Below are 69376 nucleotides of genomic sequence, written 5' to 3' on the forward strand. Positions count from 1 at the left end.
TATATTCATTTGGCCAATTACTCATGAGCCCCTTGAAGGAGGAGATTGTGTACAAAAATTGCTTTAGTTCCCCACATTTTTATGCGATGTTTTTGTTCTACCCACTGAATTAAAGCTGAAAGTTTTTCAAATTTATTGTGGTAATGTACAGAACTTAAAAATTGAAAAACTTTGTCTCTGTCCAAATATTTATGGTCCTGACTGTAAAAGCATTATGAAGGTGCAGTTAATGTAAAAAGTTACCGAAAATTGGTAGAATATTCGGAAATCGTTACATTAACTGCACCTTCATAATGTCTTTTTAATGAATTCATAGAACATTCAGTACACCTTCATAATGCAGTAGTAATGCATTCATAGAACGTTCATAAGCAGTATGTAAACATACCATGGCATCCTAATATAACTTGACAGCATTATTAAACATTAATAAAAACATTATAATTCTATAATCATATAATGTTTGATATTAATATATAGTAAAGCTGTTATGTCAGGATATTAAGGTATACTGCATTTACCTGCTTCTTATGAATGTTCTATGAATGCATTACAAAGGTGGACTGAATGTTCTATGAATGCATAATGAATGCATTATGAAGGTGCAATAAATGTTAAGCATTACTGAATCTTCTTTTATCCTACAATACAGTGATCCTGTAGAAGTGAAGATGGCACTTATTACAATGTATTAATTAAAAATATTTGTTCAGACAAATCTGCTTACCATCTAGTTATTTAGTTTCCAAGCTTTCGTGTTTGTAGCAAACTGAATCCCAGACAGATGGATCAACATAGCACAGGTTTCCCTATTAGAATTTGACAAATTCTTTAGTCCAGTGTTTCCCAATCCCATCCTCAGGGAGCCAAGGCCCAAAAATATGCACTGTCTGGCAAGGAGGTCAAAGAGAGAAAAAACGTGGACCGACTGTGGGTCCCTGAGGACTGAATTGGGAAACACTGCTTTAGTCCATCCAGATTCCAGTGTCATCTTGCCATCATTTAAGCATTTTATCCTATTTCCATGTAATACTTCGAGGTAAAACACAGGTTTTTCTAAGTAATCTAAGTGAAAGATCTCTTGCGATTCACCCCGTTCTAGTGTACAGGAGTCTCTTGCCATGTAGAGCCTAATACACTTTGCTCCCTACAAGTTACAATTCTAGGTAAACGTCCTCTAACAGTCAGCTTTTCTGTTGAGCCTGAACTCCCACAATGCAATCTGCATGCAAAAAAAGCTCCCACTAGATTTCCTCAGTAATTTAACCAGACTGCTGTCAAGTAGCAGACACAAATGTAAGTGTGTTGCAAATATAACAGTAGTCTTGGCGCAATTAGTGATCATATGACAGAATATTTTAGATTCTTGGATAATTGTTTTTAAGCAAATCCATTCAGTGGGCATTGAGTAGTTACTGCACCTTGTTTGGGCAAACACGTTGTTTCTCTACACCTCTCTGGAGCTGCATATAGACATGGGGTAGTGTGCTGTGGGACCGTAATGAATAGTGTGTCACCAATGTCAGCAATGATGCAGCAACTGCATTTATCACTGCAGAGGCGATAAACATTCTCTCTTGAGTAACTGCTATTGTGCTGCAGGTCCTTTGGCCAGCTGTTTCCGAAGCAGAGCCTTTGTAAGGTTCTCTTTTGTTCAGCTGGAATTTTGAAGCTGTCAATAGCTTGAACTGGAAATGTCAACTAGTGGTGTTAAAAAAGGAGTTTTTAGTTCATAGGGCACTAGCCATGGTAACTAAAAGGGGAATCCTGCCTTTGAAATAGTTCATTCACTCACTTTCCCCTATATGGTAAAATCTACATAGTTCACCTTATCAAAAATGATTCAGTGAAAACGGCAATGGTTCTGGGTACTACACTAAGATTCTCTATGTTTGTATCCTAGCAACTTAACATTTGAAAATGAAAATTATATTGACAACATAAACAGAATAAATGAGATAATGTGAATATGGATAAGCCTGAATTTTAGTGTTATTATTATTTAAAAATGTAATGTCAGTCTTTGCAGATTTTGCTAGTATCAGGAATTACTTTTTAAAATAAAAAAATGTGCTTATAAACTTTTTTGTATTATGCATGGTCAGCTGACAGCAGATGTCACCTTCACACTGCACGCTAGTGTATATCCTCTGTGCAATTCGCAGTGCATTGTAGGCATTTTATAGCGATATATTGAGTCAGATTTGGTGGATTTGGTGGACTCACTACATAGCTTACTATTTAGGTAATAGGGAGCGATTCACAAACAGAGCTTCAGTTACATTCTGCTGGGGCAGAGGTAGAGCAGAACAAAGTCATGTGCCGACCCCTTCCATGCACCTGTAGCTAATCTCTAATAATAAAATAGAGCCTCCCATGTCGCAAATGTGGTGTCTAGACCTTGATGTCTGGACCCGCACCCGCCTGTGGTTCTGACACCTGTCTTGGTTCTTTGCCTGCTTCCCTCTGCTTGAACCAAAATGGCTGTCTTGTTTTCATCCCCAGCCCCCACCTCCTGCTTTGTCATACTGCAAAATAGGGGCATGTTCTGTTCTCCCATTCCCTTCTCATTTGGATGCATTTGTTGGCCAACTGGACAGAGTGCACACAGTCAGGGATAACACAGGTTGTTCTCCTCAGAAGTCACAGGCCCCTTTGGCTAAGGATTTTGGCCATTAACATGGATGTTAACATGTTGTGGTTTGGGGCAATTTTTAACCACACAATGTACAGTTAAAATGTACTTCTGTTACATGAGGTTACCCTTTGTTTATGTCAGGAAAAGGCTAATAAACCCCATGATCTCAGTTTTGGATAATGCACAGATCTCATTTTTAGTAAAACATGTTTAGTTATTCATCACTTTTATAATGTCTTTTGAAGATGTGGGTCAGATTAAAAAAAAAAAAAGAATATATATATATATATATATATATATATGAACAAACAAAGGAAATCATCCAAAACATCAGAGCAGCCACCGTAAACATGTAATCCGTGACGACTCGAGTGTGCATAAGGACGGGCGTATCCGGATTCTGCAGCCTCTCTCTATTAGCATCACAGTATTCCCCTCAGCAGTTGCTGATTTTCAAAAAAGATATGATGAAAAAGTGCGATTATCTCCAGCGGGAAACAGTGGGAGTTTGCTATGCATCCTAGCTTTTGGGAATTCATTAGCTGTGACACAGTCAGACTGACAAACTACAACACCGTGCCAAGAAATCTTATTAAAAGCAGCTCCTTGTATTCCTATGAAACTTGTATGTCAGCCTCTATGTCACTCCATTTGTAATGTCTTTTTTCCTTCTTTTGTATGAGTTTCCCTAAGTAAGAGTGAAAATTCACAGTCCTATATCCAGAGTGACGGATCATGCTGGACAGGAGACATCACAGGAGACATAAATATACCCTGTACTCATTTCAGGATTGTAATTGTGCTTATTCTATAGCTGTTCTCTATCCATGGCTTCCAGTGTATTTTTACTTTTGTTCCAGAAATGCAGTTATATCCTTGTCAGTTTCCCCCATTACAGCATTTTGTAAGATACTTACTCTAGCCCAAGCAGTTACTAAGCTGCCAGTAAATGGAGACTTAAAGCGTCAGAAATGTCTGCAGGGCTAAGGTATTTGTCCTGTAGTTCTTACTTCTTGATTGTTTTTTTTATCTCCTTTGACACTTGAATAGTGTGCCGTGGAACAGGTTTGATAAAGAGGACATACTGTGTTCTAGCTCTGCTAATACTAGGTGGTAATCAGCAGTGTTGAGCTTTTACAGAACCACACAGTACCAGGAAAGCTCTGCAGAAGAATCGTGGCATTATGATGTGCCTGAGAAATTCATCACTTGCAAAAAGGTGGGGCAGGGGACTTGGATTTATGCAGGGGGAAATGGCTTCCATGTGGAAATATTGTCTGTTGAGCAGCCTTTCGTGAAAAGCAGTAAAACCTCAGTCAGTACTGGTGTCCGTCTCCTTCCTCCCCCATGATCGTCTAGGTCAAATGGTGTACTTACAGTATGGCACTTTTCCACTGAAACAGGAACCAGGCTGTAGCTGACCCATACCGCAAAGAGACGCTAATTATGGCATGAGTCCAGCTCGCTTCGGTCTTCTACTGCAGAAGGGTCGGCTTGGTGAAGGCGCAGTCCAGTTTGGACAGCGACAGTCACATAAAACCATAGAGACGCTTATTTACTCTTCATACGGTGTACATCATGATTTACTGTGTGCTAATTTCCACTAGCAGGTCTGTAAGAATCGCCGTCTTATGTTAGCATCAAACGCTAGTGGAATTAGCATTAGCCTATGTATATTTGCATTATGAATCCATTCTCTAGTACTTTTTTAAGTAGGAGGATGGAAATTTTTAGGTTGTGAATTACCTGGAATGCATCAATACATCGTGCTGTGTGATTCCCCTAATAATGAATAATATATAGAATATGCACCTTTTTCCTTCAGATAATACAGTATAAACCATCGACACAGATCACTGGTATCAAATGATCAGATGATGGTTATGCAACCAGCTCAGTTTAGTCACTCTTTCAGCCCTGCTAGTAAGCAAGGCCATGTCAGCTCAGGTACGGGTCGAGTAGGGCTTGGATAATTTACAATGGAAAACCGTCTCTTCGCAGTACGGTTCAGGTACGGTTTGGTTCTTGGTGGCAGTGGAAAAGCGCCATTAGTCTAATAAAGGCCCAGGGATCTGCGGAGGACTGTCCATGCTTCATTGAAAATAATGAGTATGGGAGACGTCAGCCTATCATGGCCCTCCGAGAGCAGATTGTTGCTGTGCGGCAGAAGTCCGTGTGACCTCATGTCGCCGTATCGTGCTGGGTCCAGTCAGCGCACAGATGGCCACACGCCGGACCTCCTTCCAGCCACATGCCCCACACGAGCCGCCTAATGAAATGTGGCCCTCACCACCGCTCTCACAGCTTCCGTGCCCCCAATTTCGCCGCCGGCTGCAAGGCGCTTAAATGTCGCAGCCCCCGTTAGCTGTAGCAATGACTTTTTTTTACTGCCTTTGTCTTGGGGGGAATAAAAACTTTGGTCTTCCATCTCTTCTCAGGCTCAGCCAACCTGCAGTGTTGAGATTGTGGCTTCTTTGAGGAATGCCATTCAGCTGAGTAGGGTTAGCCCGTCTTGATTATATCCTGCTTGTCCGGAAGGTTGTAAAGCCAGCATAAGACAGTGCTGCCATCCTGTTACCTGGATTCTTAGGCCTTTCTGATATAAGGTTTGTTTCCTATTATGCACTCACGGAATATCCTTGACTGCTCAACTAATATTTTTTTATCCACTGAATATTCTTCCCTTGATATTAGAATATTAGTATATGGTTACTTTTTTAAACCATAGTCATACATCCTGTTAGTTGGCTATCCATAGCTTTTGGTGACACCTTGAATCTATGAAAAAAACAGCTCTTATCCGTAAGCTTATGCCAAAAACATGGGAAAAAGTGAATTTTATTAGTTTGGAAAAGAAATGAGGACTGTTTAGTTTACATTCCTAATACCATATGTTCAGCAAAAAACATAATACATGGGATGATTTTTACAGATCTAGCTGGTAAAATGTGGGAGATAAAACGTGTTTCTAGTAAAAATCAGCTTTTATTTACCCAAAGCCTTCAAACAGAAAAACTGAATATTAATGTAGATGTCAAAGTAGTTTTCCATCTAACATGATAAAAAAGAGTACCCAACGATGACTAAAATGTGTAATCCATACTAATTGCTAGATGTAATTAACAAATTTGTCATAAAAGAGCACAAAAGGTGCCCCTCTCACAAGTGCTCTTTAAAATTAACTTAATTTACTATTTCTGTTTTAGTTTCTAATTAAAATTAAAAAGCAGATATGTCCTGCTCTCTTGGTCTGGCATTCTTGGGATTTTTAATCTGTTTTCAATCTCTTGGTTCTTTGGTTTTGTTTGATTCTGGTTCTGATCAATTTTGGTTCATTTCTCTTTGTTTTGCTCTGTGTCTTGGGTCCAGTTTGTTTATCACCTGACCTTGTCAAGTTCCATAACCCTGTCCGCTGTGATTCACTCTCAGCCACCTCAGCTGTGCACTTAACAGTCAGTGACCCCAGTCCCGTCAGCTCAGAGTCTTAGGAGTCGCATCTGACCATGCTGGAGTGTGCATTTTGGAGGCTGTCCTTTTGCTTGAGATTGTATTCCACTCTCAGGTTCCATATTAATTATTAAGTAAAAGTTTCTTTAACATAATAATAAGTATATACAGCTGGTATCAAAGACATGCATGATACCATGTTTTTTAAAGTTTTACTGATATTTTGAGGTCCTCAGATGCTGACAACATACCATGATAGTGAATCAGGTTCTTCGAAAAGCAATATCTTCAACAGCAACCAATATCTACTGCAGTGGGTAAGAAAGGTCACAGAAAATGTATGGTGTCTGTATGATGCCATTTCCAGCAGGAGATGAAATACGGAGACCTACTGTAAATGATGAAAAGCAAGAGGAAAAAGCATATACTTGAAAGGCGACCTCTGAAAGCATGCGGGACACATGACGCACTAGTTTTATGTTGCTCAGCCCGTTAATGGGTATGGATCAATCCTAATTGAAACTGACAGCTGGAGTCTATTAGTAAGATTAAAATATATCACTCTCAATGGGTCTGTGTGTCATCTTTGGGGAGCTGCTGGGGAAACAGCATGTCGCTTCAAATATTTGGATCAGAAGAATTTGGGCGAGATTTGGTTGTGTATTTTTATGAGACAAATAAAAATACAAGTTTAGATTTCTTCACTGACCGATGAAAACTATGAATGTTAATTTTCTTGATGATTGTGACTTTTAACTATAGATGGAATACGCCCATGGAATATACTGATATTGTTTGATATCTTATTGACCAATGACAAGATGTTTTATGAAGTCATCAATTTAACTGATATTTATGTTTGTATTAGTTAACATTTGTATCCATAATGGTTATTTGTATGCATTACTTTATACTGTAACTTTAACAATTTAACATTGATAGCTAGGTAACAAACATAATTGTTAAGTAAGAATACACTACATGTACACTCACCTAAAGGATTATTAGGAACACCATACTAATACGGTGTTTGACCCCTTTTCGCCTACAGAACTGCCTTAATTCTACGTGGCATTGATTCAACAAGGTGCTGAAAGCATTCTTTAGAAATGTTGGCCCATATTGATAGGATAGCATCTTGCAGTTGATGGAGATTTGTGGGATGCACATCCAGGGCACGAAGCTCCCGTTTCACCACATCCCAAAGATGCTCTATTGGGTTGAGATCTGGTGACTGTGGGGGCCATTTTAGTACAGTGAACTCATTGTCATGTTCAAGAAACCAATTTGAAATGATTCGAGCTTTGTGACATGGTGCATTATCCTGCTGGAAGTAGCCATCAGAGGATGGGTACATGGTGGTCATAAAGGGATGGACATGGTCAGAAACAATGCTCAGGTAGGCCGTGGCATTTAAACGATGCCCAATTGGCACTAAGGGGCCTAAAGTGTGCCAAGAAAACATCCCCCACACCATTACACCACCACCACCAGCCTGCACAGTGGTAACAAGGCATGATGGATCCATGTTCTCATTCTGTTTACGCCAAATTCTGACTCTACCATTCGAATGTCTCAACAGAAATCGAGACTCATCAGACCAGGCAACATTTTTCCAGTCTTCAACTGTCCAATTTTGGTGAGCTCGTGCAAATTGTAGCCTCTTTTTCCTATTTGTAGTGGAGATGAGTGGTACCCGGTGGGGTCTTCTGCTGTTGTAGCCCATCCGCCTCAAGGTTGTGCGTGTTGTGGCTTCACAAATGCTTTGCTGCATACCTCGGTTGTAACGAGTGGTTATTTCAGTCAAAGTTGCTCTTCTATCAGCTTGAATCAGTCGGCCCATTCTCCTCTGACCTCTAGCATTAACAAGGCATTTTCGCCCACAGGACTGCTGCATACTGGATGTATTTCCCTTTGCACACCATTCTTTGTAAACCCTAGAAATGGTTGTGCGTGATAATCCCAGTAACTGAGCAGATTGTGAAATACTCAGACCGGCCCGTCTGGCACCAACAACCATGCCACGCTCAAAATTGCTTAAATTACCTTTCTTTCCCATTCTGACATTCAGTTTGGAGTTCAGGAGATTGTCTTGACCAGGACCACACCCCTAAATGCATTGAAGCAACTGCCATGTGATTGGTTGATTAGATAATTGCATTAATGAGAAATTGAACAGGTGTTCCTAATAATCCTTTAGGTGAGTGTATATTGCCAAAAGTATTAGGACACCTGCCTTTACACATATATGAGCTTTAATGACATCCCATTCTTAATACATAGGCTTGAATATGGAGTTGGCCCACCCTTTACAGCTATAACAGCTTCAACTGTTCTGGGAAGGCTGTCCACAAGGTTTAGGAGTGTGTTTATGTGAATTTTTGACCATTCTTCCAGGACAGCATTTGTGAGGTCAGGCACTGATGTTGGACAAGAAGTCCTGGCTCACAGTATCTGCTCTAATTCATCCCAAAGGTGTTCTGTCGGGTTGAGGTCAGGGCTCGGTGCAGGCCAGTCAAGATCCTCCATACCAGACTCGCTCATCCATGCCCTTATGGACCTTGCTTTGTGCACTGGTGCATAGTCATGTTGGAACAGGAAGGGGCCATCCCCAAACTGTTCCTACAAAGTTGGGAGCATGAAATTCTCCAGAATTCACTGCAACTAAGGGCCCAAGCCCAACCCCTGAAAAACAACCCCACACCATAATTCCCCCTCTACCAAACTTTACACTTGGCACAATGTAGTCAGGCAAGTAATGTTCTCCTGGCAACTGCCAAACCCAGACTCATCCATCGGATTGCCAGATAGAGAAGCGTGATTTATCACTCCAGAGATCACTTCTACACTGCCCTAGAGACCAGTGGCGGTGTGCTTTACACCACTGTATCCGGCGCTTTTCGTTGCGCTTGGTGATGTAAGGCTTGGATGCAACTGCTTGGCCATGGAATCCCATTCCATGGAGTTCTCTATGCACCGTTCTTGAGCTAATCTGAAGGCCACACGAAGTTTGGAGGTGTGTAGCTATTGACTCTGCAGACAGTTGGTGACTCATGCAAAGCACCTCAGCATGCGTTGTCCCCATTCTGTGATTTTACGTGACCTACCAGTTCATGGCTGAGTTGCTGTTGTTTCCAATTGCTTCCACATTGTTATAATACCACTAACAGTTGACGGTGGAATATTTAGTAGTGAGGAAATTTCATTAATGGACTTATTGCACAGGTAGCATTCTACCACGGTACCATGCTTGAATTCACTGAGCTCATTTTGCAAATGCTTGTAGTAGCAGTCTGCATGCCTAGGTGCTTGATTTTATACACCAGTGGCTATGGAAGTGATTGAAACACCTGAATTTGGGTGTCCCAATACTATTGGCAATATAGCGTATAGTGGTCTATACGCTATATTGCCAATAGTATTGGGACACCCAAATTTTAGTTTGTATCTTGTTGATACTGACATATTTGTTTCACTGACAACAAAGTCCATTTTAAAATTTAAACCATTCACTGATAACTGTAAAAAGATGGGTTTCAATTTGTTTTGCTAAGGGTGACTTATGAGAAAATGCATTTTTTTCCACACTTGTGAAATAATGAGTTTTTGGAAATGCATTTTTTCATTGGAAAGCAGGGATTTGATTTTCTTTATTCGTTGCTAACAAGTGTATTGTGCTAGCTAACTGCCGCATAAAATGAGGGGTAGATTAACCAAGATGGCCAAAAACTTCACACAATATGAAGTGCATAAAAGTAACAGAGAACAGCCATAATTCCGCATTTGCATGTCTCGTCTTGTTTTGCGTGGATCAGTCTGTCAAACGGCAATTTCGCTGTGCGGATGGCTCCATCTTGCCTAATGTGGTGAGGGCCATGTTCCTGCACGTACCCAGCAGCCCCCACATCACACCGAGCTCCCATGCGACTGGCTCCCAGCTCCCCGCCGCATGCCCTCCACCGCAATTTACCTCGACTCAGAGGGCAATCAAGCCTGGAACGCAATTTTTTACCAGCGCGCAATTCTGGGAAAAGGTGCGGGGTAAATGAGAGGCAAGTAGCGATTGGAGGATTTCTTTGCTCATTTAAGCCTGGTAAAGTGGTAGTGGACTTGGAATCGGGGGGTGATGGTCACTACAGCTCCGTATTCCATCATGTGGGTAAGAGGGATTTTCTGCCAGGCGCGCACTCTCCTGACCGACAGGTCAGCTGTGCGGATGGATCATGGAGAGTAATGAAGGCAAAAATAACTGACTGACGAGGTAGATTACCCCACTGAGACAAAACAGAGTGAATAATGCTTCAAAGGAACTAGCCTGGTATTCAGTGAGGTGGCTCTGCACACAGAGAATAAGACTCAGATATAGCTGAACGTCATGGAGCACTTTCTGGATATAATTACCAACATTTTTAGTTTGTTTCTGTGCCCCACGCTTCACACTCGACTGCCTCAGAGCACTCTTTCAAGAAGCCTTATATCAGAAGTGCGTTGATTTATTACAACAACCCTAAAGACAGAAGTGGAAGTAGCACGTTCCATCACTCAGGGTCTGAACACAGGTGCTCTTAGTATTTATGAATCTAATGGTCCCATGTGCAGTTTTCCTTCTCTTTATACTGGTTTTGGTATGGATGATGCAAACGTTCCACCAGAATTAGCTTTTTTCTCCTGCCAGTAAATGGCATACTAGTTAAGGATGTTAAAGGATGAAGGCTTATACCTCAACCTGGGTGAGTTGCTCACAGTCTGCTAAGCATCAGGAGGACTGGACTGGTGGCAGCCCACCAGCTCTGTGGGTTTGGTTTTCAAAATCACATATATGCATGGAAAGGACTGAGGTTATGTAGCAGACAGGAGAAGAAATGGACACAAAGACATGTAGGGTAGAGGGCGGGGCTATGTTTGCATCATCATACGAGCATGGCTCTAGAGAGGTAAAACCTGCAGCGGTCTCCCGAAGAGGAAGGAACCTGGTCTTTTACAACACGCCGCTTCGTTTCACGACACAAAGTAAAACTATATTCACAGACAATTTGTTACTAAAGTAAACGATTCAATAAATAATTGATGGCAACACCGGCTTTTTATTTAATGTTCCTGTGAGTAATTAAGTCCCAGGTGAAAGGAAGAGGATTCAGGCAGGGGAGTGATTTGTGTCCCTGCAAAGATCCTGTGCTTTTCTGTGCTTCAGGAATATGAAAGGAATGAAAAGGGTATTTGCTGTGGCACAACAAAACTGGATCATTTTACACTATTCTATATGAGCATCATCATCCTCATCATCATTTGATTCCTAACGGAAATATTCAAGCTACTCATTTTAAGTGTTTATTATTAATTATTATTATTATTATTATTATTATTATTAGTGTCTTTTTATTGGTCATACATAATATAAACCACAAGACTTAATATGACAATCGCATAATAGAGCAGATAAATACAGATAAATGAGCCTGTCCCCTCTTTTGCTTGCTGAACTAAAAAATAACCTACTGCTTCAAAGTACAGGAATAGTGCATTGAAACCACTTTGCTGCACAGCAAGTGGAAATTCACGCTTTATGTAAATCTAGAAAATACAGTGATAACTGGCGGGGGGAAATGATTAGCATGAAAAAATAAACTGAAATATCACAAAGTTCATGGACTTAGGAAAAGTTAAAAAGATAAATAGAATGAGGAAAGAATATACATCCATTTCTCTGAACTGCCTACTTAATACCGAGTCATGGCGAGCCTGAAGTCCATCCCAAGAATCCCAGGACACCCTGGACAGGATACCAGTGCCTCTCGAGGTGCACACTCACATGAACCCTCACAGCAATGGGAATCAAAGACGCCACACCGGGCCGACTAAAAGTCAAGAGGCTATAATGTTACATGTCTTGACTGCCTCTAAAATGTGTGCTCCAGCAAGAAACAAGCATGCATGTTTAATGGTAAATCGCATAGCAAAATTGGCCAGATAACCCCCTTGCTTGCATAGCATAGTGTCTGAGGGGGAGCTTATATTGCATCACCATTAAAGAATGGTAATTAACACCAGGGTTAGGCCAGATTGCAATCTACATACCGACAGCCAGGAAATCAGGCACTATTGTAGAATACATGTATGTGACCACATCCATATTCTTATTTCCCCTTAAAAACATGTGGTGTCAGGCTATAATTACCACAAGAGGGTTTATTTGTGGGGCATAACATGCACTGTCTGACATGCCGGCAAAAATTATAAGGGAATCTGGACCTTTTTTTCACCAAATAATGTTTAGTATTATTGTTCCACAGTTTGTGTTGCATTCTATAAAATGTGGCTACTGATGGACATAGAATGAAGGTGGAATGGACAGATAATGAAAGACAATAAACTTTTTGAAAAATGATAAAATAGATTAAACATGGTAAAATATAATGATACAATAATATAATAACAGAATATTAAGGGATTTAGAAATCGGCTCTGACCAAATCCAGAAGCCCAACCATACTGATGCATAAATGTCACAAAAAGGTGCCCCATTCTACCCCAAAGGATTTTATTTTGGAGTGGGGGGAGAGTTAAGGAAGCACATTATCTCACATTTTATGGTGGGTGGAAGTGTTGCCTCACACTCAAAGAGGGTATGAGTCCTGCCCCCACCGAGCCTGTGATGGACGACTGGCTGCAGATCTTCTGGAGGATGGGACCATATAGTTTTCTGCTAACACAAGTTTGCTCTCATTCACATTTATCTCACATAACCCCTTGGAAATGCGCAATGGCTTTCTAGTATATGTGAGAAAATATTTAAGCTGTCATACAGTAACTACCAACTCTGTCTTCAGTCTCAAAGCATTATAGTCACATAAGAACAGCACCCAAAAAACTTCAAGGTAAAATGAAAGGGAATTATTGATCCGACAGTAACTTGACAACATTAACATAGCTTGTGAGAGATGACTCAGACATGCAACTAATGCTGTTTGATTTTACGCACACACACGTTATATATATACACTCACCTAAAGGATTATTAGGAACACCTGTTCAATTTCTCATTAATGCAATTATCTAATCAACAAATCACATGGCAGTTGCTTCAATGCATTTAGGGGTGTGGTCCTGGTCAAGACAGTCTCCTGAACTCCAAACTGAATGTCAGAATGGGAAAGAAAGGTGATTTAAGCAATTTTGAGCGTGGCATGGTTGTTGGTGCCAGACGGGCCGGTCTGAGTATTTCACAATCTGCTCAGTTACTGGGATTTTCACGCACAACCATTTCTAGGGTTTACAAAGAATGGTGTGCAAAGGGAAAAACATCCAGTATGCGGCAGTCCTGTGGGCGAAAATGCCTTGTTGATGCTAGAGGTCAGAGGAGAATGGGCCGACTGATTCAAGCTGATAGAAGAGCAACTTTGACTGAAATAACCACTCGTTACAACCGAGGTATGCAGCAAAGCATTTGTGAAGCCACAACACGCACAACCTTGAGGCGGATGGGCTACAACAGCAGAAGACCCCACCGGGTACCACTCATCTCCACTACAAATAGGAAAAAGAGGCTACAATTTGCACGAGCTCACCAAAATTGGACAGTTAAAGACTGGAACAATGTTGCCTGGTCTGATGAGTCTCGATTTCTGTTGAGACATTCAAATGGTAGAGTCAGAATTTGGCGTAAACAGAATGAGAACATGGATCCATCATGCCTTGTTACCACTGTGCAGGCTGGTGGTGGTGGTGTAATGGTGTGGGGGATGTTTCTTGGCACACTTTAGGCCCCTTAGTGCCAATTGGGCATCGTTTAAATGCCACGGCCTACCTGAGCATTGTTTCTGACCATGTCCATCCCTTTATGACCACCATGTACCCATCCTCTGATGGCTACTTCCAGCAGGATAATGCACCATGTCACAAAGCTTGAATCATTTCAAATTGGTTTCTTGAACATGACAATGAGTTCACTGTACTAAAATGGCCCCCACAGTCACCAGATCTCAACCCAATAGAGCATCTTTGGGATGTGGTGGAACGGGAGCTTCGTGCCCTGGATGTGCATCCCACAAATCTCCATCAACTGCAAGACGCTATCCTATCAATATGGGCCAACATTTCTAAAGAATGCTTTCAGCACCTTGTTGAATCAATGCCACGTAGAATTAAGGCAGTTCTGAAGGCGAAAGGGGGTCAAACACCGTATTAGTATGGTGTTCCTAATAATCCTTTATGTGAGTGTATATATATATATATATATATATATATATATATATATGTGTGTGTGTGTGTGTATGTGTGTGTATTGATATTATAAATAAAATCTCAATTTTACCGCCTTACTTGACTTTATTTAAGCAGCCTTCTTTAAATCCTTACGACCACCAGAATATTCGTATTCATGCACAAATGCCTTTCCTGCTGCATGACGCCAGAGCTAATAGTACCTTTTAAAAGTACTCCAGTCTGTGTGCCATTTTCAGACCCCCGGAATGATGCACACATACAAAATGGGCCAGCACTTTGATGTGATTAGTTTGCTGTAAAATGGCACATTTTACATACAAACAGGCTAAACATAATTAAAGCCAACCTAAGCAAAGAGTTGTCCTCCGGATCACACCCTAATATACATCTACCATTCATTCATACTGTACATGTTTAGGTACCATGAGGGCTTTTAAGAGAGGAAAAAAGAGAGAGACAGAAAGAGAGAGATGATTTTAATAATTCATTTGATGAAGTTTAATCTTAGGAGAATAAAAAAGGATATTGATGTTTGAAAAATGCTAATTAAAAAAGGAACAGGCTTTTGCTTCAGTGCCATCAGTCTGCCCGGGCAGTTTTAAATTACACTGCTGCTTCGCCTAATGATTTCAGAGGCGCTAGCGAAGCCTGTAGGGAACGGGGCTAAAGAACGTTAGCGTAAAGCTAATGAGCGCCGAGGCTCTCTCCAGCACGGCAGAGAGTAACGGGGGCCCTGCTCCGAACGGTGTGCCGTTCTTTTAATTTTACACCACGCAAATGCATAAATATAGAATATAATCAACGCGGAATATGCGCGCCGCATTTATCGGCCGCTGCGTGCCTCTTTTCGGTCAATGAGCGGCAGCCGGAGCAGGAGGAAGGCACGGATGCCTTGCACACATTTATCAATGCCTCCACCCGCCGGCTGCGACCTTCCGCGAGCGTGGGGGTTTCGAGTGGGCCCCTGTGACGTGTGTGATTTTTATTACCCTTTAACCAAACCTCTGAGCCGCAGCCCCTGTGCATGGTAGGGGGTGGGAATAAAAGTTAAACGAAGGCCGTTAGTCATTAACTATTAATTATGTTTTACTGATTCCGCAGCATTCATGCAGATTAAAGCGTCTACGGTAAAACAATATTTTTATGCAATACCCTAGGAATAAACATAAATTATATAGAACGCTCTTTCAATTAAAATAATCGTGCTGATACAACATTTATTAAGTAGGCCTAAATATAAACATGGATGCGTGTGTTTGTGTGTGTGCCTGTTTTGTAATGTAATGTCTGACATGCGATTAATCTCTGGCTTTGCTACACAGTGCTGCTCCGTTTAATTGACATATACCAGGTGCAAATCTCTTAGGCTTTACCTGGTAGCCTACTTCTCAGGTGAACTACCATGACATCTACAGTATTTGTCAATTGTAATCATGTTAATTGCATGATTAGATTCTATTGTCTGCAATATCAACGACCTGTTTTTCCAAGTAGTAACCTTTGTGTATTATGTCCGTAAATTGTATAGCATTTACCATGCTATGTTCTGGGTGGTGTATTGATAAAGTTTATTTATTACCCTTATCAAAACTGCCATCCGAACGTCACCGTTTTACAGGAGACGGGAGTGATCGTCGGTGCCCAAGAAATGGCTGCTGTTACCACTTACTTGATGCTCCAAGCTGCTTTCCGTGGTGACCGCACATCACATTTATACCCAATCGCTTCTGAAGGGAGATAAGCTAATGAATAGATTGTTTGGAAGCCTTTGCAATAACTTCTAACACAGGGGGGAGCAGTGCTGATTCACTTAGCAGGAAATGAAAAGGGGGGAAATTCTAGTTAATGTGCGTGTGTCTAAGTATCGTAATAAATAAAAAGGAACGAAGGACAATCCTTTATATCTGTATCATGTCAGGTTAAACAGCGCACTCTTTAGTGTTGTCTAGTTTTTTTAATTAAAATATTTGACTCACGCCTCGGCTGATTAAGTATTATTTGTAATAAATGTCAGCCCGCCAGATAAATCACACAAATCACAAAAACAGCACTGCCTTGTTCAGTGCAGTGCGCTTTTTTGTGATGCGTGCAAAGGCATCCGTTCCCAGATAATGCGGGGATCACCCCCTCCTTATTAAGATGGAGATGAAATCTTCTCAGCGTCGTGATTTGGATCGGACTCGTCCACAAATGGGAACATGGACTTTATCAAAGGCAGAGACTCCCACACTGAATGGCCGTGTTTGCCGTCACCCTAAAACGCCTGCGTGACTGTGCGTGCCCGGGTCTCCCCCCTCCAGCATTAACCATGATCATACTGCCCTGTGCAATTAATCCAGTTAATATAGGTCACCGCAAACGGAAATCATTCATGTACAAAGGCAAGCAGTTGAGATCATAAATGTGAGTGGTACATACCGGCTTGTATTAATGTGAGAATTAGGATCCTGAACCCTCGTTATGTACAATCACAGATTCTGTGTCACTTGGGTAGGTCTTACGTAGAAGTATGAAAATTTGTGGTGTATGCTGCTGTGAAATGTGTCAATGCCCAATTATATACTTACGTCTTCACGTCTTGTAATTAGGTATGCCCGGTTTGATCTGCTCATGCGCATTCCGACTGTGAGCTGATGGCACGCGGGATGGGACGTCCTGCAGCCTTCAGGATCTGGTTTACCCTCGCGCTCTTTGTGCCTTTCCACGTGCTGCGTAGGCGATTCCCTCTGCTTCCTCACCAAGATACTGAGGCTGCACTCCTTAATTCTAGTGCTGTCCTTGCTGCTGGAATGTAAATAGCCTGTCATCTCCTGCATGCTTAACGACCGTTGCAGTTGTGACTCCTATTGATCTTGAAAACAAAACTATTTTTATCTTTCCTTGCATAAGCCCTTTGATAGAGATCTGTCTGAACTTGCTGTGCAGTGTAATGTTCTGTTTAACACTGATTATTGCAAGGATAACCCATATTTTTCTGAGACTGGTGTATGGAAATTTAAGTCTCCTTTGGTCTAAAAAAACCTAATTTTTAGTTGTAAGACTTGCTCCAGGCAGGATGGTGATCACAACCAAGTGGCAAAGAATGGGGACTTCATTTTGGGTTGGAAGCGTATAGGAGCAGAACCTAAGGTATCTGGGTCTCAGAACAGAAAAAAACACACATAAAAAAAGCAAAATTGTTACTGGGTCTCAGGAAGGAGTGCAGAGTCTACCATTAAGGTCTGTGAAAAGAAAAATAACTCAATATTATATGGTGATTAGGAGTAAGGCACATATAAACTGAATAGGTGGTGTTGCCACCCAAACTTATCTCACCCAGAGATAGGTAGATTTGCTCCCTACCAGCTGCAGCCTCCCCTGTCTAGGAGAACTAGGTGGAAGATGGATGGATGGATGGATGGTTAGAAGCTTACTTCAAATTCTTAAGTCTGAAAATCTATGTGAGGCATAATTGCTCCTAGATTCCAGATTAATTACATTTATTATATTCTTATTTGTAATCTCACTTAGGACAGCCCAAAATGTGTAGAATAATGTTAGTAAATAAAAAAAGAAACTGAGAAACTGGAAAGTGGTGACTAACTGAGGGCTGTGATGAGGTCACCATGCTAACACTGTTCTCATGTCCAGGGTGAACACAGACGTGGCACTTTCCATTTCATCATTTAACTTTATTAAATGTAGCATTTTACACACGTGAGACTGTCATAGATATTAGTCTCACCTGTGTGGGTAATGAGAGTCACACAGATGGGAAGCGCTGGCTTTTGACTGAGGTGAGCTACTCAGTGAAATGGCACTCCATCTATGGAGGTATCGGAATGTTCTGGTATAGCTGCATGATGAGCTTTATGTCTGAAGTGTTCGATGAAATTTAAGGATTCACATGCAGCCATTGTGCAGATATCTGGACGTGTGTGTCATCTATTATGTGTGGGAATTAACTGGAGACAAGGTAAGAGCTGAACAGTATACTCTGTGAACCTTATTCAACAACAGGGAAGGAAGCATTACTCTCCCGAATTCACAGCTACCAAGCTGACTGCCTTGAGTCCATTACCGTAATAACCTGCATATATGTTCACATGCCTGTGTCACTGGTAGTATATGTGCATGGGGAGTGTGGTGCAGTAGGTGTGCATGGGGAGTGTGGTGCAGTAGGTGCATGGATACCCTGGCAGATTCAGGGGTCCCAGCATTTTATAGGCGCCTTGAATTCCTGAAATTATATATAAAACTAGACCCAAGGTGACATTTTGTCAGGGGGCCAAGACTTTCTAGCTGTGCCCCTGTGCATGGACCTGCATATACTACAATGTGTGTGTGTGTGTGTGTGTGTGTGTGTCTGGTCCAGGTATACACTGTGGGGACCATCTTCTCAGTCCTCACAAGCGGAGATTCAACTTCACAGAAATCTGTGAGTGCAATCAAAAAACTAAAAACACTAAAAGACTTCTATTCTCTCTCTCTCTCTCTCTCTCTCTCTCTCTCTCTCTCTCTCTCTCTCTCTCTCTCTCAAATGTCCCCCATAATGTGATAAAAACCTGCTATTTTGATGTTGTGGGGACCATTTTTCAGGTTCCCACAAAGGTCTGTGACTGGAATCAAAAAATTAAAAATGCCATAAGACATATTTTCTTTGGTTATTTATGGTTAAGGTTAGGGCTGGGTAGGGGTTCAGGTTGTCACGTTGGGATTAGCCTTTGCCCCATTGAAATGAATGGAGAGTCCCCACAAAGATATAATTACAAACCTGTGTGTGTATGTGCGTGTGTGTGCATGTGTGTGTGTGTGTGTGCGCGAGTGGGTGTGTGTGTGTAAATAGCAGCATCTCAAGGTAATCATTTAAGGTCCTCGCTTTAGCTGTTTCTTGGTTACGAGAAGATGATGTTTGAAAGTTACACTCCACAGGACATTGTCATACCCCTGCTGTGGACCACATCAGTTTATAGACAATGGATTCCAAAGGTTTGAGCATCTCCTAGCTCCACTACTTTGGTGCAATTTAAGGTGAGGCATATTTACTGCAATGGCAAAGCCCATGAAGAACTCCATGAAAATATCAACCTCCGATGCCCCATCTAAGGTTTCTACACTAAAGTATAATTTGTGAGTATATGGACCCTTGAGCAAGGCCCTTAACCCCAATTGCTTCAGCGAGGACTGGCCGATTCTGCATTGTTAATTGTATATTGCTGAATATATAAATGTAATACATATACAAGGTCAATCAAAGAACTGTCAAATACTTTGAAAGTGTGACACTGTTTCTGTTCATCAAGGACAATTTAAAGACGTGGGAAATGTTCTTTAAATGCCCACAGTGAGAATTATGGCTATTTGATTAAGTATGCTGGGGTTTCCAGGTATGGAACCTATTTCTGGAGACTTTTCAGCACATTTTGTGCACTGATTGTTGTGTAACCTCATCATTAATGGCCTTCGATATAATTTAATAGGTATTACAATTTTCATGTTTTGTTCTGAAGAATAAACCCTAACTGTGTATTTTGCACTGTGATTTACTGCTTTGTTGCAACACTGTGGTAGGTCTGCATACATAATTTCTTATTGATTGGAAGAAGGGGAGCAGCTTCTATCTATTTTCGATTTATATATATTGTTATATAACATTGATGTTTTTGTGGTCTAAATTTAATAGATTCACTCAAGTGCTGTCTACCTAACAGTAAATTATCCTGTAAGGTAAGAACGCCACGTGGATTGTGTATGCATTCCCATGTGAAAGATTATGTAAGTGGCAGCAGGGGGGCGGGGATAATCTTAATTAGATGACAAAAATAAAAACTCCTCCTGGAGGGACAGGGAATATTTTATCGATTGCTGAGCAATGTCTCGTTAATTTTGCACGGAGTGTGGATTCCTCATAATCAATATCCTGTGAGTGCATCCTCATGCTACCGCGTAAAGTATTACTGTCCGAGAAGCGAGAAGTTGTGCTGCAATTAGGGGCTCTAAAGAATTCAAAGATCGATATAATAGATGTATTATCTGTTTGCAGGCACGCAGTGAGTGGTTAAATTCGCAGTACATATTCTGGGGGCTAAAGGCTAATCCATTTGAATAGCCACACATATTCGTCTTTGGGTTCTCCCATGGAGGTTAATACACTGTAGAATCCGCAGAAGATAGAACAGACGGATTCCATTATTAAATAATGATTTCTATCCTTGTATCACATGACTCATCCAATTATATCTATGCTATCCTTTTCCGTCACAGAGCTAAGCACAGCTACAAATAAGACCTTAAGGTGCGACCCTTGCTAGCATCTGTTGATCTGATTCAGAAGTGTGTCCATTTTTCTATCCTCCAGTATTTCTACTTAACGACATTTAATTCACGGTTTTTCTTTTTTATTATGTGTGTGTGTATGAGCAGGTAAACCTTACAATATGGGGACAAAATGTCCCCACAACGTGATGAATACCCATTTTTTTTCCCCTTATGGGGACCAGTTTCCTCAATTTAATAAAAATCTGTGACTGCAGTGAAAGAACTAGAAATGCAAAAACTCGTATTTTGCTTGGTTACTTATGGTTATGGTTAGGGCTGGGTTGGGGTTAAGGGGTTGTCATAGTTAGCGTTAGCATCTTTCCCATAGAAATGAAGAAGCGGTTCCCAAAAAGATATGATTACATGACTGTGTGTGTGTGTGTGTGTCTGTGTATATATATATATATATATTTAGGAGCTAAGTAAGAGAATCTTAGACGTGTTATTATTTTTAAAATCTGCCACTTTGTCAAACTGTTCCAGCTGACTGCTTCAGCGTCTGCTTAAAAGCAGATAAGATGACCGTAAATAACTCGCTACAGCACAGATAAATATAATATTTTGCAGCAGACAAAAGCTATAAATCATGGCGGATGTCTGGACGGTGCACTGGGACTCGTTTTTGATATTGTTGTATAATATACCGACTGACGGCATGGCAGTGACACATCGCCACGTTTTGGGAAGAAGGTAATGAATTGCTTGGCGACAAGCAGACATGTCAGTTGTGTTTGTAAATATTTTATGCGTGCACACGCATGTGTGCGGGCACGTGTGGGTGTGATGTGGAGAGTGGCGTTCTCTTCCTGCTCAGTGGAACATTAGCAGCCTGTGCACAACACTTTGGTTCTTTCTTGGTTCTAAGGACGGGGTCGGTAACTGGGTGTCTAATGTACATGCTGTGTGTATGGTTATCGATGGTAACCGGCGGCACAATCGGGGCCTCATGTACAGTTATCTCCATGGTTTTTCTGTCACACTTGACAAGTTGTGCCTTCTCCTGGTGGTTTTTGCAGCACGAAGAGCCATAAGTGGGACTCCTCTCTGCCAGTTTAAGGATGCTCTAGCAAAAGCTGGGTGCTCTATATGCAAATATAATGCGGACACCGCGAGCGATCGTGTCATGACACCGCGTAAATGAACAGACGCCTCTCGGAGACTCCGTGCGGGAGCCGCAGCGATGCAGGGAGGCCCGCTTCCGGTCGGCAGCGTCGCCAGCCTGCTCGTTTGGATGTGCACTGAGGATGAACTTCTATTCCATCGCTGCTGATAGCTTTTCATTTCCTCATGGAAAGAAAAAAAAAAAACTCTGACATCTTTGTCTGCTCGCCTGTGACCTTTTACATCCCTGGCCTTTCTTCACCTTAGAAAATTGGCAAGGAAGAAAATTTTAGACAAGGATATTTTCATTTTATATATATATACACACACACAGACACACACACACAAATATGAGATTAAGGTTATATCCATTAAAAAGAAAGCTATAAATATTTAATCTGTGTGTGTGTGTGTGGATTAGATTTATATTACAATGTGGGTACCAAACCTGTTATTTTGATGCTGTTGGGACCATTTTTCAGGTCCACACAAAGATCTGTGAATGCAGTTAAAAAACTAAAAATGCCCAAAGTCTTGTATTTACTTTGGTTACTTATGGGTAAGGTTAGGACTGGGTAGGGGAATGAATGGAGAGTCCCCACAAAGATATAATTGCAAACCTGTGTGTGTGTGTGTGTATGCTTCCTTTTTTGTGAACATGCTAAAGTCCAAACCACTCCACAGGCACATGCCTGATGAATAAATACTTGTTATTACACAGATATGGCAGGACCTGTGAATCTCTTTTTTCCTTTCAAAAATATAAAAAAGAAAAAGAATGATAAGAGCGGGGCTGTCCTTTGTATTCCTTGTTACGATTTGATATGCTGCGTCCCTGTCCTTTCCAATCATCAGGGAGCCAGTCGCTGCCCATCATCTCCCTGCCACCGTGGCTCTTTCCTCCTTCGACATGCACACTGCTTCACTGAGGTGATTTATTCTGAAAAGGCTTCCAAGCTGCCTCTTTGGGGCTATCGCAGGCAACACTCAAAGCCTGGCTGAAAGGGAGCGAGAGGTGGCTTTGCGTTAGCAGCTGGGCCCCTCCTCGCTCTGGATGGATAGACATATGTTGCCACAGAGAAAGCATCTGCTAGGACAGTCAAGGATGCTCCTAGATGAATGTGCCAGGAGGCTTCAGAATGAGAAGTCACTCATCTCCGAAGGGTTTAAGTTTCTCCAGGAGACAAAAATAAATCACTTTCTCTCCACTTTCCTCAGGCGCACACCAAAACAGGGAATCGGAGCAGATTAAAAATGGAAAACAAACTCTTCTAAAATATTGTGCCCCTATAGCTCGCGAGAGAGGCGAGCGCGCTGTCATTTGTTGTGTGAGCATGTCGCACTCTTACATCAGAACCGCGTAGAATCAGTTAATTTATCATTAGCGAATGTCGGAGGCTGAGCAGAGCGGCACCATGGTGAGGACCTGCGCATATTAAATCTATAGGCATCTGTTAAACTGTTTTCAGTGAGGCGGAATCCGAAGGGGCTCCTTGACATTCACAAGTACTTCGGAAATATTACCTTTCTAGCAAGAAAAGTTCAGAGGTGACGATTTATAGCCTGCGTATAATTAAGGCCGGTGTGCCTGAGAGAGACATTCAGTGAGGAGCTGGAAAGAGAATGTTTGAGCCGGTAGAATATAGTGCCAATCACCCTCCGCACCTCTCTGAAAACCAATAAGCGGATAATCAGTCCCCTTAGAACTCTTAGGGGCGACAGCAACATCGGCAGCTCAGATAGTGACAGAAATCAGGCCAGGTCTTGTGGTGGTGTGGGCAGGGGAGGTAATCATGATGAATAGGGGGTTTGGGGATTTAGCCATCAGCTGGGGAGGGCAGTGATTAAGGTTTTACAGCCATCTGGTGGCACTGTCATCTGGGACATTGGCTGGAAATTGGAGTCTCCCAGTTTTAGTCGCAAAAGGGCCCGGCTGTTGTACCCTTGAGTCAGGTGCTTAACTTGATTTACCCCAATAAAGGATCCTTCTGTATAAACTGTGAATCACTTAAGTAAACGTGTAACACAATTGGCATGGTGGTTCTGTCAAGGCAGTCCGCAGAGGTAGCCAGGCGTCCCACCTCAGAACCGGCAGAGAAGCCCATTTCAGAATGGACCATATCCTGCTCCACGATGGCCCGCCTGGGGCTCTGAGCTCAGTGGGTTTAGGTTCCTGTCATGCATTTTGATGACCACATTGGCACACACAGCTGGAGACGTGGCTGAAAATATCGTCGGCGACGAAGCCGAATGCGGCGAGCTGAGCTGCTCACCCAGATTCCCCTATGACGTTGCGATGGTGTTTCTGCTGGCGAGCAACGGGCCAGAGCTGCCAGCTCCAGGGACAGATTAGCCGGGACTAACATCTTCCAACAGACGACTTGCAGCATTTCAGACTTCAAGATCACCATCCGTTCGAGATTCATGATCAAAGTCGAATTTTACTGCTGCAGAACGTGCTGCTGTTTTCAGTGCTGCGTCAGCTCTGACTTATTGTATTAACAAGCATATTTTTTTCCATTTTTATTTAATGTATAATATCAGTTGGATTCCCTCCCATGTGTATGTTAACATTACTTATGCCTCTACTTGTACACAGGGAATTATTGCTAGAAAGGAATGGCAATAACCTAAATACATATAGTTCTTTAATAATTAATCTGATCATTTATTCCCCCAAAGCTTTACTGCAGAGAGCTGGCACTCTTCGCATGCTTCAATTTCGACACCGTTTATGCAAACTTTATGTTCCCAGGTTCACGTGATTGTATCAGTGGGATTTGCACTTCAGGCTAATCAAAGTGCTATGTATTTAAATCAGACTGAAATATCTTTGGGAGCGGGGTAGTGGCTCAGTGGCTCTGCATCTTTTGGGGTTTTTGTGCTCTCTTGCCTGTGTAGTGTGCACCCCCCAATGGAGTGAAATCCCATCCAAGCAGCCCCCCCACCCCTCTTGACCTGTGCTTCCTGAAAAATCATCTACTGCGATCCTGTAACAGATGCTGGATTGATGGATGACATATCCCACTGATCTCAATTGTGCAAAATGACTGTAGCAAGTGTTCCTGTGCAGGTAGCATGTGTACAAACACATTGCTATGATGTTTGCTTGAAGCAGGTAGTGAGGTAAGCTTGGGTTTCCCACAGCTGTAAGCATTTCTGTTTACAGGGTATTATAGCGCTATACGTTTCACAGGGACTGAAAACATGCCTTAAATAATGGCTCTGGCCAATATCTCCCAGGAAAGTCAGTTATGCAGTATAGGAATGCATATGTGTAATTTCTTAGCAAATTGCTTTTATGAAAGACAAATGTATCAGTGGCTTATTCCACTTTTTCTGATGTAGGCTTGGATGCATTTGAAACTGGTTTATACTAAACATTTATCGACATACATGGTTTTCAGTTTTGATTATATACATGTTTTTTTGCATCAAGAATTTTAATAAATACATAATAATAGATGTTCATTCTGGACTCGGCAAAATGCTTGCAGAGAGATGCAGAGAAGAGAACATTTGAATTGGCTAGATAATAGAATTCATTTTTTACTTCCGCTAATAGGGTGAACTCATCTTTCTGACAGAGCAAATAATTGTACATTTTGCAAGGAAAAAGTCTTAAAAGAAATAAGTTTTCACTGAAGAAGGTTATTTTTTTCCAGCAGAGTATTGCATCACAAGAATTTATTGTTGTTTTCCTTGGGGACGATAAATGACATTAAGGATTCATACAGATAAGTATTGCTAATAGGAAGTGCTATCTCCATGTCAATAGAGCCCCTCAGTTTACCTATTTCGACATTTTACCATTAATGTATGGGGAGCAATGTACAGCGTGGCGTGTGGTATCATAATCCCAGTCTCGTCTACAGTTGCCTTATAAGGGGAACAAAAGAGAACACAGACGATTCCAGACGTGCAGATGCGTCTGAGTTGCATAATTTTTTCTGCCGTACAAGTTGCTGAGAAAGACTTAAATCTTGAAGGTGCTACTTCAGTTTATCTCTAGGAAATGTGGCTGCTGCTGCAGCCTTGAGCAAGGTGGTGTCAGTTTTACTGGGAATATCCAGGTGTACAAGCGGATGAAGGTTGTAAGCTAGGTACGGATACCTGGATAGGGACATCTACTTGCCAAATAAATAACACAGGCAAAGTACATGTTATATCCTTGGGGATTTTGGGATTAATATGGCTCACAACCTGTCTAAGAAAATATTTTCGTTGAAGGAGAGTCTGTTAAAGCATAAGTATTTATAATTTGATGTGGCACAGGTTTATTTGGGTCAGAGTAGTGTCCAAGTCACTGAGACAACAAGTATTGCACAATGTTACAGCTAAACACCAGGCAAGGTATATTTCTTGGATATTTTTGACCTTATGCATGTTCCTGTTCATGTGCAGGCCGTTACTTGATGTTTCAGCATATCTCCCGAGCTGTCAGATTGAGGATGTCCCTCTTGGTAAACAGCAGGGCAGTCACTTGTGATGTTTCCAGCGAGCATGTGTCAACACGCATGTAGACATGAAGATCCGTGTAGTGCTAGGGTCTCCTGTGACCATGGAAACATCTACCAGACCTTAATGAGAGTGTACACTCCAGGGGCGGTAGCTGGATTGTGGAGTGGAGAGATGACTGCGTGTAGATCATACTCAATATAAGCAGGGGAAAAAAAAGCTTGCAATAACCAGGATTTTTATAAATTTTGTACATAAATTTCAATATCCAGGATGTCAACACCCACAAATATGGAAATAAGTCATTTGTTTTCTGCTCTCTGCTTGGTTTCCAATGCAGGGCGTCAGTGATGCTCGGCTCAATGCACAGGAAGAGCTGAAGTGCTGGAATAATCCTGAAATGAAAATGCTCCACTCGAGGATTCACTGAGTCTAATGAATAGTGTGGCCAATCAGAACCTGGGAAACATTTCTCGGTATCACATGACAAGCATAAACACGAATAAAGCGACACGTTAATAATGGCCTGTGCTTGATGCTGCCCCTCCTGCACCTATCATCTGCTGCATGCCTCTCATCCTTTTTTAACGGGTGAATGGAAACGGCTCCTCAGGATTTTAGCCCTGCTGCTGAGTTTAAGTCGGTCTGTGGCAAGAAGCTGATTTTGTGAGAATGTTAAATCTCCCCTTCCCCAGCTTATTTTTTCTGCTCACTACTAGGAATCAGATCTTTTCCCCAGTGATACATGCATCTACCAACTGTTATCCTGAGCAGGGTCACAAAGAGGGGGCAGGTAGGCGGGGACTTGGAGCCTATCCAGGCAGCACAGGGCATGAGGATTGGGTAGACCCTGGCTGGGACGCCAGTCCATCGCTGGCCACATACAGGTACACACCCACACAGTCAGACACGGTGAGAAATGTGTGTTTGGGCCGCAGGAGGAACCTGGAGAAGCCATAGAAAGCTTATATGCCACAAAGAGAGCATTCAAACTGAACACACACAGAGGAGGTGGGATTCAAACTCATAAACCTAGGGTGGGAAGCAAGAGTGTCACCTACTGAGTCTACGTACTCTTAAAATACAGTTGGCTTGTACGTAATGATAGGTCTCAGCACGTTACAATGTTAAACATGTTGAGCTCAATACACTATATATAAATATATATATAAAGTAACTAAAATTAAAACAGTAAGGAAGATCCAGGACATTACATCTCATGACTGTTGAGCTATTATATTACAGTACATTACTTGCCATTTGCTTCAGACGTTTTACTGATCCAACATCTACATTCTCCTCCAGAACCACGTACCCAATCAGCGGGTCTAAGATAGAAGGATGGATCTCCGCACTGAATCAGCGTACATAACTACTGCTAACGGCTAATGGCTGAGGTCAGGGTTGTTAGCGCTGTTGCCTCACACCTCTGGGACCAGAGATCGAGGCTCCGCCATGGCTCCATGTGTGTGGAGTTTGCATGATCTGGTCATGGGGTTTCCTCTGGGCACTCTGGTTCCCCAGCCCCACAGTCTGAAAACATGCGGAAGTTAACTCAAGTTACCAAATAGCTCCTAGATATGAGTGTACCCTGTGATGTCGCCCCCCTCAGGTGGGGGAGGGAAGTGCAGGTTTTTGGGTCTGCCTGCAGTTGCCACTGCTTTTGATGATCCGCTTAGTCCCGTGGGAGCCTTAGGGATGTCAGGAGAGGAGGTGCTGCAGCATCTTAACAGCACTTGACTCAGTATTTTCTATTAGAATATCGGTGCGTGATATTAATTAAGCTCAATTTTGCTTAGCGACATTCACAGAGCTGTTTATTGGCAGTTAAAATGTTTAACGCTGACAGACACGTCTCCTCGGAGTGACAGATAAACTCACGCTCATGTTGTTTGTCATAATTTTATTCGATTTAATTTCCCCCTAAAAAATGCATTTAACGGCGCTATCAGCTGCGCATAATTATCGCCCTCAGATCGCCTTGGCTGCAGCCTTCTCCAGATTGCGTCCACGTCTCTTCCCTAGCATGCGGGCACTTCGGCGGCCTGCATGAGCGGCAGGCTAGCTTCCGCCGCCGCTCGCCATCTGCTTGAAGCCCGCGGACAGGAGCACTGTAAGCTGCGGCGAGCCTCGCCGACGCTCGATTCCCCGTCTTCCGGAAAACGGAGCCCAGCACGTGGTTCGCCATTTGGAGAGCGGGTTCCTGTTTGTCCTGAGAGGATCTGGTGCAGACGCCTCCCTTTGGTGACTGAAACTGTATATATAAATCTGGTATGTACAAATATATGTGTTTTTGGCCGGTAATCGCCGCAGGTTTTGCCGTGTCCCACGCGTGCGCGTCGTAGACGTCCACGGCAGCCGACCGAAGATGAAGCGTGGCACAGACGCCGGCCGTCTCCCATCAGCGCTGAAGGAGCCGTCAGGTTTTTCCCAGGAAAGCACAGCGACGCCTGGATGGCCAGCCTGCGCCACTGTTAGTCAGCGGAAAATACCGGCCTGGGCTCCGTTTACCTGCCTTGCCACCTGGCGTTCTGCGGGACGCTGCGTGAGATACGCCCACTTAGAACCGGCTCATAAGGAGGGAGATAAATGAAACGTGTACGGGGGGGTCGACTGACACGTGTAATAAAATAGCGAGTGTGTTAAAAGCATCCCACTATATTTACTAAACACAGTCCATGGTATTTGCATACATTAGCTATGAGCATAGCCTGCATGTTGGCTCACAGTACGACACCCTCAATGCCTATATAATTATGGGTGTGTGGGATTATGCAAAGTGACACAGGAACAACCTAATAAGATTTGTTGAAGCTGACAGGGACTGCAGTAGGTAACAATATGCGATCATTTGGAAGGGTTTGCGTTATGCCTGCTGTGTGTGAATTCATATGTTACTGTGATGTTATTACGCGGCACAGACTAACGACTGCCAAATCCCTCATAAATTATTTTAAAAAAAGAACGCAAAGGGAACAAATAGATAATTGAATCTCCTTTCAGAGGTCTGAATATCTTGCTTTTAAGACGCCTGTACTAGTTTGGTTTAATTAGTTTTTTTTCCCCAGGTATGTCAGGTACTAATTAGTAGTGGGACAAAGACAAACAGGGTTTTGTCTGTATTTTTCACAGAGCAATGTTTGTTGTGTATGATCTTATTTTTGGACCTCTTTGATCAGAGACGTAAGTGACTCCACCGTCGCTCCCCAGTTTGATGGAGGTGGGGGGGGGGGTGGCTGCGGAGGCCTCCTCACTGACACGCCGATGAAAACAGGAGATATTTCACCCCACTGCTCGTGGAGGAATTCGCTTCGGCACGTAGCTGAGGCAGGAACACTGTGTGGTAGATGCAGCCAGTAGAGAGCCTATGACAGCTGGTGCCCGCGCCCGGCAAGTAATGAGGGTCTGTTCTGCGGCCGCAACCGCGGTGAGAGTGCAGGGAACCGCCGGCATATCACGTCAATGTGTCCGGTGCCATGCCAATGACACGCTGCTATCTGGAAGTCAGAGTCGTACCTGGGAAACAGGTGGCAGGCCCTGTGTTTTAGGGTCCGGACCCCTGACTAAGGGCCGTCCCAGTCATTGTGAGGGATTATACAGCTGAACAGAACCTGGGTGATACAGTACATGAGTCATTCTTGTGATGTGGGTCAGCTAGGCTATAAAAAACAAGAAAAATCCTTTTGAAATTTTCTGCAAATATCTGCAGGAATCTCATGCATGGTTTCAAAGCGAGGAGAATCGGTGTCCTTCCAGCTGACGTTGTGCCAGGGAGCTTGTGAAAGGTTCGACCCTCACTGCTTTCACAGAACATGAACCCAAATGTTTAAAATCTTTTTTAAAAGTTTGTGGCAAGGTTAACATTTGCTATTTCCCTCCGAAAACCGCCGAGCGACCTCGGAAAATGTCGAAACAATTCCGTCTGCATGAAGTGTTCACCAGTGGTCTCTCCATCCACAATTGGTGACCCCAGCACTTTGAAAGATACAGCGCTGCACGTTTGTTTTCAAAGAAGCTGTCATCTCTGATGCCCGTGAACGCCGGCGAAGGCGACAGACTGGCCGTTGGTGGAAGAGGGGAGGGGATCGTGTTTCCCAAAGATGCCCTTTAAAACTCTCCTCTGTGGCTAATTATGAAAGCAACACATGCAAAGTGCGGATTGAGTTATTCGCTGACCTTGGGGGGCCGGCCGCCTGAACAGCCAGCAATTATCTGACGCCTGGCAGAAGCTCTTTCCGATTGAGTTTGGCGTCTCGCTGCTGACGGCTAAACATTCAATGGCGTGAAGTCAGCACTGCGGAAGTCTGTCACCGCTGCCAGTCACCCCAAGCTTGACAGACCCTTTACGTGTAAGCTACTCTCCCTGCTGTTTCCCGGGGCAACTGCTTTATCGGGTGACATCGCTTGCTTTTAAAGTTACCAGGTCCGTTGCTTAACGCTTCAATTTTAATTGCGTATAAATATTCATCGCCTTGGCTAGTGTGGTTAAAGGCGTCTCCCGGTCCCTATGAAGGTTCCTCAGTAGCTGTGCTTTCACTGGATGCCACTGCCGGTGCTACGACGTTCTAGCCAAGCGGCACATGCCTTCTCTTTGAGCTCACATTATGCAAATGGCCGCAGGGCTCCATAGACCGCATGTAAATGGAGAACATGAGCTCGTCTGGATGAAATTACAACCATAAATCTGATCAAGGCCGTCCTCATCATCTCGGCGGCGGGGAAAGCGTGCCTGTTTGTCCTCACATCGCCGATGTTTCCTTCATTCATCAAGCTGGCGTGTAAGTAAAAACCTGTCAGAGATCTTCATTTCTGAGAGACGGGGAGCATTGATTGTAAAGGGAATTACCGGCACCTTTGCAAAAAGCGTAATAAATGTGGACACTTTGCTTTGGAATGACATAGGGATGCTGGCATGCAGGTCTGTTTTTCTGTCCATTCATTCATCCACCTGTTCACTCACCCATCCATCCATCCATCTTCCATAACATCTTATCCAGTAAGTGAGCCTTGACCCTCTACCAAGAAGCAAAGGGCTTGTACCTGGGGAGACTATGGGCCGGAGACCAGTCCATCACAGAGGTTCGGTGACATTCAAGAAGGATCAGTATTTGAAATCCTCACTTTGGACTAATACCACTGCTACATGCCCAGATCATACAGAGGCATATAGCAGAAAGCAGATTCCCCAGTTTTGCGAGCAAAGCGATCCTCCCTGCTATGGCATAGAAATACAACATTAAAATGAAAGTAGAAGCCTGTTCGGTTGTGGAAGCAGACTGTGTAGCGCTAAAGGAACTGGCTGACAGTCAAAGCAAAGGCCTCGCGATGTTTATGTATTTCCACAGTTTGCTGCTGTGCCCCATTTCACAGTCTGGCATTCTTAACCTCGGAGTAAAGAACCTTACCCAGACTGTGTCAGTAAACATGTCGAGCTGGATTAATAGCTATAAATTGCTGTTCATTTTAATAATGGACTTGGTTGTATTTGTCTTTGCTGTTCAAAGAGGGAGAATGGCATTGTGGGAAGTCAGATATATGAAGTCCCAGGAGGGGGCCTCTCTTGAACCAGGTACCTAATGCAAATTCCTTCATAAGCATCCGCCTAAATAAAACTTAAAATGCATGCTGGGTAAGTTCTTTGAATAAATATGCCCGATAAGCATTGCTGTGCAAGCATCAAAATGATCATCCTTTAAAATTTTGAGGACCTCTTGGGCTGAGCTCCCCCCTCCCCTCCCCCAAGCTCTTGAAAGTGGTTTTCAAGAGAGCTCCAGCTCTTCGAGAAGCCTTCAAAGCCAATTTGACACAAACACCCAAGACCTGCCCCAGCAGGGCCGCAACTGCATCCCGGCAGACGTGTAAACACGATGGCGGATACATTTTTCATCGTCCAATCCGTAACAGGATATGGGCGTTATGTGTCACAAATCAAATTTACATGGATTCCCTTTAATGAACCAAGCTGGGAGCCCCCCCCCCCCCCCCCCCATGTCTCCCTTAAGCCAACCTCACTGTGCTGTAAACAAGCCCAATAACAGAAGCAAAACAAGCCTGTGAAGCAGGTGTATCGGTGATAGATATGTCTGTCATTTTGCCCCAGGATTGAATATGAACCAGAAACAGCCAGAAATAAAGATGTTCAGAAGGTAAACTCGGATTTATTGAAAGGAAATAGGTTTCTTTAGAGCCCTTCGTCCTTCCTTTGACACAAAATCAAAATGGCAGTTACTTCTCATTGCCTTAATTTGTGTTTTATGATACTTTTACACTTTTACATGGTTTGCTCAAAGTATAAAATGGTGCTTGGTCCTCCGCCGCATTGACCCCTCGGTGTCAGTCATGGGGTTCTGTCATCGCTGCCCCGTGTTCAGCCCAAGACATGGTTCCACGCAAAGGGGTTTTTGAAATGTAGTTGGTGGGCGGCGATGCATGTCTTCGACGGCTGGGGACAGATAGCGTAGAAAGTGATTCCAGAGAAAATTCCCTTCTGTTTTACAGTACTTATCGGTCACAGAAACATATTTAAACTTGGAAAGCGCCCACCCTCCATATTGCCCAGGGACTTGCATTTATTCTTTCCTGTTAACAGAAGGAGAGAGACTATGCCTCCCCTTACATGGGGTTACATGAGTTAGCGCAGACAAGTCACTGTTGTGCATTTCCTTCCCCATAATTTATTATCTTTGCCTAATATGAAATTGCCTTCGCTCTACATATAGATGCGCCTGATTCATCCATGCTGCTTCAGTCCATAATGAACCAAGATATAACATATCGATACAGCCGTCAATGTAAATAACAGTTCTTAACAAAGGGAGGGAGAGCAGAAAACATTTTCAGATATTTCTTTGCAACTGAAATGGTTGATTAGACATAATGAAAATAAGAAGTCTGGCAGGCAAATTTACAAAGGCCCCTTTTAATGTCGTTCAGAAAAGTCATTATTATTGATGCGAGTGCCTCTCTTGCTGACTCCGGTAGGTATATTAGAAACATTCAAGAAAGTTTATACATCCATCCCAAGCAAAAGCATCCAAGCGTAACATGCTAAGCGCAGTCCTGCAGTGATCGACTCCCTAAATATGTCACGTTCTCACTGTGATGAGGAGGACTTTGCGTCGGCTGGCTCAGTTTGGCGCCGCACACCTGTGAGCGCCTCCTACAGCCCTGTCAGGTGCCCGCGGGCTGCCTGTCGGCTCCAGTGACAGATGCACTGATTCTCCAGCTGGCACCAGATGTCCTGGATTGCGTAGTGTGACCTGCAGTGTGTAAAGAAAGCACTGGGCTGGGCTGCAGTGGGCTGGGGGGGGGGGGTGTCTGATTTTCCTTTGGGACGTGGAGACAGGCTCCTGCGCCATCAGATCCACAACCAGAAACTACGACTCAGAGCAGGGAGAGAACATTATAACCAAAGCTCATAGCGGTCAAAAGGACCCTAATTCATTATCCTTGCACAATTATTGCCTACAGTCAAGTAAATGCTCAACATCTTCACCAATGCTTTGTATTTTCTGAACATTATAATCATATAATTGTACTTTCCAACCATCTTGCATAAGTTTCTGTACTGTTCTGGTACAAAGTTACGGTAATCCTTGGCTTTTAATCTAGCTTGAGACTGTTCTTGTATTTGTTTTGATTTTGTCTGCTCTGAATGTGTTTATTTAACTTCTGTATATTTTTTTATTAATTGTACAGCACTTTAGTCAACTGCAATAGTGCTTTATGAGTAAAATTGGCTTGACTTGATCCTGGATGCAATCCTAGGATGAGATGCTAAACTGTTGAAGAGAATATACTAAGAGGCACTGATTTAACTAATCATATGTCTTCCCCACAAACGCAGCGAGAGCATGGAAACTCCACACACACTCACAACCCAGGAGGTGTATTTGGGTACGTTGGGTTGTATCGGATTGTATTGGAGGTTCCGGGGGGTGTAAAAGCTGTAAACCTGGGAGGAGGGGTGGTGGCGATGGTAAAAGTTGATGATCGGATCCTCATCAACTCCAGTCACTGTAACACTCTAACACTCTAACACTGTAACAGGGACAAGGGAGTACTGATGTACTTCAGAAGTATGTACAGTATGATGCGAAGATGAAATTTACGTTAAATTTCTCGTTATACATTATCTATTGTGTTGTCACTGTGCCAGTGTTCTCCCAACCGCGACGCTATTTTGGGTCATACAGGGCAAAGGCGTATACGGTGTATGGGGCACCAGCAGCCAGGCCAGTAGGCAGGATGATCGATTTTCTGGAAGCCCCGGCACCGTCACACAGCTGCTTCATTATCAGCGGTCAGAGCAGCTTCCTCATGCCCTCTTCGCAATTAAGGGCGTAAATACGATTTTTGATTTAATGTGGCGCTTAATTGAGGAGACACGCTTGAACGGACATAAGGTCGCTTATGCACGGACGGCTAAATCGCTGACAGATGCCGTGACCTTGTGCTATGAGTTCTGCGGCGGGGCACTACCCCCACGCTCTTCCCCACGCTCTATCTTCTTCTAGAACCACAAAGTCGTGTGCAAGTGGCATTTATCAGGAGAGGCACGAAAAGCCAACTTCAATCAGATCATTTGATTTCCAAACTCAGGCGTTGCCATGTTACGGGTTGCTTGGCGCTGGCAGCATCCCGCTATCACCGTGTGCTGAATGGCAGCCAACGCATTCGATTATTCGCATCAAAGCTGGCTCCGAGATGAAGGAGACTTTGCTACTGGCAAACCGTTAGAACATATGAATTTTCCCTTTTGTTCCTCTCGTCATGAGCCAAGCCCAAATCTCTGAATGCTTGTGGCGGACCTGGAGGCCCCATCTGTGAAGTGCATTCATGGCCTAGGTGAAGGACCCATAAAGTTGCCTCTGGAGTGGGCTGGGAGATCCGAGTCGATGCTCGAGCCTGATAGCGTCTCCCGCAAATAAACCAATAAAGGGATTCTGCTCGTCACAAGCCGCCAGAGCGCTTTGCCCTCTTTCAGAGTGAGATATCCATAAATGCGGCGAATAAAGTCCGTCCGCCGTGCTGAAAGCTGCTCAAGCCTGTCTCCAAAACCACATCCCGCTCCAGGGCTGTCAGATCAAGAGGCGAGTTTTTTTCCCCTGCTGACGGTGTCTCCGGCAGAGCCTCTTAGGCCAGAGTCACTCGGGGTCTGGGTGCTAAATTATTTGGCATCCCATAATTACGCAACGTATCGAGAAGAGCAGCTTGTGAACTTTTCCATTCCGAATTCCTTTAAATTATTGATGAGTGCACCTGGCTCTTTTCAGCTCTTAGTGATTGATAGCAGACAGTGATAGGGCACTGATTAATACCTACTTCAAGAATGTTATGTGAAGGGAGCTACAGTTATTATTTACATGCTTAGAAAAGCTTTTATCCAATCAACATGCATATCTTTTTTACATGTATTGATTTAGACAGCTGGATACTTTACTGAAGCAATTCATGCTCAAGGGTACAACGGCAGGCTTTTTTGGGAGTTCTTGGGCACTTAAGCATCGCGCTACCATCTACCAATAGCACTAAAATTAACACCCCCTCCAGTTTCAGAACTACTACACAATTACACTGTAAAACACCATTTCCATGTGGTTCTTTCTGGTGGGGGTCACAGTGACCATTAATATTGAGAAACTGAGTGATTCATTCAGACAGTATACCAGGTATGTGGGCCTATATTCAAACATATATAATGGACAGTACTTTATCAAAACTGCTCTGAATACATGAGTATATTATTGCCCTATTGGTGGCTGTAGTCATGAGCCACGATTTAAATTTGCATATTCTCTTAGCAGCATCCAATGGCGTAGCCCGACGGGATAGGATGGGATGGGCCCAGTGCTGCCCACTCTGCAGACTGGTGTTTGGATATATTCAGATTAAATGATGATGCATGAGACCAATAAGACACCGTGAGTCATGCCAGGGAATATGAGCCACAACAAACAGCATCATTACATCCCAGGCTTTTCCTCCTCTTACCTTAGAGCCGTCTTTCCCAATCCTGTCGTTGGAGACCCCTCCAGTCAGTTCATGGTATTGCATCCTCCCAGCTCCCTACCAAAATTGTGGACTGTCTGGGAGGGAGCAAAAATGTGGACCATGTGAGGGTCCCCGGGTTGGGAATCAGCGCCTTAAAGTAACAGCAGTAACTCTCCCAGTGTTCACTGTTGTGGGACCTTCTGCCTAATGGCTAGTCTGCACAAGGTGTCTTCATTAAAAAACATGCTAGTACATTAAGCCAGCAATGACGATGGGCCCAATTACCTTTGGCACTGCTGCCGCTCTTCCACTAGTTGCACAAATTAATAATTGCGGAGGACTGGCATCCTGTTGAAGGCGTCCCCTGCCTCACGCCGAGGACGTTCTCTGACAAACTCCAGACTGATCACCAGCCCGGATGGGAGAAGAGGCTATAGAAATATGAAGGAAGGATAGGCATGCTTTAGCAAAGAAGCACTTCCCGATGAAAAGAAACTCCCCTCCGGAGTGAAAAAGAAACACATTTATATTTCAAGCAATGATTAGATTGATAGACAAAATGAAACGAAGGAAGCAAATGGGGAAAAAAGACATGTGGTGCAAGTTTGGGCTTCTTAACTTACCAGGGGTGACAATTCTGCCGAGTAGCATAAGGTGCAGCTGCCAGTGTTCCAGCTTCTGTGTTCAGCCCCCCCCCCCCCACCCCCAAGCTGACACTGTCATCTAGGTCCACCTCACACTGGAGAGCGCTGGCTCCTTCGTTTGCCTGCATTAGCTGCCTAAGAATTCCGTCACTCTGATAAATCACACTGCCTGAGTGATGTACAAACACTTCCAGTGAGATTTATTAATGAATCTTTAGGGCAACGGATCCGATTAAATGCACCTAATGGCACTGCCAAATGTCTGCGATATGAGCGATTTACACCCAGTGCTCCATCGCTGGGGTGTCGCCGTGTGCCCCCGCTACTCGGAGACCACTGTCTCCCGCTAAGAATGCTGGGCGGGGGGGGCGAGGACAATGCCTGTGCATTTCCCGTCGGCACGGCCACTCAGGAGCAATTTTAAATTGTCACTGTTTGCAGATGCTTCCGGAAAGAGCCAGTCTACCCTAAAATTAATACCGCTGAGATAAATTAGGGCAATAAATTACTGCTTGTGCTTTAAAAAGTGATCTTGAATTACACTTTTCCAAATGCTTTTAAGAGGAACGATTAAGAAGCATGCCTAAATTGCAGGCCCCTGCAAGGACCACAAAGAAGAAAGACTTAGCATCTGCTATAGTCTAGCATTGCACACAACAACAGTTATTATATATTAAAATACTTAAGTGATCATTTCCTTAGCAGGAATCTGCTTCCTCTTCGTGTGTCACTTTATAACATCTGCATTTAGCCTTGCAGTTGCTTAGCTTAAGTACTGCTGCTGGAGGACGGAGAGGATGGCCCGTTTTCACGCTGTGGCTCAAAATCAGCGCCGCCTTGTTGTTGCTCCGCGTGCAGCGAAGCATTATGATAATGATATCATCAGATTGATAGCTATTCTCCTTGTCGCGCTAGTCACCATCAGGCCCTAAATGATATTTAAATGCTTCTGAAATCAGTTAAATTTGCTAAAAGTAGGTCAGAAATGTGGGAGATACAGTCCTACTTAATTAGTCAGATACTGTATGATAAAGCTTCATTGAGCATTAAAAAAAGAGGATGAACTGTATTTGGTATCCCTCGGCACTCCGGAGCCTTGTCCCTGAAGCTGCCCGCCCCATCCCCTCGCCTCTTTGTTCCGGTAAACGCGGCGCACCTTTCCCGCTCCGATTTGGCATGGCTACGCATCTCTCTCGTCGCAGAAATTAGCTGGCCTGACATTCTTGTCTACACTGCCATGCTTGTTTTTATTTTTATTTCTCTTTTCCCCCGAAGCCCTTATGCTCTGCGGGGTGTATGAATGCAAGGAATTATTTGCAATATGGAAACTTTAATTATGCTATAATATCATCGTTTCTTTGAAATTACACGTCGTCTTGTCTTTTAAGTGCCTTTAGTATCTCTTTTTTCTTTTTTCTAATGATGCTCTCTGTCCTCCTGTTGGATGATGGAAACAGATAGGCCTGGTTTCAATCTGCAAGCTTCAGTGGGCTTGGAGACGACGCTAACAAAATCGTAGACCACCGCATGAGACCCTTAAAGAATTTAAAGCGAGTAATTCTTTGAGACTTTCCCATTTAGATCAGGAGACAGAGATGGCTGGGAGCTAATTAAAGGTTGGGGTTTAAAGTACCATGTCAAACAAGACTCAGCATGTCCGTACCTAGAGACCCTCAGCACAGACAGTGACCAGCCTCCCTGGTTCTTCTGCAGCACATACGCCTCTCCCACCACTGTCTGCTCTCCTTAACCTCTGCATGAAAGAATCATCTCTGCAGTTAGCCATGTGGCTAACGTTGTGTTCCTGAAGCTGAACGCCGCTGTGTACAGAGAATTAGCGGGTGCTAAATGAATGTGGAAGCAACAGTGTTAATCATCTCCTTATCCTTGCATAAATCAGCCTTTATGGAAATCGAGAAAAATAAATCATATATCAACATATATCTGTACGTAAAAATACAGTCCATTACCAGCAGCACTAATACACTGGTACAGTGACACAGCAAATTATCTAAAGAGTAAATCAATCTTCGGATTTCATTCTCGGTCAATGAAATAATCAGTCCAACACAAGGCCCACTTACTGAAGGTACTGTACTGTATTAAAGCGGCTGCTGAAGATTACCTGCATTGATTGTCAAGCTTCAGCTTAACCCATAATGTGCCGGAGACAATGCAGGTACAGCCCATATTGGCATTTTTCTGCTTGTGTAGCACAGATCAAATTATCTGTTTTAGATGGAAAATGAGCAAGACACAGTGTTTGGTACATATTCATAAAATTAATTACAGTAATATAACGTGTTAAATTATACACGTATTTTTTGGTGTTTGTAATGGGCTCAGTGTACTTATCCTAATTGGAATTTAGGTTGTCATACAGGAAGAGCAGTCTGAAGATATTATTAGGTGAATATAGAGTTCAGAACAACGTGCTTAAAATTAATTTCTTGTAAATGTGATATTCAGGGTATGGGTGAATATGCTAAAACCTTTTTAAATGGGAATATTTAAGTCAGTAATGAGTCAATGATATTTAACGTGTGTCACTAATATAATCCTTTCCCCGATTTAAGGATTATGTTTTAAGGATTATGTCTGATATTACGTAATATCATCATTATTTACAGAGAAGTAGGTACAAACAATTTTACATTTGAAATGAGCCATGAATATGCGAGCGAGGGTTATTCCTGTAATCCGCTGCCCCTGAAAGTTTGTCGTGAGCTTGTTGTCTAGTCTAAGCATGAAATAGTGTCATCTGTGTGACTCCATCCATGTAATTGCATTTGCAGAATTAAACCCGGATAATTTTAACAAAATTATATTGTGACTGACAGAGTCAAATGATGTTCCTGGAGAATATATCACCTGACAAGTATAACATACAACTCTGTTGGCCAGAATTTGAACAGTTTCTTGTTTTCTTCAGAATACCCAACAAACTCAGTGGTGCAACAGGTGACACGTGTTAAATGGACCATCAGTTGCTAAGCAACTATTTTTTTCTGCCCTATTGGATGTAGTACTCTAATTGGACTACAGTTCACCAAATATCTTGAATTCTCATAGATTCAATAGGTATTCAGTGAAGCAAAGTAAAGGACATTTCAGTAGTCATTCAGACTGAATTAGAAGGTGCGTTGTTGCATAGAGAGGTATGAATGCCTATTAGAGTAATGACATTTTCCTTTGAGACAAGGTCATTTATTACCGCCCCCCACCAAAATGGACCACCAAAATCCATGAATCCTGATGTTGCATTTATAAGGTTTGAAGATGTCTACTTTTTGAAGGATAGGTTGACATGAGTTATTGTAAGGGGAAGAAAGCATATTTGTTTTAATTTTAGAATTGATTTAGTCATAGTGTACACTACAACCCGATTCTGATCAAGTGTACACTTTGTCCATTTACTGCCAAAATTAAACATAAATTCAAATACATTTACATGCATCGTCTTTCCAGTGGATTAGGCCTGGATTTCCACTTAATATCCATTTCATACCTTCTAGTACTTATGAATTCAACTTTTGTGTTTTCATTTTTCTCGGAAGCAATCCGGCCTTTTTCATTTTGAAACAATTCTTCTAGCTGGTTATCAATTACTTTTGAAATCAGCTGCATGCATATTAGTCAATGCCTTCTCCTGTTAGGTTGATTAATTGTTCCACACCTGAAGCTGAATCACTGATTAGATACAGTATAAAACAGGCAGACATATGATACATACATACAAATGAAATGTGTTGTGAAAACCTACGATGCAAATCCATGTTACTCTTCTTTGGCTGAATACATGTAGATATGTCAACATGAATAATACATATATACGTGCATGCATATATTACTCTGTAAGTCCGATTGCTATTTTAAATTGTGGTAAATGGTGCTGCAAAGCTTGCAGGCACGTTTAACCATTTGCTGAATGGCTTCATAATCCTTACACATCCCCCTCGGGTGCGAGGCGGTCAATTTGTTACCGGGGCGACGTTCCCCCCGAGGAGATGAACAGGCCGTCGACGCAACACCAATGCCACAGCCTGGCGGGAGATGAATCTTTGATGAAGGCGAAATTAAAACTCTGCAAAGGAGAGGAAAAGGGGGGGGGGTGCAGTGGGCTGCTGGGAGAGACAGAAATTGATGTTCTCATGAGTCTCAGGGCTGAACACAGAGCTGTCATGGAAAGACACAGCGCTGGGTAGGCAAGCAAAACAGCCGCAGCGTTTCGGTGGGACGTACTTGGAAGGGACAGTGCCATTCTGCTGGTTGCGGCGGGGGTGAAACTCTCCGCATCGCTGCCCTGTTTTCTCGTCTAGCCAAGACACAGACCACGAGGAGCGCAAATCAGACCTCCCAAGGCAACTGTCCTTAACCTGATTGAGCAGCATCTGGAGGCCCACGGCTGTAAAAATACCATCACCGTGCCCCGTTTCTGATTGGCTTACCTTTCCCCTGGAGTGGAATGAGCCGGCATAAGCAGGACACGGCTCTCGGTAATGAGGCCTCTGTGATCCTGTAACTGCGTGGATCCCCAAAGCCTGTGTTCAGACCATCTGTCTCCTGCCCACCTCCTGCGCACCTCCTCCGCCAATGCTAGGAGGGGTTCCCGCAAACCGATGACCACATGGAGGGACACCGAGCCTAACAAGAGGACTTTTGTCGCCGTGAATCTGCTTCCTTGCCACCGGCTCAGCAACAGGTCCAGTCATTGTGGGAGGGGGAGGGGAACTCTCCAAACATGCAGAAATCCATTTCACGCCCATCGCATGTAGCAGTGCCATCACATTAGCGGGTTAAATATTTTTAATCAAATATTGAACTCTGAGAGCCTTTCATTCCTGATTCCTCTGCACCACCCCATTACTTATTGTAAATGCTCTGAAGTCAAAATCAATTTAACTGATTTCTGGTCCACGTTCATGAATCAAGTTTTATACGCACCTTGGGAACCTTTCGCCGTTCCTGAAGTCGAATGGATTCTGCAGAACTGGCAGTTCTCTGTCAAAGTTTGTCTCCTAATTGGGCATCAGGTGGCATTAGGGTGGGAGCAGATGCCATTAGGTGGCCGAGCAGCTGAAGTATTTGCGGCATTGGGCCTCGGAAATGGCCCCACCTTTTTATACTTTGAGAATAGTGGGGGACTGTAATGTGTGCCAATTCAATTACTCACATAAGAAATCAAAGTCAATAAATTACCAACAGCCTTTTACCGGACAATAAAAACATGACGTAAAGGAGCAAAGACAACAGCTTCCTTCTGTTGATGTTAAGTCTGCAGATACTTTCATGTCCACACGGTGTGCTAATCTCAACATCATCCTACTGCCCCCTGCTCCTCCACTTGCCTCTCCGCTAAGGACGCCCCCCCGCAGATTCATCAATCGGCTTTCTGCTTTCACGGGGGCAGATAACATTGTAGTTTCCTTTAATTGCGTGTTCGAGGAGGAGGATCCGACCCTGATCGCAATCGAAGCTCTTCTGATGTTTTCTCTGCAAACAGCGTACCGCTGAGCCCAGGGTTCTGGTAAGTTCCGTGGCTGTGCAGTAATACCAGCTGGCAGTCTGTCAGGCCGGGGGCCTCGGCCAGGCAGCCTGGAGCCCCCGGCAATCGCTTTCATTGATTAAGACAGATGCGAGGTCCTGCTGAAGGACGCCTTCACAAATAGAACCTGAAATCAAGACCATAGATAAATTGTACGCGCGAGACAATTTCACACCAAATTGATTGTCAGTTTAGCGTTTATATTCTTACCTGTCGCAACAAATTGTCTGGTGCCGAGTTTTATTGAGTGGTTTTGGGGGATGGATACCCTTCAGCACGGAAGAAGTGCAGAGAAACAGTCGGCAGCACTGTGCATGCCAGCCAGGCGAATATTGATCCGTTCTGCGTGACAACCTAAATCGCTCATAGAATTTTACCAATGCAAGCAAGACATTGTAACATACTGTGAATCTATTTGACGAGGTGAATCCTAAGCACTCCCATGGTTGTTCATGACTTCATCCTTCTTCTTTTTTAAAAACAAAGTTATGGTCATAACATATATCCAATTTATCATCTGAAATGTAATTTTTACCTTATACCAAATGAAAGCTGGAGCTTAGGTTATGTATGACAAATGGATGTTGAAATCATAATGATCTTTTTTTTTGTGGAAATTCACTTATTTTACCCAGAAAATAGCAAATAAACAGAAATGAATCAGCACTTAACAGGGAGTGCTATAAGTCCACCTGGCGTCCCAGAGCTGTGTTAATGGATGAATCCCGGTCTCGGCAGAATAGCCACACTGCCACTGGGCCCCGGAGTGTGGCCCTTAAAGCCCTGACATGCTCCAGGTATGCCAGATAAACAGCTGACCCTGGTTTCTGACCACCATGCTTCGCTCTCATCTCACACGCGTGTGCATATGTCTCAAAGGAGAGCATGATGGAATATGCGAAGGGAAGCACTCTAATGCACCTGTGCAAATGGAAAATTTCCATTTTTGGTGGGACTAGCTAACAATATGACAGAGCATGACGTAGCTAAATTGCAGATAGCATAGAAGTGATGGTAGCACTTTACTTAAAATCATATGAACCACGTTCATAACGAATAATAATGCATTCATAAAGCACTATAAACATAGCTGTATAATGTATTATAATGGTCTGTATAAGAATTAAGGATGTTTTGTACTGCATTATGAAGGTATCTATAGTGCATTATAGATGAGAGATCATAAATCATTCATAATGCATAATAAACATGGCTATAATGTGCTATGCCTCTTTATAAACACTTATATCAATGTTTATAATGCTTTATAAATGCATTATAATGCATTATGGATGTGTTTATAAATTTCTAAAACCATGGCCTTACGTAAGGTGCTACCGAGTTGACTGAAATAGAGAAGCATGTACAGCAGTTTGACTGAACTGGAAGTTAAACGATACCATCGTGAGACGGAATGGGGAGAAGCAGGAAGATGATGGTAGTGCAGGCCCATTATGAAAGAGCAGAGCGACGGAACAAAACAGAGGAGAGAATCCCCAAGCTAATAACTCTTTAATCCTTTATACCAGCTTCATGATCCTTATAAAAAATTATGTGAAACTTAAATGTGAATGAGAAACAAATGTTGACCAATCGGGCCACGACCTCTCTTGCTGGAAGCTTTCCACGCCGTTCTCCTGACCAGGTCGCTAAGTGTCTTTGGACTGCTGCCTAGTGGCCAGTAAAATGCCTTTAATAAGACGATGAGAGGGGGCATCCATCTCCAAATCAGACCCTGGGTAGCTCTGCTGTCACTGGGATAATAAAACAGTATGACCTAGTTGAACAGACCCCCAGAATCCATCGTCCTAAGAAAAATGATCAGCACTATCTCTGCTCATTATCCATCACGGAGCACGCTCCAAAATTAAAGAAAGGTTAGAATTTATTCTAGAATGAGCTGTCTGCATTATAATTTATGGTGTTTTATTTTTGTTGTTTTTCTCTACTCCTCTCCCACCCTCATATGATCGTACTGTGAGAGTAGCTGTCCACAGCTGACCGGGAATCTGTGGGCAGCTGATGTATTCTCTTCCAAATCAGGGCCCCTCCCACTCTTCCTTCTTTTACTGCTCTGACTCACCTGGCATCATGCAGGGGATCAGAATGCACAGCGCTGACACCTGACAGGCCGATAAACCAGCATACTCTGGCCAATTACTCCCTCCCTTGGCAAGAAGACAGCGGTTTTGTTTAGGTAAACGTCAGATTTGATCCACAATCCCAGCGTTTGGGCTCACTCTATGCTTAGTCACTAGCTTTGTGTTTTTTAAATCTATTTTTAAAAATGAAAGCTGTTTTGTCAGGCCTTTGCTATTATGCACATTACCAGAGATCAAATCCAACTGGACTCCAACTCATTTGCTGTTAGTCACTTTGTAACACTGTCCCATGAGCTGGGATTGTTTTTGAAGGTCACCAGGACGCTGAGTAAACGCTCACTGCTGATAATGCCAAGGTCGGTGCTGCTGCATGGGCTGAAGCCAGCGCCCACTCGTGTCATGAATCATGATTTCTAAAGGCCAGAATTCTGTCAGCCCGTCACGTGACTCCGATTCACTCTAAACACCTTCGTCCCTGGCTTTTGTGGGGGCTTTTTTACAGATAACAATTAAAGACAAAAGTTTTTTGTTCTCTTGAGGTATTGTATGTGGACACCCTGTTGTCGATACTCATGCCATCTCATTACTTAATTATTGGATAGTCATTAATTCAACCTGTTGTTGATATTCAGGCTGTCTCAATGATTAATGGCCAGGGAGTCATTAATCAGTTTCAAAAGTACAGAAATGTATTTGGTTTCATGTAAAGGAGGGTTCGTTCATAAATCAGTCATGGCATTGTGTTTTTTGTTTAATGAATACAATTTATTTTTCAAGTTTGACCTTATATGCATCAAACGAGTTACTTTATGCTGATCTTTCTAAAAGCAAATCCGAGATGGTAATAATATTTGATATTGAAAAATGGGGGCTCCATACCGGATCATGTGACAGCTTGGGCATTAGTTCCATTTTCACAGTGATTTAGGAGGTGTTTGGGACATGCTGCGGCCTCATACAACCAGTGCCATCCAGAAAGGTCTCTCAACAAGCCCTGCATTCCGTGAGCCACCCCCCCCAACAAAAGTCAAACCCTAATTGTACCAGCACGGCTGTTTATTAATCAAACATAGATTTAATTGAACTGTTCACTGGAACCAGCATGCCAAACGTGCCAACCAATTAGCATCCCTGGGTGGTGGTGGGGGGTGGGACATTTTAGAATGACACCACTGACATTTCAGCAAACATTTCATCCCAGAGTGCATTTGGGGACATTCGATGATGGAGTGACCCTGTTTCGTTGTTTGTTCTTGTTTGGAACGAGCAATCAATAAAGCTTCGGATCATGAATTCCTGAAATACCTGCTGCGGTCTGCTGGTCGTAGGAGATGCCTGACCGCCTGGCCGTCCTGTACGCCTCACTCTCATCTCCTGCCGCGCTTATTAAAAAGCCCTGCTCCTGCCAAACAGGGCGGCCCGGTCTCTCGTTCACGGGTCGGTCATAAATAAATGGCCAGCTCTGACAGACGTCCTAAGGACTCCGGTGGTGGCGCTGTGGTGGCAGCAGTGTAGCCTCACCGTCATCCTCACCAGGAATCCGCTTCTCTGCAGGGACGGACTGGTCCCCAAACTCCCACAGCCGTCCGTCCACTCACCGTGAGGCGGAACACATCGGACGTCAGATGGGACATCGGTTCTTCCTTTCTGCGCTTAATTCCTTTCTGTAATATAAAGCAAAGAGCAATAAAAATCCCACACGCATGAAAGCGATGTTTGTGTGGTCACTGTGTGCCTCTTTATAATTGGGACATCATTGCTATTCACACTTTTCCCAGGTTACTTGCGTTTACCTGACCTGCCTGGGCCAAGCTGTGCCCAGCATCACAGGGGGACAAACTGCATTTAAATCCTGCTCTACTTCCTTCATACAAACTAATTACTGTACATGTGCTGGGGTTTATTTCCCGCTCCGCCTGTTCTGATAAAGCGTGTGGATGTATTGCAGTTAATAATGATAATATAGACAAAGATAAAATGAAATATTCATGTTCCCCTTGCCGAGGAGCAGTGTTTGTTTATTGGTTTGTAGTACTGCGCTCTCCTACTTGCTGCTATAATTATTTCGGTTCCATGACGGACGCTGGGGTTTACAGCAACATGCACAGCAGCTGAATATTTAATTGAATGGTGCCTTTCTTAAGCTCGCTTAAGGCGGCATGCAGACTGCAGTTCACACTTTGAACAGGGAACCTCTGAGCTCCTGTTCCTCCCTCCTACTGTCAACGCCATCCATACAGGGGGAATTGAGCGTGGAATAGCTCCCATGTCCCCCCGGTGGCCTCGATCAAAGCAGCCAATGATGGCGGTGTAAACGTTGCGTGGCACTCAGTCCTCAGCTGTCCGCATGGTTGACCTCTCCACCTCCCAACCCCCACCCCTCACTCCCTTGGCTGTGACCCAGCCCTCCCCCTCACCCACCAGGCCAGGGGACCCCCCTACCAGTGCCCAGCAGAAGCCCACTTGTTAAATAGTCACATTTCCCTTCAAAATGCCCTTCAGCCTCTATTGTTCAGCCAGTTTAAAAATACATCAAAGGACCAGTGTTAAATTATTATCAGCCACCACCACGGTATGGGTTTCTGGGAGCTCGGCCTGAAATATTAATGCCTGTTTTTATATATATATTTTATTTAAACAACTGTGCCCATTGCTCATTACAAAGTGAACCAGCAAAGTTAGGAGGAGATCGATTGAGAACCAGCAAAGCCGGACCTAATGAAGCAGTCGGGCCATGAGGGGTCCTCCTGCTTCAGTGTCTACTGCTACCCAGGAGTCCCGTTTATTGTTGCATGTTAGCATGAGCAAATGGTCCCTGGCGGGAGCTGGGTGTGACACCTTGACCGCGGACTCACCTTCCTCCCAGAAGGCCCCAAATTGCGGTAATGGATCTGAGCGTGAGGTGGCTGGTTGGCGTGCACTTAATGCTGGAAGAACTTATCGATATGTTAAAAGATCTCAGCAAGGGGGCAGGGGTTTAAAATGGGGAAAAAAGCTCATAGTCTTGCAACTCCAGAAGCTGGCTTCTTCTGACTGTCACAGGCCATTGACTGCTGTAGTTTAACCCCATTTGTGAAGTGCTTTGGCTTTTCATGGGCTTCACGTTCCAGACCGAGGGTCTTTGACGTCCCTCGCTCAGCTTGCAGCAGGTTCTCCGGCCCCAAGGTGAGCTTTACCAAGTTTGGCAAAATGATGCTGGACAGCAGCTTTTCTAAGCTGCAGTCCAAATAGACCAGTCACAAGGTGCCGACCGAGATAACAGAAATTAAGACAAGTTTGAGAAACATGACTTGTGTTCCTGCATTTTTATTACCAATCTAGTCAATTCAAATTCATAATGCTTGTAGTTCCATCATCCTATCATGTATTTCCATATTGCCAAAGAATAGCACTAAAGTAAACATATAAACATGAATATAATTACACGCTCTTACATTATAGAAAACTTTATTGCAGATGAAAGAACTGAAAATGTAGCGTACAATTATATACAGAACTTTCTGCAGTTTGCCACATAATACAATATGTCACATAATACAATATGACAAAATAGAACTGAGATTGCTATTGGTAGCTTGTTACCCTGCCTCACCTCCCTGATCAACCAGTATGTGGTAAAGCTATTTCCCAGAACTCAAAAATTTCAATTTAAAGTAAAAAAAAAAATTGATTAAACTTCATTAAGCCATTTGAAAAAGACTTAATTATAGTAATACACAAGTTTCCAATCATGACGAAAAAAAAATCTGACATAGACCCACTTAAATAAAAATATTAATAAAATCGATTAGCATTCCAACATGGCCGCTAGTCAGACTATGCACTTCCTGTTTGTTTACATGATTAACTGCACTTACTACTAGGTATGTAACGATGAATCGCAAATCGGCTGATGTGGAAAATGAATCGCTACTTTAGCAGTACCTCACGGTACTTCACTTAACAGAAAAACTGGTGTAATATTACATTTGATTTCACGATGTCAGTTCGATGTCAGATGTCACTGCGTATTCACGTTGACGTCCGTGAATATTAATGAGCTTTTGTGTTCACTGACCAATCATGTAGCACTTCTCTTATTACTATTAATTAGTTTTCCCTAACCACCTTGTAAAATGAAAATTTGCATTTGGGGTAATCCGAACATACGGTACCCTTATAGTTAACTCTCGTTTTACCATCAACACACAATTGACACAGTAAACATGTGCACACATTTTTTTTTAAGTTACAAAACGCTAAGGTAAAGTTTATTAAACTTCAAGCAAATGACGCAATTAACTGTTCACACAAAAAAAAGTAAATCACCAAAGTGCCAATGGTTTCCGGAAGTTGACGTCACGCGTGAGCAGCATAACACGTAGCGATGTGCATATTGTTTAATTTTTTAAGTAAACATGTGTGTGAGCCTTGCAGACGCTGTGTGATAATACCAAATGGATGTCATATATTGAAATTTGGTGCCCTTTCCTTTAGGGGGTACCCCACTGTAACTTGTAACAATGGGTCATACAGGATGCAAGACTAAATCTGGACAAACCGCCGATTTTTGAAAAACCACCCAAATGTCCAGACAGCGGCCCAAAAAGAGAACGTGTGACCGGGAAACACAGACATATGGCAACTCTGATGGGGTTGACTTTTAAAATGTAGGATGCAAAGCCAGAAGTGGAATTTTGCAGAAAATTGCAGAAATGTGCTGTTTTCAAGTGCCATAGGAAAAGGTGACCAAACGGAGCAGTCACTAAACCAATCCAGACAAGATTTATATTGATTGTTGCCAAGGGGTAGAGTTTTCAAAATAATGTTTTGTTGAGGGCATAAGTCTCCAAAATGTTCATAATGCCATAGAAATTAACCTACATTAGCATGTCTGTGAGTGTGGGTTTGTTTACAATTCGAATTTTTCTAAAATATAAAATTTTTGGAAATAGTTTTGTGATTGGTTAGCATCTTGTAACAGTCAGGTTTTAAACTGGCCACATTTTTGCCAGTTATTTGGGCGTTTTAAGCATTTCATTTCAGGAAGATCCAGAGCTGTTTTCAAATAGGCGGTGCAGCAATACCAGATTGCACAGAATATTAAGTGTATATCACCAATGCCCAGGAATATAAAGGGAAGATTAAGTTATACACACTTTACACAGGTACTAAGTTAAAAAGGTACACTTGCAAGATATTACCATTAACATACAACAGGCATGCTTAGGAAATGACCCCTAAGACTTAAGTGTATGGTGGTATTCAAAACCTGCTGACTGCTCAGATAATATGGCATTTATTCACTTTATAAATGTGAATGAAGAGCTAAATTTATTAATATTGTCATAAAGTGTAATATACTAATGATATTAAAATTGATACTACGTGAGGCCATTGCTATTGTGGGTTGAGTTGGGGATCTTGGTTAGATTCTGACTGCTGGCTCTCTCTGTCTGTGGAGTTTGCATGTTCTCCCTGCAGTCCAGGTTTCTTCCAGGTGCCGGTTCCCCCCAGGACCAAGACAAAATGGTGTCTCTAAATGGCCTGGTGTGTAACTGTCTATGTTACTGTGTGCCCTACAATGGATTGACATCTGCCTGGGATAGAGTCTGGGTTCCCTGTGAAACTGTACTGGAGAAGTCATTATGGATGGATGGATGGATGGATGGATACATACATGCAATGAGCCCACCCAGCCAAAAGAGAGCAGTATAGCATATGCTGTATTCCACCATGGGATGATATTTTTCCCACCATACTTGAAATTGAAGGCTCTATTTGGCATGCAGATCAAAGGCTACAGTAGCTCCATAGCTCACAATCCTTTTCTGTTTCCTGCCTGATCTTCTCCAGACTGTCCGGTTTCCTGGTCGACACACCTGTCTCGGACTGTTTGTGTAATTTCCTGCATTTCTAAGCACCACCTTCTGCTTTATCCCTGATTCCGTACTTCCTGCTTGTAATGTTTCTTGGGTCTAGCTGTCATCCCTGGTTTAGCAGCCACTTGAGCTGCAGTCTCATCCAGAAGGGACCAGAAACTTCTATATGCCTAACATTAATTACTTAGGGGCTCAGGAGGTGGTATTTGGAGGACCAAACCCATTACATTCGCATAATTACAATTACACATTTGCGAAAACATATTGTCTACCTCTTAATCACTCTTTGGCTGGTGTTTGTAAGTATTCAGCTGCACAACAGTGCTTTATTGACTGTATTAAAGACCTTCCCAAAAGGTCTTTTAGTTTACTATAATAATATGATTTAGCATTTTCATTAAGGAAAAAAAATCCTTTTCCCTACTTGTGATTTCCAGTCGTGAACTGACGTGATGGACAACGTGATTATTCAGCTGAAGTAAACCATATGCGAGATTTATTTGGGTCTGTGGCCGCCTGGGGGGTAATCGTACGCTGTGAGATCAGATGAGGGCGCTGTTTAGGCTGTTAGAGGAGTATTTTTTTAGTTGAATAATGACGTACCCAAGCTTCTCCTTCCCTACTGCTAGTGCAGAAATATGAAACGATCTATTATGTGTTCAGACCTGGATTTCTCTGAAGATGATGCTGATAAGCAGCGTCATCCTAACAGCTGTATTATTGCAACATGCCGTCATAACACCCCCCATCCTGCGGGGGTGGTGTTTAAACAAGAGGGCACACTGTTCCGCTTCTTACAGAAAGGTTCTGAACTTTGTTTTCTCTTGAAAGGTACTGCCTGGACTGACAAGCCTGTGCCCTTTCTTTCTGGGAGCGCAGGCATTGCCTGGAGCACAAAAGCCTGCTTCCCTCTGGATTTATTTGTCATTACAAGCATATATTTGGCAGAGGTCTGTGAGGCCGGGCCGTCGCCTCCACCTACCAAGGAAAAGCCAAACATCTAGCAGAGTTAAGAAGTGAAATGAGGTTGAAAGGTCTCACTTCCAGGGCCATAATCATCAAAGATCTGAACACGATTCTAGGCAGTCTTAAAAGAGGCTGAGAAAACTCAGCTCACCTTTTGGGGTCTTGGAAACCTTTTTCTTTAATCTTTGGGAGGGAGGTTAGCTTCCGTTATTACCAATTTTTAAGTCTTCAAACACTAAATGCTAGATGATTACTGAACTTTCACCATTTGAACATTCAAGATTCCAGTTTGCCTATCAGACTTTGGCTGTACATATACAATGCCGATAATGATGTTGTATTCTGTCTTGTAGAGATAATTAGGCAAATTTAGTTTATGCTTTCTCACCTTTTGTCACTCGGCAAAGTAACGTTCAGGTACTTTTCGGTTGTACACTTTACTCATCGTTTAAGGTAATTCAGGTTCAGTGCCTTCCTTAAGAACATGGCAGCCAGAACCTTTCTGGGACAAACATCGCATAGCATTGGCCATCTGGTCAAGATGTCAGTTCATTAACCACTAGAGCCACCTGCTACAGCAACAGGCAGCTATTTTGAAGAGCCGTATCAGTTGTGCTTCGTTACTGTTGCTTGGAGGGTACAGGGGCACTGACGTGGACCAGCCTGGACGTCTTCAAGCTGCTCCGGACGTTGTTGTTTTTGGGAGGCATCAGCTTGGGGGTAGTACCCTCGAGACACCTGTAAAGTGACTGGATGTGGAGGACTCTCAGCATACTGTCCTGTTCCCCAAGCAATTACAGGCCTGTCAGGAGGGTCTCAGCGGGGAGGACTGTGTTTGGGGGGGTGTGGCACCTTGTCCTTCGCGGGAGGGAGGTGTCACTCCTCTCCAGGGCCGGGCAGACACAGCCTGTCATCGGGCTGCTGAACCTGTCATAGGACAGGGGCTGCTCTGTTGTGGAGCACGTGGATGCTGTACTGCAGGCGGGGAAGCAAATCGACATGGAAAAATCACCAAATAAACAGCTCATGATCGGGGCGTGGGTGCAAGATTCCTGCCGCATTCCTGGTTTACTGCCCCGGTGCTGCATGCGGCATTCCTGCGCTATGAAGCACTCGTTCAGTAGGAAATGTGCTGTGTGTATTTGTGCGTTTTAAATCACTACTTTAATAAGCAAAATTTAGAATCGATATAAAGTGCAGCTCAGCGTTCTGGGCTTTTACTATGATTACGTTTCTCTTGCTGTTCTCTTAATATCTGAATGTCAAAGAAAAAAAGCCTCCGTGCACAGCCGTCTAGTTAAAATTAGAACCCCTACTCACCTTTCCTGTCCCCACACAAGCCATATTAGCACCTGTGGCCTAAGGAATGCGTCCACTTCCAGATATTCATCAGGATGAAATTCTTCTGTGCAGTAGGTCTCTCAATCAAGTGCCCCCATTCCCTTAATCCCAAACTCTATATGGATTTAGCAAAAGACGAAAACAATGTCAGGCTGATGGAAGGATTTCGGGGAACGGATTCCAGTCCGTCCCAATCTCGTTGTGCCGTGTGAACCTAACTAGATCTGAGCGCTACCCGAGGGACCGGCCAGTTGAGAAGGACAGGGATTCTATTGTGACAATTGTAAGGGAGGAAAGGGGGCTGATCGGTACGAGAGGCTCCTGGATTAGCAGACGCCGTCCTCCTGTTTGGCGCTTGCCCTTTCCTCCCCTCCGCAGCGCGCTCCGAGACCAGCTGCGGTGCCCCCGCTCTTACCAAATGTCACACTGCTGCTCTCTGCTGAATGTCAGAACCGCGTGAGCTAAATATCATTTTTAATAACGGCCGACGCAGGGCACACTGCTTATTTGCTACCTCATACACTTTTTTCTTTTTTCCTGCAACTCTCTGCAACTAAGACACTAGAATTATGTGCTGAATAGAGGAGAGTCAGGCCAGCATTTATACTGAAAGCTGATTAACAAGTTAGGAGTTACTTTTGTAAGAACTTGTAAGAATCATGTTCTACTGATTATTTTTTAAGTATATAGGACACAACTTTCTTAGTTACTGTGACCTCATTATTAGTGAAGATGGGTCTTTCTGCCTCTTCGGGAATGGGGGCGGGGGGCGTGTACAGGCTGTTTATTTATGATGAGCAGATATGGGAAGTATGAGTATATGATATGGGGAGTTTTTTTCCTCCAAAGCAACATACAAATGGGAAAGCTGAGTCAGCTGGTCCCTGGAGCAGCTGGAGGTTAAGGGCCTTGCTCAGCCAACCACAGTATTTGAACCAGCAACCTTCTGGTCACAGATATGAGGCTCTGATATGGAGAGTATGAACTTGAATGACACTCAAAAATCAGTACTGAAGTAGTTTATATGAGAATTAATATGTATGCATGCATATTATTATATTATTATTTGTAATGAGTAAGTGATACAATGATTGCCGACGACTTGCAGAATCTGAATCGGTGACCTATATCCTTTCAGAGCAAATCATGTTAATAATAAATAACATATCTGTTATGGAAACTGTTACTAATAAGGTGCTAGTTTAAAATAGCATAAGCAGTGCTTCTTAAGAATTAAATTAAATCCTGTTAATCCATTTATGATGATCCATTTGCTAAAACAGCAATTAAACTAATGACTTTTTTCTTGCCATTTATCAGCAGGTGCTAACGGCCTGCATCTCGAGATGGTAGATCAGCGTATGGATTAAAGCTGTAGCAGAAGCTCCAGCCACTGCCATCCGCTGCTTTCCTGTGAAATGTCATGCCTTAAGTTTCCACAGCTTTTTTTTTTCCCCAGAAGTCATATTCCGTATCAGTTTAATACTTTGCAGGGACTCCAACAGAGAGATTTTGGTACCAAAAGCCAGACTGCACTTACTGACCATCTTTAAGCCCGTAAGCGCTATCCTTCAGCAGGACGGGTCCATGGGGGGCGTGATCCTCAGAAGTGCAGAAGTCTCCGGTGGCCTATCAGGCGGAATTAAACAGACCGGATGAGTCGTGTGGCCTCCCCTTCGGACATCAGGCAGAAGATACGCTAAGAGGCTCATGAAGAATTTGTCTGAGGATCCGTCCCCTGTCTGATATCTACTGGGCGAGACCCTCATCACCCCAACACGCCGATTCCTTCAAAGCTAGACGATCCTGACAGCTGACGGCTAAGATGTTAAGATGGGTGCTTCATACCTCAGTCCCGATGCATTAACCCAGGATGGATTTTGATATGTGGATTTATGAACTTAGTTTACTTGTCTACTTCTGAACCCTGATTAAGGCTGAGGACACTTCAAAGTTTGTATGAGTGCAAAACAACACAGATACAAAACAAAGACACAAAGTGAAGTATTGTTAGTAATTAACTGAAAAACAATTGTGCAACAACCAAACAGTTAAACAAGGTTATGTTTGCATGAGTGCCTGAGTGTGCGTGACCCATAAAAACAGGACACATCCTAAGCTGATCTTTACTTAATCATGTACAAATACAGAACTCTAAAGCAATGCTTCACTATTTATGGGTTTTGGCTATGACAATCTGTACTATTTCACCAAAAAGGGGATGATGTGTGACAACAATGAAAAGACAGGAAGCAGGAATGGCGGGGTGGAGCTTGTGCTAAAAATGTTGTGCTCAAAAAGGAAATTAAACTGCATCCACTGAAGAAGAACAGCTTGGCCTTTTCACCTGCTTCCCTTCGCCTTAAATGCACCTTTGTACTAAGAGTCAACTCATCAGAATTCCAGGGTACTTTAATCTGAAGCGCCGTGATGTCAGACTATCTCACGGGTCAGCAGACTTCACCATAACCACACACAAGTCATATTTGCCCCTGCATGTTCCCTTAACTGGGTTTACTTTCATTATATTGGCAGATACACTCTATGTGGACGTGATGTCCCAGCTGCTACCTGGGCCGCCTTGGGTCTAGGGCTGGACAGAGGAGTGGATGGATCTGACATAAGAACCATGATGATTAAGCATCGAAACCGGTGATGTTTAGTCCTACTCCCTGTCGGACACAGAAACTGATCCAAGTTAAATAAGAAAAATATTTTTAAAGTATAAAAATATTCATGGAGAGATATTGCTCATTTTCAGAGGTCCAGGTGTGCCTTGGACATTGTCTTGAAAGAATGCTTTCTTTCAAGACAGAGGTCTGCTTATCCTACATCACAGCACCATAAACTCCTTTCCAGGGGCTGAGATTTCATTTCTGTCTCTCCCTTAGCACTTTCCCAGTGTTTGTGACAACCAAGTCCGTGTTGGTCTAACTGACTAGAACTGGCATCTGATTTCCATTGACCTCTGGGATGAGAACACAGAGGGGGGATGTCCTTTCCTGAAGAACCGTTTTATTCTGGTGTATGCATGTCTGCCAAATGGATTTTTAATGGGCTTTTAGGGTCAGCGGTGCCATCAGACCGTGATATGATCAGTCCTGTTAAGTTTCCAAAGGGAGAGAGAAAAGCTTAGTGAGGAGAGAGATGATTGTCCGAGAATGACACCTATCAACAATAAGATCTCAGTTGAATACAAATAATTTTGGTGACCTTCATGATATTTATTGGGACACTTATCTATTTTATTATTGTGGCAAGTGAGAGTTTCCTTTAATGTTTCTTGCAGATCAGTGGTGCAGATCTCCAAGCGGACAAACAAATAAATAAATAAACATAAAAAACTATTTATTTCAAGACCACTAATCCACTTGGGATTCTAGTTTTTAGAGGCTGTTATCTGGTCGTTCCAACTATTGCGGAGCAAAGCTGCATTGAATTTTATGAGGTATTACCCTGTTATCACCCTGGCGTGAGTCTTAACATTGGGGGAGATACATTATTTTTCTCTTTCCAAGAAATTTTAGGCGAGCCGTTTGTGGAAATCGATTGTGTTGAACTCACTGCATACAAACACAGCCCAGACCATTTAACATGCAAGTCACCCTGCTGGCCTCTTCCAATGATTCCATCCTATGAAAAAATAATAAGGTGGTTTTCATACCAAAGTTCAGCTCGACGTAAACATAATGTTTAATAGATGAAAAGCTTCAGTAAAGCAGTGGCATTCAAATTTGAAATAAAAAGTATAGTAAAAACTAATCGCCATGCCTACAGCGTAGGATTTTTGGTGCTTTAAGGGAAGGTGTTTCTAAATAGGACCTTTCAATTTCCTTAATCTCCTCTAGACAAGCACCATTGGCTCTGATCTGGAAGTTTTGATGTATTCATAACAATAATTTGTACTTTAAAAATATCAATTCATCACTTTACAGTGTTATTTTGTTCTAGAAGAAAGGGGGTATTCTGTGTTTGGCAATAAATCCTGTTATCTTGGACATCAGTGTTATTCTGTATCATCAATTTAAACCAACAGTGAAAAGAGTACCATGTTTGGCTTCATTATAACATACATCCACTATGGTATTGTTTCTCTATTGAAATAGTACTCCAGTTTAACTATGGGTAAATCAACAAGGTATTGATTGACTTACTTATGGTAACATCATGTAGAGTGGCTGGCCTATGATAATGGCAAATAAAAGTCTCACAGCAATTTACACAGGATATTCTCCTGCCGAGGCCCTTGGTAGCTGAAATAAGTTTTGAGAATCACAAAGCAACCTGATTAGACTGAACATGACATGAATTGCCAAAAACCGGGGACGTTAGATACCAAACCTGCTAAGGCTGCTCCTTTGCCTAGGCCGTTTGTTTAAATGTGTGCAAAACCTTAGCCATACCTAAGTGAGTAATTTCCTCGGACTGTTACGGAATGGCTTTGAAAGCTACATCTTTGGAAAATGCCTTTCTATCAATAACAGGTGAATGAAGCAGAAAATTAAGCCTTTCAGTTGTTCTGTAAGCTGTAACTTGGGGAAAAGGGAAAAAAAAGAGGCTTCGGTGTCAAAGAAAAGGAAGGCTGTATGCCAAATGTATTATGCGTCGTGTAAATCTGACGTCTATAAATGGCTGCCAGTAATACTAGTCTTCTTAAAGCTTTTTTTTTTTTTTATCTCTGCATAGAATTAACTAGGTATTTGATTTATTTTGTATTGACAGAAACTGTGTTTAGATCCTCGCAAATGGTTTAACGGCAGCTTGCACCCATTGACAGCGCGCTTCTGTAGACGTCTGCGTATTGCCGTGGCGGGCTGCCTGACGCTGTTGTTATCAGTGCTGTTCCTTTACCCCCGGGGAATGAACGTGAGCCGACAGAGACATCATTTCTGAGCTGGTATAGAGAGTATGAAAGTCCCAGGGTGTTATCTGTAGGCTCAGAGGAGCTGCGTTCTTGCGATGTACATAAGCAGGGCCGTAAGCTTACACACAGGCCTCGTTAAAATGCATACCCCGCTAGCAGAATGATATGGGGGCGGCGCAGGGACTGATGGGGGGGTGGCAGTGAGGCGGCGGCAGCCCCCTCTTGATACCGACGATGCTAAAAGCTAACATCAGAAGCACTTGCCATGATAGTGCGACTCTTTGGCGTGGCTGCATAGGCTGGCGACCTTACAGGAAATGCTTACTTCCTAAGATCAAAGACCTTGTTTCTGCTGAATTTTGCATATGAATCATTCTGCATTCATGCACTCGCCTCAGCACACTGCCAACTGTCTGATTCAGCTGAGTAATCACACCTAGAGGAAAAAAGAATTACTCAGATGAACTACCTACATTCAGCAATCATAAATATCACAGTTACTGACTCATTTCATTTCATTTATTTTCTGAATATTATGTAAGACTATGACAGAAGGAACATTTTATAGGTGAAATTTCACCTATGACCCACTTAGTTTTTTTTTTCTGATTCACTGCTGAATTTCATCATTTCTTTTCAAGTCCAGTTCGCCTCAGTGAACTTGCTTTTTATCAACTTAAAAATGAATGTGTATTTAATGAATAGCATTTCTTTATACAACTCCCAGGATGAGATTTTTTTTCAGGATGAATGATTCGTTAATGGTGTGATTAGTATGTTGCTTAGCAACACCTGATACGTTTTAGAAATTGAATACTGCATTGCATATTAATTCAAATGGCAAGAAAGTTATGTCTCCCTGAAAGATGTGTAAATATAATTTGGTGCACAAAAAATAAGGATGTGCTTCAATGGTGTATTTGTGCCTCATATCAGTGACAACATGTTTGCATATGACAACATTTGCAAATTTATCAGTGTATTTAAATTACTAAGTCATTGATATGTATGTTATCATTATTATTTCATAAGGATTAACAATATTTTAAATCAAATCACTTTTATTGTCACATCACAGCAGAATGAGTGAACTAGTGAGTGAATACCTTGGGTTGCCAGTTCCTATTAGCAGTGCAGCACATTTAATACATGCAAACTGTACATTAAGCAACTGTACAGCAGTATACAACTTTACGTGTGCACAAATGAAACAGTATATTTCCCAGTACAGCACACATACAGACAACAGACTGTAGGTATAATACAGTACAGTTTGCTGAACCATAGTTATTAACTAGTGTAATAGAGAGTGCAGTTTAATAGCCCGCATTTTCTATTTTGACATTTTTTTGGTATAAATAAAATGCTGTAAATGGCTATTTAATAATATTACTCCAAAAGCATGTTCTTAAACATTTGTGTGAATTTTAGTCGGATCACATTACAGTTGGACATTTTTTTCAGAAGCAAGCTACACCAACTGAGAGTTTACATTCAACTTTTCAGGGAATGAAAATAACTGAGAAAAAAAAAAAAACAAAATACCAAAATCGGGGGAATACAGGAAAAAAAGCGGAAAAAAGAAAATATGAAAATCAATTTCCTAACTCATTCCCTGACTCCTTTGAATTGGTGATTGAGTAATATTCCTGGAAAATAGTGTGGGTAAACGTACAAATCTCAAATGCAATCGTAAATGACACATATGCTTTCTGGGTTTGGCATCAGAAGAGATTGAAAAATGCATATATTCAGGTGGGATGGATGGGCATCATGGATGGCTAATCACAACACGAGGGTGGCCTGAAAATGAATCTGAGAATTGGAAGAAGCCTTCATTTAGCACATAGCCCTCCTTAAAGAATGTGAAATCACCCTTATTTGAATTATGAACTTGTTTTTATGATCAAATCATCTTGCTTTTGCATTTGATTTGTATGGATGGCGGTTCTGCACTGTGGCCTGTAAGGATACAGGCACTAATCCCAGTACTTTACTTTCCTAATTTCCACAGCGCCACCTGCCCTGGGCTGTAGCTCTCAACAAGAGCCAATTTATGTTTTTAATTTGTTTACTTTTAATGCATGGCGTGACCTCAGCTGCGCATTACAGCTGTGAGAATGGCGCACCTGATCCCTCGAGGCTTATTTAACCACGCCGAAGGTTACTTTTCAATAACGACATTCCTATTTTGTAGTCTGGCCAGGAGTCCCGTGTCACACTCCTTTCGCACAACCTCTGATCTCGCTTCCTTAAATTGCTTCATGCCTCTGCTCTCTGGACATCACAGACGGAATGTGTTCGGAGACGAGCCATAAGTCCTTTTGAGGGCTGATCTCAATTTAAGTCCCCGAATTCATTTCCAACGCGATGCCGGCTAGAATATGTGCCCCGCGTAATTGGAATTTCCCCCAGACTCAGCGGCTGCCACGGCCCATTGATCAGAGCAAAATTGGAAATGCGATCGTCTTTGTTTACATTTCGCTGAGAGGCCTTCGCAAGATCAAGGGTTTAACGATGATCTCAGTATCAACGGTAATGATATCTCAAACACACCCCCCCCTGTGCTTAAGCGCAATCCCTCTTAGACAATCAATATCATTACACCGATTTATTAATTTATAAAGTTGCAGTGAATCGTAAAGTATTCAGTGTGTTCATGTCTAAGTGTTGCCTCACCTGTACACTATACGTTATATTTATATACTTTATACGACAATAAATATTTTTATGATCAGAATATTAAAAGCACTGAGATGATTGTTTATGGTTAGGTGAATGGATGGATGGATACAGGCACCTAAAATAGTAATAAAGCAACAGGTTTGAAACCTCCACCCCTCTACCCCCCCCAAAATTGGTTTTCCACTGATTACCAAGCAGGTATCCAGGTAATAAAGTTACAAGTTTGAACCCCCATCCAAATTAGCTAATGCCGCCCCCCCAAGAGGGACCTTTTCGTAGGGTTTCCGGAACCCCCAGAATTTTTTTTCTGGCTACAGGCCTAGATGGGGATACTGAATATGGCTTAAATGGTTTGTCTCCACTGTTGTAGCCCTGCTATGTATCATGACCAGTTTAACGTCTTTAACACGTCGCTGAAAGTGGGCTGCTCAAACAGGATGTAACAGCTTTCTCATATGTTAATGCCATGAAAATGAGTGGAGAAAAAAAGAACGTTTCCACTCTTGGGCATTTTTGTTTTTTTCCTTTGATTTTCTATGATACAAACCCCTTGAAAACTGTCGAGTCTCCAGAGAACGTAAAGAGTGTTAATTCTCTTTCTCTCAGGGACGGGCACCCACAGATCTATAAAGCAGACTGGGGGCTTTTATGTATTTCTCTGTAAATGCATTATTCAGCTCACTACTCAAAGACGTGTCCTCGGCATGTTGGGGTTTTTCCTGGCCCCACGATAGTGTAAACTGTACTATTTTGTACTGGGGAGGGGTTCCTTCTCCCCTCCACGTTTATAGGAAATTTGCAAGCATGGCGAACTCAGCATCAACATAGCAGACTACTCCTGTGCACCCCCCCCCTGCCCCCCATGAGTGTGAACTGTCCCAGACTCCTGCCGCATAAAGACACTTGTCCGTACCACTACGCCCAAATCAGTGGCAGGTATGAGAAAGCAGCCATTTCTGTGTGCCTCACAAATCGTGTTCCAGGCTTGAATTGGGACCATGCAGGTTCAGATAATGTGGGAGAATCATGAGCAAATCACATGCGTAACTGTTACTGCGAGGGGCAGAAATCCAGCTGCTTTTTCGAAGAGCGTAAACGCAAGATGGGCAATTTGAAGCCTTCAGGTTGCATCTGCGATGCTAATGTGATTTATTATGACAGCTAATATGCTAATATCGCCACTGCGTGTCTGCTGCGCCGGGTCCAGTGTGGCACGGCATCAGTGGGCTGGAAGGAACTGATTGCGTTACTTTTTCTGAAGTTTTAGCTCTTCGTCCGCATCTGTTGTGTCCTCTGGAGTGTGATTTGATGAGCCAAACTTTGAATTATGCCAGTCAAAGCATGCCTTATGTAAGAGGAGCGACCGTGGAAGTGCTGGGGTTATAGTTTAAGTGATTCCTCTGGACTTGCCGCATTGCTGTCCAGTGCTTGGCTCATTGTAAGCTGTATCGCTGAAGGCCCCCGTGCAAGGAGCTGTCCATCTCATGCCTGCAGACAGGTCTTGTTTTCTCTGCTGTTGGACATGTTGGTGGTCACCAGATTTCCCTGACGCGTCTTTAGTTTCCCGTCTCGGTGGGGATGACGGCTACCCCAGCCTCCCTGCATGACGGCGGAGCCACGCCGTTAAAATCAGGCAGACAGGGAGACATCTTTCTTATTAGCTGTCATTTCCTTTGCCTTTTTTTTTCCTTTTCCTTATTATTACTTCAATTATTTTCTCAGTCCCACTTCTGATACCACTTCAAATTGACTCTTATCTGAAAAAGGAATTTTAAAAAAATCCAGCCGCATTTTAAGTTTAAACACCACTTTTATGAGGGCAAAAGGCGATGACGACGACGATTACTACCACGAACGGCTACCGCTAATTGCCTTTCCAGTGATACATTTAATGCGGAATCCGTAATGCGAAATTGCTTCAGTTCTCCTCACATACAGCCTTTTTTTCACTCTTTTGAATAGGGGGTCCGTTTGCCTGAAATTCCGCCACTCGTTGTTTTGTCTGTTTAATTTTCCCAGTGAAATTTAGTTTATTTTTAAACCCCTTGGTGATGAGGAGCCACATCGTTATACGGCTGTGTTTTTAATATAGCAATAACCTCCTGTGATTTGCCATTTGATTGATAGGGGCCTGGTTCCTCTTAACATTTTTGCACATTTCACATAATGATTGCTGGCAGCAGGCCCCAATAGTGGCAATGAGCTTTTATTAAGAATACATGTTACTAATCTACTGGGCGGCTTCTTCCCAGATGACTCTGAGGAAGGATTGGCGAAATATGTATGAAACATAAGCTGACAGCTGCAAAAACAAATCGGCTCACAGTGAATTATAGCAACCGAGTCACAAAAGACTAATGGTGAAGGACATAAACAGAGGGAGCGTAGGAAAGAAAAAAAAAAAAGAGAGCGTGATTTAGCTGCATTGCTAATCGCCCGTCTGGAAACAGAGAAGTTAGCGTTGCTGGGCCAATATGAGAGGTACTTAAGTGATTGAACAGGGAGGTGCAATTTATGACATCACAATATTCACAACAATATTCTTTAATGTGTTTGCTCTGCTTCTCTAGTCACTGTAAATATCAGATGATGCGTTGGTCCAGTGCCCAGGATGACCTGAGCGAACCCAGCAGGGAACAGAACACAGAAGCATTAATACATCTTTAGTAGGAAGGATTTACACATCCCCTGATGCAGGCATGTGAACTGTGTTTGTTTGTGATGCCTCTCCTGGGATGCGTCTTTGTCTTTCTGTTCCTCTCCCTCCCCTCCCTCAGACAAGGAGGACATCACCACCCCCCCCTCCCCGACGAAGCCCATTGGCCTCTGGGCCCGAAAAACAGCCCCGCGTTACAAATGAGCCGAATAGCTGAAGCAATACAATGGGTGTGATTTATGCACAGGCCCGCAGCGGTGACGATCGGATGGAACACTTTCATTACGGTAAATCTGCTCCGCTGCTCGCTCCTTCCATTCGACCGCTTTAATTTCCCTTGAACGAATCACACGAGTTGCCAAAATTCCGAGGCTCTGTTTTCCACACACTCGTTTCCCAGATGTTGAATTCGCGGCCTCGTCACTCATTATCATATCAATCCGCTGTATACGTCAACTGTATCTTGTCTGAGTGTCAATTTCCAACTATAATTTGCACAGTATCTCACAGGAAACCAATTACACATAAATGAGAAGGGTAATTATATCAAAGTTTTTCTGTTTGTCTTTGTAGTCTGACTAAGGAAATTAAGGGAAGTGCTATATATCACTACATATACAACTTTTTTCCAGTACTGACACAATTTACACCATATTTTGCAGACAATCTTCTTTATGGTCTATATGCAAAGAATGGAACGGTCATTCGTCAAAGTTAAGAACACCACAGGGTTGGAGCTGAGCTAGCCATGTTATCCAGAATAAGACATGGCACATTTAAAGAATCGGGACTTCTGAAGTTCTGCCAAAAATAAAAAGAAAAAAGCACACAAGCTGGGTCACCATCTCGCCATGGAAGGAGTCTCCCATCAATCAGCGGAAATTAAAACATCTCCACTGGAGGCATGGGGTGAGAGTGCTCGGTTACACGGGAACGCAGCAGACGGTAGGTGTCCTTGCTGCTCTGCTCCCGGCCGAGAGATGACCTGAGACTGGAAAGTTCCCTACAACCAAATATTGATTTTCCTTAAAAAGAGTTTGTTAAATGTTTCAGGCTGGAATTTCAGTTCACACTGAATTTCAGGGAGGTCAGCATATAAACGTCTGGCCGCACTGCATTCCTGTGGAACATAAATATTTTGTTTGATGAGGGAAAATATAATAATAGAAATAATACGGCAGAAATAATAGGGTAAGAATCCTCTTCTCATCAAAAATATTGCTATTTTAAAATTATGATGCTGTTATTGATTATCTGGCAATTGGACGTCGGTTTACAATGACTTACCCTGAAAAAGAGGCAATTCAGCACAGTATATCTGCAATTTAATTTTCCGTCTTCTTGCACTTTTCTACCTTGTAACTTCTCCATCACATATGGGGTGTCTGCTGGCCCAGATACTGAAATACGGCTTCTGCAGAAATGCAGTATTTTTTTATAGCCATGTTAGAATTTTACTTCTGCTGTCAATAAATAAGACTTACAGGCACTGTCATGAAGGGATTGACATCCCGGTGAATGTGTCTGCTGCCATCCTTATAGCATCAACATGACGTATGTCTGTAGGCGACAGGGCGGTGAGGAAAGTCAGAGCTGGGGCTTGTAAGGTGTAAGGTTTAGGGGTACATAGAGGACCTGCTGGTAGTGCTAACAGAGGTACCTGACCTTAAACAAATGATCCAGGCGTATCAATAGCTAATGTTTAATTTTTTTCGTAAGTCAATATAAACGTAACGTTGGTACTCAGTGTTCAATGAGGCATTCCCAGCTATTTCGTTCACACCCTTGGACCATTGCCAGATGGCATCTGGGGTCTTCGTTGCTTCACATTGAGTTTTTTTCCTCCTTTCGTGGGCCTATAGATTGCAGGCATATTGTGGTATCCTCCTGACAGAATGACATGCTGGGGCTTTAGGGTCATTTCTGATCTTTGACGTGCCCCAAAATAGCTACGCGAGGCCCGAGAGTTCATTTTCACGGTGAGAGACGCTCCCTTGCATCGCGATTTGGGTGGTCTTTGAATAAATAACGAAGTCCTCATCGACATACACGCTATGCCGCTTAGTGCCGCCGCTCTCTAAGGCTTCCCTTGCCTCCATGGGGTCTGCCTGTCCCCAGCGGTCCAGATTCTTCCGACGGGGGGGAAGGAAATGTGTTTGAATAAAGAATGTCGTAAATATATTGGCTTGAGGAAAAGGATAATACCGAATCCTGCAGTTCAAGTGACGTGAGTATTTTGTTTATTTTGCTCGAGAGTCGAGTCGTCGCCGTGTGCAGGAACGGCGCACCGCTGAAGATGGTGTTGACGTTTCTGAGCTTCAGGGGTGTGGGATCAATTCTGAATCTGGGAGAGGTTAATGGCTGTTTTTATAGGCAATAAAAGCCATATTTTTCTCTCTTTTTGTGATAGAAGGCTCTGTGTTTATTTCCCCTGTCGAGATATTTCAGATGAATGTCAGTAAGAAACAAAGACTCAGGTTACACACACACACACACACACACGCATGTAGGGTAAACATATCCTTATGGGGACCGCTCATTCATTTCAATAGGAAAAATGCTAACGCTAACTATGACAACCTTAACCCCTACCCTGCCCTAACCATAACCATAAGTAACCTAACAAAATACAACAGTTTTTGCATTTTTAGTTTTTTCATAGCAGTCACCGATTTTTATAAAATAGAGTTTTCCCTTATGGGGACCAGGAAACCGGAAAACAGATATTTATCACGTTATGGGGACATTATGTCCCCATAAGGATAGGTAAACCCGCTCACACACACACACACACACTCATACACCTATGGATACACCTCCACTTCTACTGAACCAAATTTACTGCCACCCTCAAATTATTAAATATGTTTTGAACATTTCAGCCCATCAGATGCACACTTACTGAAATGTATCGTTTTCATTGTGATGCCGGCATGTGACATCCTGTTTTAAACTGTCCTCACATTTAGCACGTGTCAGCTGTCTAATGCTTTGCTTATTATTTCTTTTTTTCGGGGGAAGGGGCACTTACTGTTCCCCGGGGCCCGGGGCAGATCACACCCAGCTAAGTGGATTGACGTGGCTTTTATGGGCCGATCAGGGCTCGCGACGTTGAGGTCCCGCAGAGGATCCCCACACCTCTTACCCTTGAAGACACAGAAAATAACTTGTGCCGGAGAAGGCAGTGACAGCTTAGCATTAATGCGGCATGACACCGACAAGCTCTGCCTGGGAGAACAGGCTGCATTGTATAAACAAGGTAAGCTACTGCAAACCCAATTTGCGGAATGAGCACACGGCAATGCGCCATGACAAGCCTGTCAGTCAGTGCCCGTGTACCCTCCTCCAGAGTACAAGCTGTTATACACTGAAATATGTGTTAAAGAGTAGATGTCACCATGGAAATGACGTAGACGGGCCCACTGCCTCGCCTCGCCTCGCCTCGCCTCTTCTCCTTGGCTTTCATGGGAGTTAGAGCCCTGGCTAAAGTTAATCACAGCACACATTAATATTGTCTTTCACTGCATGTGAATTTTAATTTATACGCCCGTTTGGGGTGGCAATGGCAGCTACATGCATTCTTGAGACTGGGCTGATGTCAGCTCTGTTAGATGGCCAATCAGCCGTTGCCACACGTGTGACGTGTGTTTACATATCAGCCAATGTGTGCCATAGGAATGGTCTCTGAAGAACTACTCTTAATTCTTAATGCCGATTGGCTAAACTTCTACCCAGGCATCCGGCTAGAATCATAGCAAATGTCACATACACGCACACACACACACACACACACTGCTGGGAAGTGCACTTCAGAAAAATAAATTGAATTGAATATTCTGCCCAGTCACAGTTGAGTTTGCAAAATCAAGAAGATTTTATATATACAAATGGATAATGTGGCCTAAATACTGTTAATAATTTGCTTTCTTCATATAATTTATACCATATTTATTAAAATTGTAAGGAAGTTATGTCGGAATTTGTACAATATAAACTATTTTAATGAAGTATCCTGTTACTCATACTGACTAAACTGAGGACAGGCAAAAATAACACATTTCCTTTCCTTTTTTGGAAGGTTGGAGGGGTGGGGGGTGGTGCAGTCATAACTGGTCGCTAAATAGTTGCATCTTGCAGAAAACTTGATCAATGGAAATACATGTGACTTCGGAAAAATAAGGTAAGTATGGCAAACTGAAGCCTTAAATCCTCTTCTTTGGATATGTCATTTCTTGGCATTATGTAAAAACTCAGAGGGAATAGAAATCTATGCAAAGCTTTCCGGCGCCTTTTATCAAAAAAGGTGTTATTTTCAGAAACCCTTTAACTGAGATAAAAATACCAATGCCAATCTTCCCCTGTGACGTTTAAAAGGCGGAAAAATCAGCTTAATCCATTTGGAAACTTTCACAAACACAGTCTTTTACTTTGATGCGGGAGGAATACAAAGCGGACCAGCCTCCAACCTTGACTGTCAGGGCTGTTTTTTGATTAATCTGAGATCCTGTAATTTTTGACAGCATTTTGGAGAATTGTGCAACAGCAGTCACCTCGCTGCTAAAAACGCCTCTCTGCATCTACTGAAGAAATGACAGCTGAAAACTCCCGGTACACTGAATCTTAAAACACCAAGATAGTTGTTAAAAAGGATACAGGCCAGTTACTAGGCAAGTTTTGCATTAAAAGTGAATTCCTTCTGCTTTTATTCTCAAATATGTCCACAAACATTATTCTCAGTGTGGAAAAAAAAAATGTCTCTTCAATTATTTTAATTTTAATGCATTTACTGCTGCCAATGAAATAGGAATCAGCCGAATGGGACGTTGGGTAAAATAAGTTTGTATTTGACAGTGTATAATAATCTTGCCCACTGTAATTTTCAAATCCCAATTCCGCCACCCCTGGTGTCTCTTGGTGATTAAAACAGGTCACGACCCAGGAGGATTTGTGCATTTACGTGGGGATTAATGTCCTCTCTAGCACTTCTCCGCAGCGTTTTGTTAATGGCCCTGTCAAATTGTCCAGCTCTATTGCGCAGTATTGGCTGGGTGGAATGGCTGAGTCAAGACATTCAGATTTATTGTGCAATATTGTTGGGATGAAACAGGCATGGATGGTTACAGTGGTACCGTGATATATCATGATTAATGGCAGTCATCTATTCCCTATTTCTTCCCGGTGAGGCAGTAGGGCGGCAGGAGAGAAGAAGATTCAGATATAGACTGAAGAAAAACTTTTCTTTCCTTAAATCTTGATAATTATTAAAAGGGATAATTATGACACACATATTTCAAGCTGATATTTCTCCCCAGGTGCTCTATGGAGATGAAGAGCCAGGTGATTCCCCTTCTTCTCCATGTAACTGACTCCTGCTTAGTTCTGCTTTTCTTCCAGAACCTGAAACCAAAGCCCTGACACCATGAGAGTAAATCATGCGGGAGCTGGGGGTTGAAACGCCCGCATAATCAAAACCGACCAATACAACGGCCTGGACCCCGTTAAATGGGTGGAGACCTCAGTCTCCCAAATGTTCAACCCAAAGTTACACCCTTGCCTGACATCACCCCCCAGAACCACTACATTTGACGTCTTTTCAGCATGTGACACACGTCACTTTCGTTGTGCTCATCCATTTCCACACAGCCTTTATTACCAGTGCTTACTTATATCAACCCCCACACCAAATCCCTGTTGCCTCTGATGAAAGCATTCTGTCCCCAGTACCCCTGTTGATTGGTGCCCATTTACTAGGTCACATGCTTATGTCTGCTACCACTTCAGTAAAGACGACAGCATGCGCACCTGCATCATGCGCACCTGCATCATTCGCACCTGCATCATGCGCACCTGCATCATGCGCACCTGCATCATTCGCACCTGCACCATGCGCACCTGCATCATGCGCACCTGCATCATGCGCACCTGCATCATGTGCACCTGCAGCATGCGCACATCACTCATGGTATGTCACCTAATCTTGTTCACTAGGATTATGGATCCACTACACCTAACCATGTGCAGGACTGTGATGGATTGGGAATGAAGTTGGTGTGGAATACTCAAAGACAGAACGGGCCCTTGGTTCAGGGATATGCTTTGGACCTAGAACACTACAGTAGTGGACTGTATCCACCACTAATCCACCTCTAAACCACCCATCCATACCTGCTTATCCAGTACCAGGCCACTATAGGTTTGGAGCCCATTCCAGGAAATGCAGACAACAAAGTAAGGAATATACTGGATGGGATAAAAGACTATTGCTGGGCAAACACTCTCACGACATGCAATTTAAAGACACCGATTCACCTAACTGCATGATTCTGGACTACAGCAGGAAACTGTAAACTGTAAACACAGAAGGAACGTATGCACGGGGGAAGATGCACTGCAAGCACAAGAGCTAACCACTGCGGCAGCAAGCCACCACATCCAAGGCAGATAGATATCGAATATTTAAATGTTGCTCCTAGGAAGCTTGTACAGAGGTCACTGTAATAGTTAGAAATTAAATCCAGCGTGTTCCCCCAAAACAAAATGACTAATTTATGCCTC

General features: G+C 43.0%; 2 long non-coding RNA genes across 3 annotated transcripts; both read right to left on the bottom strand.

Moving 5' to 3' along the window:
• Positions 1-32321: 32321 nt before the first annotated feature.
• LOC111841754 (uncharacterized) lies at positions 32322-36849 on the bottom strand. 2 transcript variants are annotated; one of them, XR_002837748.2, is made up of 5 exons: positions 36781-36849; positions 36443-36588; positions 36158-36252; positions 33311-33423; positions 32322-32606 (listed from the first exon to the last, which is right to left on the bottom strand). It is a non-coding gene; the product is annotated as an uncharacterized lncRNA (long non-coding RNA). The 2 variants fall into 2 exon arrangements; XR_002837749.2 differs by lacking the exon at positions 33311-33423.
• Positions 36850-41043: 4194 nt separating this feature from the next.
• LOC140581180 (uncharacterized) lies at positions 41044-42705 on the bottom strand. The gene is made up of 3 exons (XR_011984248.1): positions 41746-42705; positions 41250-41445; positions 41044-41116 (listed from the first exon to the last, which is right to left on the bottom strand). It is a non-coding gene; the product is annotated as an uncharacterized lncRNA (long non-coding RNA).
• Between the last annotated feature and the right edge of the window lie 26671 nt (positions 42706-69376).

The sequence above is a fragment of the Paramormyrops kingsleyae genome, chromosome 19 (assembly GCF_048594095.1).
Source record: "Paramormyrops kingsleyae isolate MSU_618 chromosome 19, PKINGS_0.4, whole genome shotgun sequence".
Classification (NCBI taxonomy): domain Eukaryota; kingdom Metazoa; phylum Chordata; class Actinopteri; order Osteoglossiformes; family Mormyridae; genus Paramormyrops; species Paramormyrops kingsleyae.